At 37.3% G+C, this 55,495-nt stretch overlaps 3 protein-coding genes across 4 annotated transcripts; 2 read left to right on the forward strand and 1 right to left on the reverse strand.

The window, feature by feature from the left end:
- The first annotated feature begins 4,562 nt into the window (after positions 1–4,562).
- LOC135695547 (uncharacterized) lies at positions 4,563–28,843 on the forward strand. Of its 2 annotated transcripts, none has more exons than XM_065214667.2 (6): positions 4,563–4,723; positions 11,748–12,002; positions 15,216–15,427; positions 17,535–17,953; positions 20,037–24,871; positions 26,609–28,843. In XM_065214667.2, exons 2-6 carry the CDS (start codon positions 11,783–11,785, stop codon positions 27,205–27,207), a joined length of 6,285 nt encoding a protein of 2,094 aa, XP_065070739.2. In that variant the 5' UTR covers positions 4,563–4,723; positions 11,748–11,782; the 3' UTR covers positions 27,208–28,843. The 2 variants fall into 2 exon arrangements, with proteins under 2 accessions (XP_065070739.2, XP_088966741.1); XM_089110615.1 differs by lacking the exon at positions 4,563–4,723 and adding an exon at positions 4,731–5,601.
- A 145-nt stretch (positions 28,844–28,988) lies between these two features.
- On the forward strand, positions 28,989–48,949 carry LOC135695549 (uncharacterized). Its single transcript, XM_065214672.2, has 3 exons — positions 28,989–30,942; positions 38,992–39,239; positions 40,975–48,949. Exons 2-3 carry the CDS (start codon positions 39,036–39,038, stop codon positions 47,524–47,526), a joined length of 6,756 nt encoding a protein of 2,251 aa, XP_065070744.2. The 5' UTR covers positions 28,989–30,942; positions 38,992–39,035; the 3' UTR covers positions 47,527–48,949.
- Positions 48,950–49,402: 453 nt separating this feature from the next.
- On the reverse strand, positions 49,403–54,348 carry LOC135695550 (uncharacterized). Its single transcript, XM_065214673.2, has one exon. It carries the CDS (start codon positions 53,410–53,412, stop codon positions 52,426–52,428), a length of 987 nt encoding a protein of 328 aa, XP_065070745.2. The 5' UTR covers positions 53,413–54,348; the 3' UTR covers positions 49,403–52,425.
- Positions 54,349–55,495: the final 1,147 nt, after the last annotated feature.

Here is a 55,495-nt window from a genome sequence, read left to right on the forward strand (position 1 = left end):
CCGTTCCCAGTGATGATTGCGGCATGGCAGCTGCTTCTACAAGGCGTTGAACGTAAAAAAGAATTTCAGGATAGTATCATTTGTCCGGACAATGTCCGTTAAGGGGTGCAGTGTCTATTAATTGAGTTGATTCAAGAAGATCACCGATGTTGGAGAAGCGACCTCAGAAGCTTGGAAGCGACGGAAAAAAGCCAATAATTTCCCAAATTGCCTCGAAACCGTAAAAAAATAATCTTTGTATTGGCTTGGCATGTTGAGCTCCCTCAAACAGTTTTTATCACCTCGTCGGTAACATGTTTTATGGACTCTGATGTTCGAAGAAGGTGTTAGAAGCATAATAAGTCACCAGAACCCAAAATAATTTGTCACAAATACGCCTATAATTTCTTCTGTTTTCTTTGCCAGCTTATTCAATTTACAGTCTTTAAAATGAATTGTAATTGAGATATTTATTTCAGCTGAAAAACATAAACTTTAAAGCACTTTTATTTTACTTTAATCCATAGATCTTTCAAATGGAGTACTCGTGGCTTGTGAGAAAAGGCCTTCATAGGAAATCCATTTTATCCTTATTCCAGCAGATTGTCATCAAAAGTAGCTCGTATAATTCCTCTCAAAAGTGTAATTTCTGCTCACTGTTGTATCAAAACTTAATCGTTGCGTAAAAGAATATGTTAGACAATTTTGCGGCCAACCAGTAATTTGTTTTCAGTGCAATTCGACCAGCAGATAAGAGTTCAGGTTCAAAGCTTGAAGTGAGCGGATAACCTTGAGAAAATCACGACTGCATGCACGGGAATTTGTTTCCATAATCATAATCATACCACAATAATCATGGTAGACGATTTTCAGTCAATACATCGCTATTATCATGTTTTTGGTCATTATCATTATTGTTACTGTCATGAACGATCGTCATTTACTGAGTTAAAATCAATGTTAGGCCCAGAATTTGGTGTCTGCCTCATCTTCTTCCAACAACAAGAAATTGTTTCTTTGTAGCATCACTGAGGAGGCAGCACAGAAACGGAACTAGCCGACCTATAGCACACAACCCTACATCCTTTGCGTACGAAAGTTGTACAAGACTTACCTTTTCACCATTGTTGCACACAGATAGACCAGTTAAAGTTGAAGCCTCTGTGTCGAAGAAACATTTCGGCACAAACTTAGGCTCAAATGTGCATTTGACTTACTAGAGTGATCATGGACAATCCTTACTGATTTGATTAAAGCGATGTTCTCTCTATGTTCTACCGCCTTAGCTTCAATCATATTTGCTACCAATTTTCCACAATTGTCCAGTTATGAAAGACTTCATGGTCCTTCTTCAAAACAATATTTTGTTTCATAACAAAATATAATAGTATTCAGTTGAAGCTTCAAAAAACGTTACAAAAATAAAAAAACACGACTTTTAAAAACCATTAACAATTAAATCAGAGCTTTACTTTTTGCAATGACAGGTGATGAAAAATTGGGAAGACCATCTCAAAGATTCGTTTAATCTCGAAATTTGAGAAAATCATTAGGAATTCTTCGGGTTTTGAAAATTTTATAACAATCACGTCACAACTTATTTCAAAAGGCCGTTACAAACGATTCATTTTGAGATGTATTTTTCATTTCCTGTTGAAGAAAGAGTCTTTTATGGTATTTAGTTTTGATACAGTTTATATCAATTCATTTCATGTCACTTTATTAAAGTAATTTTTCATTGTGTTCTTTCTGACCCTTATTCTGACGTTTTATGCTCCGTGTCAGACAAAAAAGCTTTTAGCCAATATGTTATAAAATGTTTGCTTTTTTCAAAGCCATTTCCAAGTTCTGTACCGCCAAAAAACTGTAAGTAATTCTTATGGCATCTGCATTATTTATTCCATGCCCTCTTCCAATTTGAACTTAATATTTCACCCACACTCGTAGATTTTACAAGGAACCCATTTGTAAGAAAACAGCAAGTCAGAATTGGGTTATTTAATAGAATTTACAAGTTCTATCTCCCCTTGTTAGAAGCACCAGGAATCGCAAGCGGATATTTTGATACAAAGAATGGTACAGTTAGCAATTCACGTGGAAAACATATAACTGTGATGAATACAGGATTTAATGATAGCATTTAAACCTCATTAAGATGTTGAAATGATTTCTCTTTGAAGTTTTAAAACACTCTTTCCGGTTACACGTTACAGCGTGTTGTCACTTCAATTTTTTGGTTGCTGCTAATATTGCCAAGGTATCCGAATGTAGAAATATTGGATCATAGCTTCTCTTGTTCAATTTCAAACTTTACTTTGTTTAAAAAAAACCTCAAATACTCAGTGTCTTAAACAATTAAAAGGCTTAAAATACGAAGGCCTTTTCTTGATGTTTTGTTAAAAAATACTTGTTAAAAAGCGTGTTAAAAGAAAAGGAAATATTTGCATGAGAAGTGACGATTTGTAACTTAAGAGAACTAATAGTGGTATGGCCCTTAAGTACGTGGTTTCCACTGATTCAGAATTTTAGAATCCACATCACAAGTTTGAATTGTGATCATGTAAAGAGAATTTATAAAAGGATTGAATTGGCTCTTTCAGATCATGTCTCGAGTTAATCATATCAATATAATGAAACCCATATTTTTAAAACAGCTATTCTTTGTGGTTCCAAAATTTATCTCAAATAGACAGGAACCATCGATCTAGAAGCTGATATGCAATCATAAATCAAGAAATTTATGCGACTTCCTTTAGTTAATATTTTCACTATAGATAAGGATTTTTTTATTTATTCAGACAATGTGAAATTCACGCGGGCTGTTTTGCCATCAACGCCCGGCCTTGTAAACAGTTTGACTAAATTGAAGCTGCACACAAATACTGCATCTTACAAAACAAGTCGTCATTATAAAACAATATAAGCATGCATCTTGATGTTCTTCTGATGAAAGCCTTGTTGGAAAGTAATTCCCGATCGATTTAAAATTGATATGCAACATGCTAGCTAGACTTAATCGTCTTCAGAATGCCTTCCTGTTTTCTGTCGGCATGAAGCTTCCCCCGTCGCCAGCTGAGGTGTCGCGCAGAAATCCATTCAATTACAAGGTGCTTAATTTACAAAGAAGGTCTAAAGTTTGAAGTTACTTTATTGCAAAGAAATCTAGCTTCAATGTTCAAGATAGAATGCTGCAAATATAAGAGAGTATTTTATATTTCTTGTCAGTTGAAAACAAAATACTTCTTTCTGAAAAAAAAACAATTTCTTCTCGGCCTAGGCAAGAGCAATTTCGAACTGCAAATGCTTATTGACTTCGGGCAAACGGAAGGGGGGAATATCCTCATAATCCAGCTTTAATATTTGATCAAGCGACGAGAATAATTTAAAGTCTTTTAAATATCAGAGGATCGGGTGAAAGATTGTGACGCGCCTAACAAAAGTGCTGTCAACTAATAACTCTCTGAATTGACGGCTTAATGTATTTCGCACGTCTGTGGAAGGCAGTTTCATGAAAAGCATTTCCCTAGTGTAGAACATCAGAGTGTAGCTTGATGCGGGTCATTCCAATACTTTTTTGAATGTATTCAGTATTTTCTGCCAACCTTTGTCTTTAGTACATCATTTGTTCCAGGGTATTCTCAGTTCTCACTCTCTAAAATTTACAATGTTTTAAAGCCAAAATCAAAATTAATTATTCACTCGGAAAGCTCTGGCTTTACTCCAAAGTTCCTAAGATCTAGCTATTTGAAAATATCCTGTTTTCCGTGAGCCATGAAAATGTTTTCCATCATCTTGCAATATCTGGTTTCTTAAAATACTCATCATTCAATTTTACCTGCTGTGTTTGATAAGATGAATTTCTTGACAAAACTCTTAAGATATTTTAAGAAAATTGAAGAAAGCGTTACGATCAATTCAATGCATCATTGTTTTCCTCACACACTGCAGTGGTGATAAAGTTGTGAAGGGCATTTTAAAAGAATTTCTGGTTAGTTTCGGGATTTTTATTCAAGCCTTGGATTGATAAAACGCTTTTATTTACATCGATAATTAAGAAAAAACAGGTATTTGAAAAAAGGGGATTGTTATGTGGCCAGAAATAATCACGACTAACTTGCGTCCAAATTCTCAAAGTCCTTCATTTATTTTTTTCAATCTCTTCAGCAACAAGAATAGAAACTTCGTCGTGACTCAAATACGAGCAGAGAGAAAGCCCTATGTCTTAGCCCCTGGCCATTACAGCCCTACAGAAGCTGCCTACTTCTTGAAATTTCTGGGAGCATTTACCAACACCGGTGCGTAAAATGCTCCCAAAAAATCTCCTGTGGTTCCTTATGACTAAAGAAGGATATTTTGGACTTTCTTGCACACGACCGCTGAATTCGTTTTTCTCTTGACTGATAAACAAAGTTCCCGTTTTCCGTGATGCTTTTACTAACTTGTAATGTTCCTTGCACCTTCAAAATTATCTGCCATAAAAGAAAATGAAGCCATTAACATGCCATGAACCTCATCCGGGATCTATCAATTTCACTCCTTCCGAACAATTGGTGGTATGCTTGATTGACAGGCAACATACATGTGAAACCTTTACAACGCCTTCACTTGAGGAATCAATTCTGATGAGTTCTTTTGGAATTGCGCTTCAAAGACGAAAGGCGCAGCAGACATCAACAAAATATCTAGACATAATTCACATTTGCTGTACGACCACGCATGGATAAACAGCAACGTGAACCTCAAGGTAAAGCTGCTCGATTCTGCTTTTTAAAATCGATATTTAAAGCGACGAAATTTGTGCTGCTATCAACGACTTAATTCGCAAGCAGTAGTGTATTGGTAAATGGAATTTTGTATTCAACAGTTGCGAATCAGTTCTTCATTACATCAATGAAGTTCGTAGGCCGTCATAAAATATTAAATACTTTAGTGACCCGCATGAAAGTAGCAAAAGAACTTGTTTGTGTAAATCAAGTCGCAACGTCCTAGAAGAAACTTTTGTGAAGGTTTGCTAAATTTGATGTGGTTGGCTGCCTCCGGTCTGTCTATGTGTAAGTGTTATGGTTTATTCGAGCAGATCTTCTCGAAATCATGAAGCTCCTAATTGATATTCAGTTTTCGATTTCATGTCTTCTGTTGCAGCAAATTTTCAATTCATATGGTAATTCACTTTAATAAAAGTTTTCGTGAAATGCCATCACTGTTTGTTGACACACGTTTTAGCCTGACAGCAAAGCCCCGATCAAAGAAACTTCAGGCCGTGATGTTTCAACAAAGAATGATTTGCAACCACTGTTTCTCTTATCAACACCCCCGTGGATACTTTCTCATCGGGTAAATAAGTTCTGGATTTATCTGCTCTGTACTTACAGCATAGTGTAGTTGGAGAGCATTTTCGCAATTTCTGAGGGATTTTCTTTGAGCACTCGATATTTGGACTACATCCACAATCTTTCAATGCTCGACCGCTGTTATTGATTTAGGCTGTTCATTTTGCGATATTGAAGGAAGTTAGGCGATCTCAAAGGGCGTGTGACATTCACTTCTGCATTGCTAGAAATTAATGCTGTTTGGTAAAATACTGAAACTTGAATTTAGGGAGCAGGGGTTTCCGGTCAGAAGGTAAGAAGAAATTCTAGATTGCTTTATTTAGAATTGCCTAATTACTCTGAGCAAAGTTCGCATCAGCTGGATTTTTGATCTGTCAACCGCAATGGGAAATATTACTTTTATGTGAGCATTTGGAAGGGTTCATCGTAGAATACACATTTTGTTTTGATGGAATAGTGTCTAGTAAGGTGGAGTTTCTTCAAAACGTGATTGTCAGTGGGCTGCTTTAGTCGCAAACGCACCATTGTCAACAATCCCATATTAAATAGCTTATAAAAGCCTTCTTTGACAACCTGAATAAATTTATACTCTCATTTAAAACAAGTACAATTGACTTAAGGATAAAGCCACATTTGTATAGAATTCTTTCAAAACAAAACCGGTTCTTGTTCAAATGCTTCCAAAGAACATCAGAAAGTGAAATCGATAACTTGCCTGAAGTTCTTCTGGTAAACTTTGAAGTAGATTATTGTTATTCAAATTTAAACGAGGAGTTCCGGACATTCGCTGCGTGTGATTATTTTGATGGTCTCTTTTCGCGTAAGGTCATCTTATACCTGCATGTCACAGAAAACTTTTGCTTTGTTACTTGTTTTGAAATTTTATAATAAGATTCTAATTAATGCTATCAATTAGCTCATTGAGATTGACAGTCAAAATTTATATCATTTAGCTAGGATTTTGAATGCAGCCCCATACTAATTAAAATTTAATTTCCAAATGATTGATGCAAAATTGTATGGAAGGTAGAAACATTCCATTGTAAATTGTTATTTGAATTTGAAGTGCTTTGTTGCTTGGTGGATCTTCTTTTTTGAAAATAGATTTTGCTAGAGCAAATGAATTTAGAAGCCCAAATGAATTCAGACAAAATAAAGACATTCTACATTAATAAAATTTTCCAGTTTAATTAGGGTGAATTTGTTGGCTGTTTGAAAATGAAAGAATTTAAGAACTAAAGAATTAATCAAATTTGGTTTTTGCTGCTTGATATATTTCTTTATGAATAGCTCCTTCTACTTAACTGGACTGATTGTTTCCTTATTTACTACTTTTGCTTTCCCATTTTTCTTTCACCCTTTTCATTGCTATCAGCTGTTCATTTGATAACCTTATCCTCTTTTCACAAAATCAAAAAATACTTTTCATTTTTGCTTTTCCTTTTTAGCACATCAGGCTTTTTTAATGATATGCAATTTTAATTATCTTTAGCACAAACTTTAACTTTTTGCTTCCCTCCTTTCTACTTGCCACTGAATCTAAATTTTTACATTTGATTTCAATCAATATAATCATTTTTATAATCATTGGCATTATCATTATCCTCATTAGAGTATGATTATGATTATGATCACAATTGTTGATCATCAACCTCAACATCATCATTAGCATGTTTACCAGTTCAAGTCCTTTAGCAAAAACATTCTGCATCTATATGATTTGATATATTGGTCTGTTTAATCTTGATTCGTTTTTTAATAAACATTATATGTATTTACAATAACTCTTTTATTAAAGAATTCTGGCCAGGAAGTGCTTCTGTCGAAGTTAAGCATATTTGCTGTTTAATTAATCTTTGATATTTTCTTCTGAATTGTCTGTAATGCAAATTGACTGTGTCTTCTCAATTGCAAATATATCTTGAATACTTTTGATTCAACTGTCAACTGATTGATGGAACTGCCTTCTTACATATGGTCAAATTAAATGCACTTTATTTTTTAACTCTATTCTTACCACCTTCAGATATTATCTTTTTAACTGAGTACTTTTTCTATTCATTGGATGTTTTCTATTCCAGTGAAAATTCTATCTACACTTTCCTTTCACCAGCTTTATGGATAGAATGTCACATTGAAATACGGGAAAGTCCAGTGAAACGGTTATAGAATTTCAATGATCTTTTCCGGTGACAGCCAAGGTATTAAATTTCAAACTGAATCTCCTTTCAGACACGCAACAGAACATGTTTAAGTTTCAGTGGCGTTTGAAGCTGTCTGTTTTTCAAAGGAAGTTTATTTGTATGTAACTTCCTTTTCTTTGCAATCTTGATTATCCAAAAAATAAGAACATTGATTCTCGGCACATATCATCATTTTGTTCACGTAAAAAATGTGTCGGAGGTCGTTAAAAAACATAAAATACATTCTTTTCAACTTTGATTTTGAAAAAATGGCTGTTGGTTTGATGGTTATTTATATTATATTCCTCTTTGGTATCGACTTGGTGCTCCCGTTTTGTTTAGTTACGAAGAGTGATCAAGTTAGAAATAATTTTTAGTTCATTGGTATAAGACGTTTCACTATACGGTTTTGTTTGATGGATAAGATTTTGTATTTACCGTTGATACAATTTGTTCTAACTCGCACAGACAAAATTCAACAAGCATTTTTCTTTCTGTTGGCTTGTTGATCGACAACAAAGGACGCAATCTAGCTATGTCGGTTTGGATTCGATGAAGACAATAAAAATTGATATTGTCGTAACCATATTGTGTAAAGAGCCTTCATTCAAACATTTTTCAAGCACGAGATAAACATCGTTATTAATTTGATTTTGTGAATTGGCGAGGCCTGGAAATCATGCGGATAATACCAGCTTTATTTTAAAACATTGTTTTGTCATGCTGTAGGGTTCCTCTTGGGGCGATGCAAGTAAGCGAGAAAGCAAACAAGCAGAAAAACAAACGAGCAAATCAAGCAAGCAAGCAAGAATTTTATCCTAATGCAACGGCGTTGATGTTGACCTGCAGATTGTGCCCCTAGAGTTTAGTCCTAGAATGAATTCCCTCGGTGCTTGTTTACCAACCTCGAGAGAGTGTTAGCTGTAGGGAAGCAATCCTGCCCCACCTAAATAACAATAATGATAATAATGCACAATAAAATAAATTGCTGTCCTTTTAGAAAGCAAGTCGGGAAAAATAGCGATAAATTTTTTGAAATGGTGAATAACGGATTATGGATTTTAGAGAGTTACGGTTTTATACGGTTATAGAAACTGATTTTGTTTTGTCGCTTGAATATTTTTGTATCTTTAAATTGTTTTGAAATGTTTACCAACAAATAATTCCCAGATCTGTATGCTATTGTTTTGTTTATTCAATGACCTTTTACCCTGGCGGGTTTGGGTTTGAAATTTAATTATTAATTCTTAAATCCAAGATGATTGTCTTCAAGAAGTGGTGAATATTTGGTTTCATTGTATTGTGTTTCAGACGTTCAGAAAAGCAAATCGAGCCATAATCATTCGGCCGTGTTACAAGTTAGAACATGCTCTACTATTTCGTGTATTTTCTTGATCTTGAAAAAAATATGAAAATATTTTCTCGAATTGCATCTCCTCCAACATGCCATAGTGTTAGGATATCGTTGTTGCTTGTGATTTCAAGGTTCTCTTTTCAAGATTTAAGGCGATCTGTTTGTTGCTGTCAAGAATTATGGATCTCTCTTAATATTCTCAGAACTCGAGCGCTTGGAGGTTTTAGCTACTTATCTACTTCTAACCATAAACCATTGAAGCTGTTCTTTTTAAAAGAGATTACAAAGCATATCTCAGTTCTTTGTTGTTATCTCAGAGGAAACCCGTGCGATGCTCTGAAGCCATTCTAAAGCCATTGGCTTGTGCTACCACCTTATTGCTATCCAGCTCTGCGAAAGAGTGATAAATGGCTTTGCGTATTCAAATTATTGATAATTAACAACAACTGTCGCCTAAAACTTCTCAAAACCTAGAAAAAGTGTCATTCTATCTATATTTATTCAATGAAAAATAATTATAAAGATTCGACTTTAATGCTTTGATTAAAATGTAAGATTTTCTCAAAGAGTTTTTGTTGTTAAAAACTTGGTACTTTAATGTATCATAAAATGAAATCTAGCGAATATAGTGAATGTTTTGAAACCGGGTGCTTTTTTAGATAGTATAGAAATTGTTCTACCCCATAACACGCAAACCGAAATAAATCAACAAGCATGATTGGAACACCTTGGAAATGGAAAATATAGTTACGTATTTCAATTTCCCTTCAATGATAACATTTTTTGTTCTCTATGAAGAAGGTTACTTGAACCTTCAAAGTGACGTGACAAAACTCAAGCTTTTTATCAAACTAGAAACAGTGACAGGAAGCTCTATTTAGTTGACAAGAAAAGCATTTTCATCTGTTGAATCCTCAAGTACATGCTTGAAACTAATGGCATCTATTGCGGTTGTCAATTTGTTCGCAGCTGTGTTTTAAGTGGAGCCCTGAACGTCAAGCCTTATAATTGTCATACATTAAGAGAAGTTTAATTTCATGATATCCGATTTCAGCCATTATGTTCGTTGTGCTGTGTCGCTCCTTTTATAGGATCATGTTTGACAAATCATCAAAGACAACACAAAGGTTTTCTACGCTCTCCGAGGTGTACACATTTGCGTATGCATCTGCTCAAGTTTTTCGTAAGAAGTCACGCATTTTCCTGCACTAGATTGCTTCTCCTGCTGTAGCTAAACCTTGAAGAAAAAATTATTTCTGATTAAAAAAAATTTTTTTTTATTACTGTTAAGTCTTACGCGCCTAATTTTAGACTTCCCAGTAAGTTTTCTGTTTAAATTTTAGCTGTTGAAGTGTACACTACAAACTAGTGCGAACTCACGAGAAACATTTCTGAAGAATCTGGCTACCAAACATAAACGTTTTTTGAAAATATTCTCTTTTCACAGTTAATGCTTTCTCGTTATAAGAGCACATTTTATAACAACACAGTGGCTCATTTTGACTGCCCGGCCCCAAGTGAAAAATTGAAGAAAAACAATGTATTTGTGATTTTTTTGTCTTAATTAACCATGCTACTAAAGTATCATGCAAACCTACTATTTTTTCGTCATCATAGTAGCAACAAATGTTATGTAGTAGTAGAAAATTAGTTTTTGTTTTGAAATGAGAACAACATTAAAAACACCTGACTCTCAAATTATTCAAAAAATAAGAAGATGGACCGTCAGAAAAAAGTAAATAAAGAAAAAAGGTTGAAATTTCTTGTCAATTCGCCAAATACTAAAGAGGCAAAAGTAGAGGCGATTTGCAAAAGGCTTGAATAGATAGAGAGCCCCACCTGATAGAGTGCTTTGGGAAAATTATCTTTGTTTGCAATAACGAGAGATCTTCACGCAATAATGACATTTGGGAGGCGTTTGACGTGATTGGTTGCTTTTTAAGATTATGTTGAAGGTTTTAAGCAACATATTCCAGCTTTTTGCGCACTTTATGGTGACTTTGGTGAACTCTCTAGCAAGGCACTGGTACCTCTTAATAATACAAGCTGATGGCTTCATTATTCTCACGAATCCTTGAATTGCTTCGATTAGAATCTCGTGTAGAGAATGGAAATGCCACGGAAAACGTCTCTCCTATCCCGAGATTACCATTACTTAATGCTTTTGTCAGTGGTAGGCCGCATTCTTTGGTTTGACCTGAAACCGCTGTGGATATATGGTAATTTAAAAGCTACTGAACAGTCCAGTATTTTATTGCAGCTTTTGTTTCAAACTACATAAGAAGCTTTGTTTTTGTGGTGTATTATCTGCTTTACAGCTACCCGATGCTAATTTAGAAGCACATACCACTTTTGAAAGAAATTATGTCGTGATTCCAAAATCTTTGCACTTTATTCAATGCTTAGTACGTCCGTGCCACGCCTGATCTTCTTTGATTTTCTAGGGCTCTAAAATTTTCCTCTAAAAATGCCACCTAAACAGGTATCATGGATATTAATTTAGAAACAACCTTTTATGAGAACGTCACCTGCCAGGCTAAATTTCTATTGAGTAAATCATGCTTCAAGGCTCCTTTTGATAATGATTTTAACACACCTGGTCGTGCTATAAGATGAAGAGTTGTTTGAGCATACAGACAATTTTTAGATACTTCTTTAAATTAGGGAACTGCCGTCGAAGTTTTATTGTGAACAATACTTTTCAAAGTTTTAGGTTATTTCAGGCTGGATAATTGTATAGAGAGATCATACTAAGAAGTAATAGCTGAGGAAGCAAGATTGGAAGATTGTTCACAAATAATTAAGACATTTTCTCCTTCTGCCATGATTGAAATGGCAAGTTTAACTCTTAAGGGGGTTGTGCGTTGGCCTTATCTTAATAATAAATGTATTCTATTTCAGAGATCGCATAGAATGCTGGTCACGTGGTGTTAATTATGACAGACAGTGATCAGATAACTCTCTATAGTTGTCATTTGTGTGGATTCTGTGAAACGAGTTTGGCCGCACTTACCAAACATACAGCGTCTCATATTAAAGCCGAACCAGTCAGTGAAATTTCGAGGCCACCTCAAAATGGCAGATTTGAGCTAATCCAACGGAATGGTCCAGTAATGGCAAACATGACAGATGCGCAATCTTCTGAGCAAAGTGATGGTAAGTTGTCAAGCCACTGTTGTTGCGATTTCTAATACCACGACATTCATTTTTATGCACCAATGTGCTTATATACGTAATCTGATTCGTTTGCCGTATGTTAACCTCCATGTGAATAGTGTTAGGCATTGAAAGGTTCTGAAATAGCCATTACTGGATATATGAATGCATGGAATGGCTAGCTGTAAGTTTTTATAGTCACCTCAAATATTTGTGTTGGGCAAAGAGTTTTAGCTCCTTTGCGATTCTTGTTCCGTGTATGGAAGTTCCATTGACACAATTGCCTGGGAATGTCCCAATACTGGCGTCAGCTAGAGGGGGAGGGGGATGGATGCGATGCGCACGATTACAAGTCCAAAGCAATTTTTGGTTTCATAAAACCCTCACTGAAATTTTGAACCGCCCACACAACTTTTGCAGGAACGTCGAGAGAAAAATCCTGGGCCCAATGGTGTGGTGCTATCAAAATAACAAGGGGGGCTCTTGCACAAAATGATGTGAAAAACAATAGCAAAAGTAGAAATTTACAAATTTTTGGCATCAACAAGGGGTCTCAGGGAAGCTCGACAGCCCTGCCTGGGCCTCATTCTTCTTTCAATTCAGATCAAACGCTCCACTACATTGTTTATGACAATCACTTGCCCAGACCTGTTGCGCGAATGATTGTCAAACGCGTTAATGTATCAGTAGTATACAAGATTATTATTGTTCATTGCTTCGATTGTTTATTCTTACGTTTAAAAGCCTGTTCTCTTTGTTTTTCTGGAATGTTTTAAATGTTAAATGAACAAATGTTTAGGCATTATGGATGGTCTAGTTTTCAGTCATTTGAGCACTCCAGATCTACTAAAATTCGGAATTCTTCTGCCCCCAACCCTGCACCCCAGTTCCATTGTTCGCTAGCTGCGCTCATGAAATCTCACAGGTATTATTTTCCAAAACTTGGTAACCTTGTCTCAAGGACTAGAAAGTTATTTGAGTTTAAGCGCACTTTGATAGAAGAGGCAATGGGATGAAAAGCTAGATGGTAGTTTTTTTAAAATGAAGAAAGCACGATGGATTCAAACTAGTGACAATTTCACTCTTGCAGCATTCAATTGTTGCTTATCGTAAACAGCACTTCTGTTTCAGGTTAGTTGAGAGATCTTGGCAGGTGGCAGAGTATATTGATTTGTTAATCATAAAATCTGGCGTATTCTACGAAAAGGCTAATTAGGATTTTCCTAAAACCGCAAATGCAAATTCTCTGTAATTTCCCAAGACAACGATAAATTGCAGGCAGGCTGCAACATTATTGCCTCAGTTTAATCACAACCGGTATTTTTTTATTAACTAAGCCGTGTTATTATTCAAATGCAGATTCGGGAGATGATGAAAAGTCAAGTCTCGGTTCTTGTTAGATTCACATTTTTACGAAATTTGGAAGAAGTTCGAGTTTGATCGTAATTATTCCATAAACCCTGTCGAAATTTTACCTATAGACAATGCACCTCCTCTGCCACAAAATAATGATATGTATACAAACAATCTTTTTCTGGTACAAAATTTAAAAATATTGAGACGTTTTATCCTCTGAAAAGTATATTGCGTTGAACATATTTTTACGTTCTTGTGATCTGACGTTTTTTATTCTCAGACTCTCTGATGAAAAGCTTTAGTATGATACAAAATGTTTGCTTTTTCCAAGATTTTTGAATAGTTTACAACGAACAGAGCAGTTTATAAAAGCTGTCTAAAAAAAGTGAACTGAAACCCCGGAAATCAAATTAAACCAGAGGAAACAGTGTATGCTGTCGACATTTTTAAAGTCCGGCCTAGTTTTAGAAATTCCTTGATAGGATGGGCTAGCCCCAGCCTTTTTTCGTTTTCCGTTTCATTCCGTGCCTAGGAAATTGCATATTACTTAGAAACTTAAACAATAAGCTAGACTGGTCGGGTAAACAATGCTCGTTTCTCATAAAGCAAGTCAAATAACCTGTACATTGTTACAAAGAAAAACAAAGAAAAGATTTGTTTTGGATCAGTCTTAGCTAGACTTCATTTGGCCTGCCTTGGCTTAGCTTGGACCTAGTTTGGCTTTGACTTAATTTCGCTCTGTCTTTTTTTGACCTTTTCTTAAATTTTCTTTCCTTTATATGACGTGCATTAACTTTATTTGACTTAACTTGACCTAACCCCTTCTACCACTATTTATTGCTGACTGTTCTTTGCAAGACTCGGTATTGGCCTTCCCCAAGACTCGGTTTTGGCGCTCCCCATATCATTTATTTTTATGATTTTTTCCTGGGCATACTTTAACCATGCAGACGGTCCTGCTATCTGTCGACGGTCCTGCTATTGGTTCAGATCTGCGCCCAATCAAATAGTCGCTTGAAGGAGATACAGCGATGTCATTCACTATAAAATTAACTTTATATAAATGTTGATGACAGCGTTGACAACTTGTCTTTGGGAAAAAAGACAATGATAAAGTAGCTGTTAATATTTTTGGGCCTTTGATAAATAAAATTGATTCTCGGTGTGAAACGAATTTAAAAAGTCCTTTTAATAACCTTTATCAGAAAAAGACTCAGAAGCTCCGTGCATTTGCAAGGGTGTCAAGATTTATGGAAAGTAATAATATAATCAACAATGGCCCCATGTCATAATTGTCCACTTGTGTGGATGTTTCATGACAGGAAATCCAGTTATCGGATCAGCAAGATACATTAACAAGCCTTATGAATCATAGACAAAGAAAGAAACTAAAATTATGATGAATATGAGTATTATCTCAGTATCTGTACGCCAGAAGAATTTACAACTGTTCCTGCTCAAGATATAAAAATGGTGAATTATTTGAATCCGATCTTCATGGAAAATTTTGTTGCAAGTGATATTTCGTATATTCTTTATGGTATAGATACTTTAAGGTGCGATCCCTGCTACTTTAGATTCAAGAGTCCAAATTTTTTAAGATTTTTTTAAGAATATTCGAACAATCAAAGCGTTTGATTGTAGCGGTAAGGTATGTGAAAAAACTATTTCAAATCAAGGTTTTAAAGTTCTAGTTTGTATTGATTGGGGTTATTTTTTATATTTGGCATTAATTAGCTTTTACCCCTTGTAATTCTCTAACTTTGAATGAATGAATTATACTTTTGTATTATATTAGAAATGTTTATAATTTCTATCGCTAAAACAGTGTGTTATGTTTCTATGTTTTCATTGCAGCTCCTCGTGTTATAGTCAGTAGCAATGGGACTGACATCATTGTTGTCAGTGGCAGTGCCAGGGATGCGATGCTTGCGAACCAGGAGTCGCAGAACACAGATCGTATCTCCCACCTCGATGTGGACGGAGGGTATACCGTTTCTGAACGAGACCACGAAAACGACGATGATGATGACGTCATACTAGTGAATGATCGACTAAGAAGTCCCCAGGTTGGTTTTTTAGCACTTGTAGGTACCATTTGTTACAAAGTTGTTGTGTTTGTAATGCCCAGGTAATTAAAGGTTTGCAAACGTTGCTGCCAAACCTCTAGAGGGTCCAATACCATTAGCATATTTTTAGAATAACATGGAATGCTGGTTGAAAATACCCACAAATCAAGCTTTAATTATTATCCTAATACACATGTTAAATTAGGAATGATGTACCTGCAAAATTGATAGCTATTAATCTAAAAGGATGAAATAATCTTCCGAAGTTATTCAAAATACCGTTTTATAACCTGATATTTGATGCTTTTGATGCATTGCTATTCAGGTAATTCAGTTTTATCAACAGTTGTGTTAAAACCACAATCCTGTCTCAATGTATCGATTTAGACAAACAGCAACACAGTCAGACGAAAAATCAAACCAATTAACTCCATCGTTCACTTTATATGTCAACCACATGTGTCCTGAAATACTACTACCAAGTCTCTCATTACAACTGTCTTTAAAAAGCAACCACTCGACCTCAAGTAATCGCCCCGCAACAATCATTTTCTGCCACACAAGTAAAAGGACGACAGTTATGTCTGCTCTGGATATGATCGTGGTATTTTCGCAAAGAACCCCTCCTTGCAAATTTATGAAGATGTTCAGTGACACTCAACCGGTCACATTTATACCTTAGGGGGGTTTACCAGCCCCACACTTTGACCTTCCAGAGAAGAATGCTGGACAGGGACTTTGGAAGCCTTTGAAATTTGGAGGGGTACAAGCACCGTATCTAAAAAGAGGCACTTAATAAATGTTCTGAAGAGGGCAAATGTTTGAAAAGGGATATTTTCTCCAAAATTTGAGATCTTGCCCGTAGTTTTCATAGCTTTCAACTTCCCTAGGGCTGGTGGGTAGTGAAAAGTATGGATTTCACAATCTCTGTCAGATTCGCTCCTAGTTGTTATACACTTACAATACAATTTTCGTTTAAACCTGTTGTTAGCTACTTCCTACCCGGGCTTGAAAAAAATTCCCCTAAGGCCCTGGTCAAACGTTTAAACACTTCACTAAACATTTCCCCCAATTTTTTTAGTGAGTAGTTTATTCGTTTTGCAACCCTGTCTAGTGTTCTTTAATCGTTTTGAGTGTTGTTGAGCAAAGTTTGATCCTTGTCAAGATTGTAAGTGAAGACCAAGCAACCCAACGCAGGGAGGAAAATGAATTTAAAGAACTGGCAAAAATATCAACAGTCATGTGCTCGCGTTTTCTCATCGGTTTCGATCCACAATTCGGTATATATATTTCCTAGCATAGAGTTTTTGATCTGACTATCTGACGTATTTTCTAGCATAGAGTTTTCGATCTGACGTTTTATACTCTGAAAAGTGTCAGACGAAGAGCTCAGTATGACTCAAAACGTTTGCTTTTTTAAAGCCATTTTGAATTGAAAAGCGGGTTTAAAGAAGTAAAGGGCGTTAGGGATAACAAGATAACGGAAAACGCTACGAGAACATCAAAAACGGCCACCGTATGGTAAACTGAAGAAATTTTCCGTTTAAAATTTACGCTTTGTGTCCTCCATCATTTTTTAATGTTTGAATATGTCCCACCAAGTTTCCCACAGCCCGCGCAGTGTCCTAAGTGGCTCGCAGTTCAAATAGTTTACTGAAGTATTTAGAAAAAAGTCTAGTCACGTTTTGCCACCCTCGCTAAACTTCACATAATTTGACTAAACAAAAGTTTTGTGAAATGTTGAGCGAAAAGGTTTAGTCGTTTTGTCAGGGCTTACGCTCGTTGAACCACACAAGATTCGCATGCTGTAGGCGTTTCTGAGGGCACCTTTCATAAGACCTCCGTGGTGATCGCTTACCCGCACAAGATGCGCATGCTGTACGCGTTTCTGAGGGTATATTTCATAAGACCTCCGTGGTGAACGCACTCGAATGTAAATTTAGATACCCCTAAACTAGCTGTATTCTTGGTTGTGCTAAAATGTTTTTGTTCTTGTTTTTGGAGAAGCTGTTAGACCGTTTTGTTTCTAGAGGAAACATTAGCCTCTGCAAATAATGTCAATGTACCCATCTTCACGTTTCTATCATAGTTTTAATTTGACTCACAGGTTGGTGATGTGTTTCCAACAAGCTCCGATCGTGGAACCCCTCAGTCACGTGTCATATTTCCTTCTGGTTGGGGCGAGCCGCAACAAAGAACGAGTGGAATCCGGACAACTAATGATAGATTCCGCAATATCCAGCAAACAGATCCGTTGCATGTGTCAGAAAACCGAGATCGCAATATGCCAAAAATAATCAATTGCACAACGGTACGGTCTAGGCATCAGCAAAGAGGCTATCTGTTGGCAAACGGGATCACTTACACGTCAAAAGATATTCTCAACAATGTATCGAGGTCCGGCCAGACAGAATATATAGTACCAACATACGAAAGTGACGTACCGGATGCGGATCAAATTTCTGAAGTTTCGTTTCATCGAGAGAACAGCAACGCAACAAGGCAAAGTGGACAGCATCAAATAAGGTAACTCCTTCAAAATATTTCTTGTTGTAATCACTTTTGCAATTTTTGAAAATTTGATTCATCTCTTCCGTAACAAGATCTTTGAAAATCCTATTCGCAGGGTTACTTTGTTCGGAGAAGAATTGATTTTATTTACTGAAATTGCTTTTCGACAATCATTTTTATTATATATTTACGAACATTTAGGAACGTTTTATTACGGCAAAATATTTAGGAACATTTTTTGCATGGGATTTTTGGAAATTACAGCGCAAAGCAGTTATATTTATTTATTACAGTCAGTGTAAATTGTTTAAATTTTACGAACAATCCAGCATCTCAAAAGTTGATGAAAATCTGTGCATGACATAATGTTTAGAATATGGTTAATGTAAAAGTATACTTATTGTGGGCCTTAAAAGACTTTATTTGTCCTAGGAAGCGAGAGGCATTTTGAATATTTGAATACTTGTGTTCACTTCACCAATGGGAGTTAATAGCTTTTTCCTTACTGCTTGGCATTACGTATATTCGTCGTTAATTTGTACAGCCACTGTCCAAGTAAATGTTTTGAAACAGCGAGAGAATGCTATCCTGCCAGGCTTCACATATTAGAGCAGCAAGACGGCCTATGGTGTATTTGGTTTTTTATTTAGCCACTGACAAATCAAACAAGCACACTCTTGTCTCAACCTAAGCTTGGGTTTTCGGCTGCTGTTGCCTAGGGCAACAAGCCTATTTGTTACCCAACGCAGTAAATGTTAACCTGGGCAGTATCCATTCACTGAATGGCTATGGTGGTCTTGCGAATTTCTATAACGATAGCGAGGCTTAAAACAAATTGTTCACAAATATTATAATACTCAACCAGGCTGCCGAAAAAGACTTAAGATACCCCCTTCAACTGCTCGACTGTCCACAGTTGGTCAGCCTGTTGCTTCACTCTGCAATAGAAGAATCTAGATGAAGCACCGTGCAAAAATGTTTATGGATCATTTTATCAATAATTAAGCGTTCCTTCCCTTTATTTCGTTTTATCTCAGACTGCCTTTTATGAAAATCATTGAACGGGACTACAAAAGAAACACGCTTTCCTTGATTAGTGTCCTCGTCTTTTCAATTTCTTAAAAGCTTCGATTTTAGCGGAGGGACTTTGCTGGGTAGTTTCTAGCATTTTTGATAGCACTTTTTCATGACTACACTACGCACCAGTTTAATATCCAGTGCAAGTTACTAAGTTGAAATGAAATTTCAGTTTTCTTCACTCTATTTTGATATTCTTGTTTTTTGAAAATTATATTTTCAAATTCTGACTCTCTTGTTCCTCGTTGTTTCGCATTGCTCCTCCTAATTGGTTTTTTCGAAATTTTCGTCGCAAGAATTGGATTGGGCGGTTAGCCTAATCCATCGTCTCTTTCTTCTAGCATAAAAAACTATTTGCAAATCTTAAGCCCCCCTCCCCCCCTATATTTAAGCATTCTGGAATTTCAGTCTTGGTGTTTCGTTCATCTTTATTGAAATCCTGTGGGTTGCTCCCATGATGTCATATGAAGGGATTTTAAAAGGTTTTTTTCGGTTCTAAAAAAAATCATGTCAAGCAACTTTAAGATTTGTTTAGGCACTGCAGATATAAAGAAGTAAACATCAACATTTAGATCCGAATAAAGAAGAATTAGGTTGAAGAATTAGAAGCAAATCGCTGTTAAAAGAATGCTTGAAATCACCAACCAACAATTAGGAGTTCTAACGGGAATCATGTGTTTCTTTTAAGATGCCTTGGAAATAGGTCCCTCCCGCGTTGGTTATAAAGCTGCGGTTTTAATTCAAAGACCGCTTTTCAAGGGGTTATGGCCCCTTCCCTGTCCTTTTAAGGGGTTCGTGGGGAACCTTTTTCTGAAAATAAGCCCCTTCTTATTCATTTGTTAATTTTATTTGGAGAAAATTATGAATTAAAGCAATATTTCGATGAACAAGCTTCAAATATGTTTTGTCTTTTCTTCTTAAATCTATCTGTTCAATAGATACTTTCAGGTCATTGTTGCCCTCAAAACACGTACAATATAGATTAAACACCTTTTCCTATCACAGCTGAATCCTTTTCTAGGACACAAAGGTCGTTTATGGCTTCGAAAGCTTCGCCTATCATTCAAGATGTCTTCAGTAGGCCATCTGGCAATAGGCAAAGAGATCCCAAGCATGCGCAGAATCACGTTAACCGACCAGTTGTACACTTCGAGCCAGCCATATCTCACAACTCTTCAGCATTTGTGCCATTTGGAGGGCAAGTCACCCACCCTGTACGTCATCACTACCCTAGTTACCAGGAAATCAGAAGCAATAGGCCAGTCTCCCAGCAAAACAGCCAGCACCAGAACATGACTCACCAAGGGCCTACAGACGCAAGTACACGACACAACTCGCACAGTGGTAACCAGTTCAATTGCCCCATGCCATTGCCTAACCACGGTACTGTTGTTATGAATCCGAACCAGCCGGTAATGCTACCGCCCTATGGCAGCTATGATGGTGTGTCCGGGATTTTAGTTATTCCGCTGAAGAAAACTAACGAAATAGCAGTGCAGACAGATGAAAGCTGTATGTCCCCTGATTATGTCCCGTACCAGCCTCCGCAGAGAACAGCTGACGAGGCAGTTCAAGATGTGAATAGTGCAGATGAACAAGGGACGAATCCGGACAATCTGACGTGCACAGTTTGTCATAAAGAGTTTGCTGACGTCCGAAAATTACGTCAACACTTTGATGCTAATCACAGTAAGGAGAGCTTAAGATGTAAGGATTGCGGGCAAGTGTTTTTGACAGCGAAAAATATGCAAATGCATAAAGTAAGGGTTCATAACAAACGGATGCCGTTTAGATGTGGTGTTTGTAGCCTACGCTTTGAAGATCGAACGTCCGTTGTCCAGCACCTTGCAACGCATAATGCAAGTGAAAGCACATTCAGGTGTGACACGTGTGGCAAAAGGTTCGGGAGTGAGGAAAAACTTCGAAAGCATGAGCAGAAACACAGGGAGATGTGGCATAAATGCATCGAGTGTAATCGAACCTTTGGAAGCGAAGTGACCCTCGCTTACCATGTGGAACAAGTGCACAAGAGGCAGCAACAAGCTATTGATGTTTCATTAACCGAAGCGGCATCCAATCAGGTTTCTCGAAGAGAATCAGCTGATCATGGTGTAGATGATGATTTGATCTATGACGAGGACGAGGCTGAAAATGCAAACGAAGTTAGCCAGACTGCCGAAGAGCTAAGCTGCCAGTTCTGTAGTAGCAAATTTGTAAGCAGTAAGAAACTGGAGAATCATGTGAGGAATTGTGAAATGTCTTCTTTTGGTAAAGGAATGAAAAAGATGTTCCGTTGCGCTGTTTGTCACACATTCTTTGCATTGAAGTCGCAGCTTGTCAATCACTACAACACAATGCATTTAACACGGGATGGTTACAGCTGCTCGAAATGTCCACGGAAATTTCGTCTCTGGTCGAGGCTTAAACTTCATATCAAGGCATTCCATCACAGCAGAAGGTCTTCTGTAACGAAGAACGTGTGTTCTGTATGCTCCGAAAGGTTCCTCAGCCGGAACAAGTTGGAAGATCACTTAAGAGATGTGCATCAGATCCAGCCGTACCAGTCAAAGGTTGGTAGAATCTACACATGCAAGGAATGCAAGAAACGTTTCACAAATCTTTCATCGTTGATGGTGCACAGACGGGGTGTGCATTCCCTTAATATCCTTGAGTCACCATCAACACAGACTTGGAAATGCCAGTATTGTGATATCGAAAGATTGACCAAGAAAACTTACATTGCACATTTGAAAGAGGTGCATGACATGTCGGTGATAGAGAAGGGTCGAAGCCTGGAGATAGTGGACAAGGAATTTACCAGTAGTGTTGTTACCGCAGAGCCAGATTCAAGGAGGAGCAGTGAGTCGCAAGCGCTGCACGCTGCAGATGACGAGAATTCAACAAAAGACACTTCAGATGTTTGGCATTGTTCTGAATGTGACGCTGAATATTTTGACGAGAAGAGCTACAAGAATCATCTTGGCCTTGTTCATGGAAAAAAGCCTTTTCTTTGCACGACATGTGGAAAGAGATTTGCATACTCAGGGCAGGCTACATGGCATATGCGGGAACATGAAAACGAGGCAGGTAATTCTCAAACCCAGACCTCAATTTCAGTCTCAAGCAATGTTGCTGATAATGAGGTTGTTGTATCACCAGAAGAAGATGGTATCATAACAGTAGAGCCAGGTTTACCGCCTCATACATGTGTCCATTGTAATACCACGTACCAGAACGAGAAGCGACTGAACAACCATCTTGGAATGCGGCACGGTTATAAAAATTTCCAATGTGATGTCTGCAACCAAAAGTTTGCATATTCAACACATCTGATTTGGCACCGAAGAAGTCACTTCCCTGATAAAAAGAAGGAAAGCAATGCAAGGTCACAGGATCTTGAAAATATCGATTCTGTTCCGAAAGATTACGAAGTTAATATTGAGACTGGTAATGCTGTCGATCCAGATATGCAATCTTCGATAGATGAAAGCCATTATGACGCAGCTGAGGAGGTTGTTGCTAATGGTTACAGCCAACGCAGTCGCTTTGTTTGTTCTCAGTGCGGAGCAGAGTTTGTGGAGCAGGAACAGTTCCGAGAGCACATGATTGTTGTTCACGATGCAGCTGTTGGTAAAAGCAATACAATTGAAGCTGAGAGCAGCTTTAACCAGCTCGAAGCAGGTGAAGAACTCCAAGATGGGGGCTGCTACACTTGCGAAGTTTGTAACAAGCAGCTTTCTACACACATTGGTTGGAAAGTCCATCGCACAAGAGTACATAAGCTTACTGACGATAAGCCCCTTGCATCTTCTCCAGGCAGCATAAAGAAGGCGTTTATGTCCAACCCCTTATCAGTTCATGGTGGGAGTGCGGGCGCGGGATTGATTCATCAAGAGGTCAGTGCTCAGACTTTAACACCAAAGAAAAACGAGCTCGGAAGTGAAGACCTGAGTCCAAACGCTGTTTACTCTTGCTCTAAATGCAGCCGGGTTTTTACAGGCCTTAGAAGCTTACGTACGCATCAGTTCAAATTGCATGCTATCAGGGTGAAAGACACGCATCACAGAAGCCAACCAACTGCAAGCGGCGATAGAAACCTTTTCTCGAAGGTTAGGAGTGGGGAAATATTTCAGTGCGGTACGTGTGACTATCAGTTTTCGACTGAAAAAGGGCGACGAATTCATTGCAAGAAAATGCGGCATGCAGAGTTCAGAACAAGCATGTGGACAAGCAATCAACTCCCGGCGACGTCACAAGTGTCCAAAGATGCAAATGAAGTTTTCGAACCGGATAATTTCCCATCAAATCCTAAGAGACAAAGAGTTGACGATGATACAGAAAATTGTGTAGCACCTTGTGAATTCTGTGATGCTAAACTGCAAAATCTTGAAGCTTTGAAAATCCATTTCCAAAACAAACACCCAGATATGATTTCATTGCAAGACTCACCGTTTAAGTCACCATCTGATGTTGTGCCCAGGGCTAGTGAAAGCGACAATTCTTTTCAGCAGCTGGACCTTCCTTCGATGATTGATTGCCCAAGATGCGATCGATCCTTTCCGTCTCGGAAAGCCATTAATGCACATATGGTTAAATTCCACAAAGTCAAGGGAGCAGCTCTTGTGCGAACTTTGAAAGAAGGCAGGCGCCCAGAACAACGCCCAACGATGATCAACGACAGATTAGATAATTCTCAATATGTTACCGGATCAGAAGAGATCTCTGTTGCAGATACTGAGAGCAATCCAAAGGCGTTCAGAATTTGCCCAGTTTGTCGACGAGCTTTCCACAATCGCCGTGGTCTAACAATGCATTTAGTGCGTTACCATCACATGAACAAAATTGGTATCAAGAAGCTCAACCTAGGCTCTCGTTACGATGACGATTTTCCAGTCGTAAGTGATTCTACTACAGCTAATAAATGCACCATTCCAGGACGTAAATCCACTGGCCTAAAAGAATTTTGCCCGTTATGTCCCATGACCTTTCCCAATAGACGTAGTCTTGGTACGCACATTTTCAAGAGGCATGGTATAAGGTGCAAACAGTTATCGCCAGCTGAAAGAAGATCCCTTTTTAGTGCTGGCAGATATGAAGGTGAGGTTGAAGAGCGTCAGATTGCAAGGGAGGTTCTTGTGGCAACCGACTGCCCGATTTGCGGTGGAAAATTTGTTGGAAAGCGAGGGCTTAGAGCACACGTGTCCAGAATTCACGGATTAGATAAGATCGAACTAGGATTTATGTTTCCGATAAATAATCCAACCGATGATGATGGAATCATGAAATGCCAAGACTGTCCTCGTGAATTCAACAACAAAAGAATATTTGCTGCCCATTTGTATTTTGTCCACAAAAAAGATTCAGTTGATGCCTATACAGCCAGTTTGGGAGGTGGCTCCCAACCAGATTCTGCAGATGCTGCGAAGACCGAAGAAGCTTTTGCGAAGGAGGACAGTAATGCAAACGAAAGAAATGAAGGTTCACTGCAGGGTGCCGAACATCACCAAACGAACACAATTGAAGCATCACCAAACGATGCTGTGACGTGCGTACCTGACAATTCAGAGAAGGGGCAATCAGATTTACCGGATGAAAGTTCTAGAGCAATGACAAGCAGCACCCCTGAAAAAATGACATACAACTGCATAAATCCAACCTGTGGCGAGACCTTTAAGACCCCTCTTGAACTTCTTGTACACGTAAGGAAAGAAAATGGTCGAAGTCTTAGTGATGTCGACAAAGAAGTAAAGAACGTGAATGCAGAAGACATTGTTGAAGGGCAAGATGAGGAGTTTGATTATGATGATCTTGAGAATGATGACATCGATGATGAAATTATGAGTGAAGAACGAGAAGGTGAGTTTTTCCTTACAGAGTCTTGTTGTTCAATTGAATTATCATTTTCAACTTATAATCCTCTTGAGTACAGTTGACTATTAGCAATACCGTAAATCCTCGAATTGCCCCCCCCCCTCCCCCCTCGAAAAAGCCCTCCCCTCGAATAAGCCCCCACTCTAAAACTATAAACTGTCAATAAGTCCCCCTCGAATAAGCCCCCACTGCTACCGTACATCCTCGAATTGGACCCCTCGATTTGACGATTTTTGCCATCTGAGGTTGCCTATGGCGTTTTATTGAATTGCCTCGACAAATTCGTACTTTTGGTAGTAATTAATTAAATGCTCATAAAGCAAATTCCTGCTAAAATAAACAAGGTCTTTTAATAATGTCTTCTTATTGTCTACAATAATTATATAAGCCCCCTCCTCGTATAAGCCCCCCTCTCGAATAAGCCATCATTTTTTAATCACCACCATCATAATTCATTGTCGTTAGAGTCATCGGTATCATGGTCAATCATCAACTACAATGATAATCACTAATAATCAGCACCAGTTGTCATTGTCAATCACCATTAATCACAATCAGTCATTGCCACAGATCCCCATAACATGGATATTCTCTGTTAAATAGTAAGTGAGAAATTGTTCTTAGTTTAAGAAATATTGTCCTGAGAAGATGTTAAGTTTTTATCAACTATCAGTAATCAACAGCAATGATCAGCAATCACTAATCGTCATCTATATATGATCAGCAATCACAGTACCATCATTAAATATTGTCGTCACAGTCATTAGCTATCATTATCACGATCAATCTTAATCGCCAATGATAATCATCAATCATCACCATCAGTTATCTTTGTCGTCATAATTATCAATATTAATCACTATCAAGCATAGTCACAATCATCACCAGTTATCATCTTCACAATCGTTTATTATTCATCCTCATCTGTCGCCAGTCACTATTTCCCCTGAGTGCACTATTTTCAATACACAGATAAACCTTTGATATCTTTTGTGTAGAAATTCCCACGCAAAAGAAAGGAAATTTACTTGCCATGGTCACAACTTCTTAAATGTTGAACATGATTTGACAATGCTGTCTCACTAGCACACCCAGTGCCGTTTGTTTTTAATTGCTATATTACTTAGCACCCCAACTGAATGTAGATAATTATCAATGATAATTAATTCTAGCAATGAGGAAGTATTTAAATTTAATTAAATGACATTTTATTATGCTTATCTTCAGACATCGCTTTGGACCACCTTAATTTGCGCCACGCACTTTAATGTAGTTGAAAATAGAAAACAAAAGTCACTTTGCGGGCGATTCAGTCAAGACTTTTGTGCATACTTGAGCGATATCACACAATGGTGATAAAACCGTTAGTCTGGAAAGTCATAAATTAATAATGACGAAGAAATAAAAGACTCATTTTCACAACAATGCTTGTTATATTTAAGTTTATCTCGCGTATTCATTTATAAACGAACAGAGTGCTACAAAATCTCGCGATTTTGTTTGTACTGTGCAGTGTGTCTGTTCTTCAAACATTTTGCTTTTCAATAAAAATCAAAGCTCTGTAGGTTTTAGTTTCTCAGACATCAGATAAAAACGTCTGCTTTTGATAAGATAATGAAATGTATCTTTTATTGATGAAGCTTATCCTGTTGTTAATTTTAAATTTACTATCTTTATTTGGTGGCAATGCACTATGAATATTTGAATTTTGCTTCTCTTTAGTAATTGAAAGAGATCCTTTTGAAGAGGAAGATAATTTCCCCAATATTCATGCGTTGGAAACTGATGGAAAGTTTGTTTGCTCTTTATGCAAAAGTGAGTTTGATGATCAAAAAGCATTTAAGATTCATTACAAGAAAACACACTGTAAAGGTTCCCATGGAGACGCTGGAAGGCTGCGAGATGTCGTGGAACGAAGCTTGTTGCAAACCGAGGCCGTGTCTAAGGAATACAGCCTGAGAGCTACAGCTTCTAGGAAGGCATTTCGCAGTGAAATAGAGCTTACCGAACAAATATTGAGCGGACCGGCAACGCCTGAAGAATCTGAGCAAGAAGAAGAAAGTTTGTCCATAGACGAAGTGGTTGCTCACGAAGAAGAAAGAATACAGTCTGGAAGTAGCACCTTTCCGCCAGTGAGGAAAGACGTGGATGCCGAAAAGATCCAATCAGATGTGGCGTTGGGTAGTAGTTTAAGTGAAACTAGGCCTAGTGAGGGAAAATCTGTTGATGAATCGCCTATACTAGATTCAAAAGACAAAGAAGATGAGCCAGCAAAAAAAAGTGCTTTTGCAGCTGCACTTAACCTCCAGGTGATGACATAATATAAGTATTTTTGAGTTTTTAAAACTATATCTTGAAGCAAACTAGAGACTAACTTTTCTATAGCCTTATATTTTTGTAAAGATGTGATTAATATTGATTTTTGTAAGTTAAATTTAGGAAACAAAGCTCAGTTTAGAAAATAAATCGATTTAGTTTTTTAAAAGAAAGCTTAATTAGTGTACACTGTGTCGTTGCACAAAATTATAAAATGGTGAATGTTATTTAGATAGCTGCAGCAATAACTCTCAGTAATTTTACTGAGCTCCTTTTTACAGCAGTTTTGCTATTTGCTTGCGTGGTGATAATGTGAAGGGATGCATTTCGAAGTATTTTTAGGCCTATTTTGTTACCACCAACCATTTTCTTGGTAATCCTTTCCTTCGAATAATGATTGGATTGCAAACAGTTGATGTTGAATAACTTTATTGAATAATTGTCTTTAAAATTGATGGCAGGTTCCAACAAAGCTTGGACCAATAATGAACGTCTACTTTTGAAATCAAAATAGTGTTTACAGCAATCAGGCAGGCAGTTTCTACCTTCCAAGGCGGGTATCAGATTCTACACAAGTCGTGTTGTTCTAGAATATAATTGCTTGTTGTTTAAACAATTAAAAAAGTTTTTACTATTTTTAGATAACCCAACCACTTTTGGCATATTCTAGTGAATCCAGTGATTTCCGTTTTGAGTAGCTTACCCACTATGCCTTGTGGTAGATGACATTTTTAAAGCTTCTGCCTTTATATGGATTCAATAGAGAGTTTTCACTTCGTAGTTCGATTGATTTTTATATCTCCAAATTTTGCTGTTTTTTAATGTGAACTTACTTATGACCTCAATTGAAATTCAAAATTTAGCATAAGCCGGTCGTAACCTAGCCTACCCTAAATTTTGCTGTCAGTTGCTAACAGCTTACTAGCTTTTTAAATATGTATTTCGTATAGGCCCCTTTTGTAGTGATTCTTGATGACAACTATCTAGCTATATGTCATGTGTTTTAAAGATTTTTAAAATAAAATGTGGTAACGTTCTATGTTCTTCTTGTTTAATCATGTAAGAAGTCCCTTAAACCCGATCAAGCAATAATAGTTCCAAGTAAGAACTTCATTTTCCACACACAAAAGTAGGCCTTGGCTTTACGATTATGTCGAAGGAAACTAATTACTTTATTTTAAACATAGATTTTACTTGCATGGCTTCTAACAATAGTACGGAGTACCTCTTTACTCTTAAGACCTTATCATGTGACTAATATCTCCTGAAAGCAATGCCCTCTCCAAGATCTATACCAAACGAACCCAAAAATATTTTCTCATCCTTTCAGATGCATGTTTCCTCAAAGAAGACTTGTTGGCACCCCTAACAATTATAATTCAGCGCTTTTTTCCTTCAAAAGTCCAATTGTAAATTCGTTGTTGAGTTACCATCGTTCATTTAAAAGCAATTCAGGATAGCTGGTAATTAACTTGTAGTTTCTGTTTGGTACAACCTCAGACAAGAACTACTGACTTTTTGTACCTCGGTGGGAAGCCTATCTTTGTACTCGTATCTATGAATGACGTATTTTATACAGAGTCAGTTTTGTATGGCTTTCGTTTTTGTATTTAATTTTTTAGATAAGAAACTTTGAATTGATTCAGTGTAATTTTTTCTTTTCACGTTGGAAGTGAATTCCAGCTATGTCTAAACTAGAGCTGTTTTAATGCATTTGTTTGTTCAAAGAAACCATCATCGTTATGGCAGTTTCGGTGTAAGGTTTTTGTCCCGTCCTTCAAATCTCGGGAGTGTTCAGTCCCTTCGCTTGATATGTTCTGGTGCCGAACATGGTCTCTTTTCGCGCCATGAAACTGGACCAAGGCAAGTGCAATGGACACAGAACTGAAAACGACGAAAAGACCCAAATTTCCAAATCTCCTGTAACGATAAGGGTTCTTGTTATGACGGTGAAGAACCAGGTCGTTGGCTGAGTGATGGGCTAGGCCAAAGGGCCTAAGCCCCGAACAAGTAACGCACAATAGATACTACTTTTTTGATGTTATCTCTAATGCTTCAATTAGAAGACTAACTCATAACGTGATAAACACACACTAATAACCTAATAACATAAACAAAAGCTAATTAACAGGACAATATGAGCGTCACACTACATGTTGAAAGACAAACACATTGCCTTATAAAGGCGTTCACTAACACAACAGGACTTAACAGAACATGTGACTTTAACACGCAACGAGAACATTACTAAATTGAATAAATACGAAAGCCAAACCGTTACACTCCTTGTTTCAGTTTTTTGCAGGGAATTGCAAATTTGCTTCAAGTTCATATTTGTCTGTAAACATCGCATATATCATACTGTCTTTACGGTGACGTCATTGAGCTTTCATGGAAGTATATCAATTTCCCGGACATCATACCCTTTTGTATAAAACCGGACGGTCTTGAATTGCAAGTCAGTGATTCATGCTCAAAAGCAAACTTCATGCAATCTCTTTGTATCATAGCAAGCACTCGTCTTTACAAGAGAACTACCATTTTTTATTCCAGCCTCGATACTCTTGAGAAAATTTCGTTTTGAGCCTGAATATATTCTTAAAGTATTTTTATTTTTTCGAATTATAAATGGTTTCAGAGGAACATGGTTTAAAGAAATAGCAAAAGTTTTCAAAACAGACAGCCAGCATCGAATAGAAACCACACTTTTGAAAAAAACGAAATATGTCGTTTTTGCAAAACAGACAACTGCTGAAAGAAGAGATAGAAGTATGCTGGTTAAGGCTGAGCAATATTCTTATGATATTTTTAAAACAATGGATGATTCGGAGTCTGGATATTTTTATATGAAAAAGAATATTCAAATGAAAAAGAGCGTATAGTATGGGCCAGACTCACTTGACCTAACTAATATTTTTCACATTGTTATTAGAATTATCAAATATTCTGACATTTTGTTTTTTGTTTGGACTGAAGAGTTTTACTATTAGTCCTCAAGTTTGCATTCCATTCTAGAGGATACATCATATCAAGTTATCAAGGGTTGTCGAATAAGGGGCAATGAAGGGGATATTTTCTGTTGTTTTAGTAAAATTGCAGGGCCAAGTACAGATTCTCTGGGAGCGTGATAAGAAATTGAAAACCTTCTTAATATCTCAACATTATTTTTGACGTAATTTGCAAATATCATCTAAAAAGTAAATATCTTTCTTGCCAGAGTTGACAAACTCTGCAAGAATTTTTAAAACAAAAACTGGCGACGGTTCTGGTAGCAGCAAGCTTATAATTTCTTTGCATTCCCAAGTACACTTCCTCTGTGAAACGCGGTGTTTACCTTCAGACCCCAGAAATTTGTACACGATAAACAATTATATTGTCGTTTTTAATCCTCTGCTCTTGCTAATTTAACTTCGTTGTTAGAGTTCTTGTTTTAATAGCAGTGGAAGGCACGTTTTTAGAAATATTGTTTAAAGAGTGCATGAAATTTGTCCATCGGATCAAAGATTCTTTTAGTTTATTTATTGATTTGGAATGGAAGATGGTGTTGAGCTCTTGCCCCCCGTCCCATTGATATCTTCATTGAGCCTCAGACTGCAACTGCGTGCACATTTCATTTAAATTTTCGGGGCATGTTCAGTTTGAACAACAATTATCACAGTTGAAGGAACGTAGGATGAGGAACTGCCAAGTTTATTTTGCGACAAATAGCACATGGATATCGCTTGGATCGATTGAAAAAGGTAAGCAAATCGTGCTATTTGATCGTCTGTGTAAGCCTAACTTGCAAGGGATGGTAAAGTTTTCAGGCCTAACTTGAAGTTTGCTGTTGACTAGGCCCAGAGGCGATCGATTTTTCGAAGAAGAATACTACATTTATTCTCCAAAGAATAAAAGGTTTTGCGAATAATCTCATTCATGGGATATTCAGTGTGCTACTTATGTGCTCTTCTCTGCGTTGCCACGTAAAGTTGTAGTTTTTTATGGGTTTTTCTTTGGCTAATTGTGGTTAGGCCTAAATATTTTGTTGCATAGGCCTATCGGAAACGAGCAACCGGTTATGTGTCGCTTCGCGGTTGTAAGTTTAATTGATAAGTAGATCATTTGGTTAATGTTTTTGGTTAGTTTAGAGTTTCTTTTTTTGTAGAGATAGGGGTTTAGTCTACCGTTTTGTAAAAAGTCGAGATTTTAGAACGCTTAAGATTTCGTAAATGAAGATGTTGAGCATGTATAACCGCTTTGCTGCATGATTTGCTACATTCTTTGATTTAATAGAATTTTGTTGCAACCAAGCTTTAGCACATTTCTTGCTAAGCTTAATATCAGGTTGTAGATATTTTATATATATATATACACAGCATCGATAATTTTATTTCTTTACTACCAAATGCCCCGTCGGACTCGATTGTTAGCTGGAGATTTTGGTCGCTAGATTACCAAATTGAGTTGCCTTTCCATGTTATTGCATAACAGTAAGTTGGTCGACAGCTTTTGCTGTAAAAAAATCTAGAAACTGCTGTAAACTGATTTCATCAGACGCTCGATTTCAGTAGGCACTTAGGCCCGAGGGATATTTCTAGCGATCGTGCTTTGTCGTTTGTGGTCATAATGGGGATTTAGATCGAAAGATGTTTAGTTGATGATATTTTTATAAATCACCCTTACGTAACAGCGAATTTGAAATCGAATGGTTTCCTAAGTTATTGTAAATTCGTCTTTCACCTACGCCAATTGATAAAAGAGGAATCGTGGAATTTTCAACGAAGGTCTGTGTCAGGTGTTGTAAACACAGAAGGAAATGGCCGTCTATGATTGGTTAATTGGGATTCAGTTAGTCAATCAGAATCGAGTATCAAGGTCGTCTGTCCCTGGCTGTAATAATTAACCAATCAGAACTCCTCTCATCAAAATAAGCTTAGCTTAGGTTTCATGCATAGCAATGGCTTCATGCTGTACACTTGTCAGGGAAGTTTTCTGTTAGGAGAGGAACAATGAGTTATTCAATATTGGAAGACATTTTATCGCTAGCTAAGCCAAAGAACCGTGTCAAAGATCCAGCAATGCCTGTCAATAAGTCCATCGGGACCTGTTATACCGTTTTCAAAACATGCACTATTTATTTTGAATATAAAATGGTTTTTATTTTGTTTAAATCACGATCAGTAGATATCCAGCTATTGCTTCTGATTCCGAAATCCTGATGTGTTTACAAAAATAACAAGCTAACAGCTTTTTAGTTTGTCCAGCCTTACTTGTGAATTTATAGAAACAGAGGAGTCCATATCAGTCTTGGTCCTGTTTCAACTTGACTTGTCCTTTTGCTTTTGGGTTGTGTTTTCATATAGGAGATTTAAGTTAAGCAATTTGGAATTTTGATGGGAGGCAAAAATGAATAAATAGATGTGTTCTCCATTATCAAATCAAACTCCCTGCACTTTTGCTATTTGATGTTGGAGGATACCACTGTCAGTTTCAACACAAAATTCTGACAAAATGATTTAGGTAACAACTTAAAAATAGTTTTTACATTGAGCTTCTTACACAGGTTAATTAAGCAAAAAATTCAGAAATTGTAAATTGATGAGAAACATATGTCTCAAATTCAAAAGACACTGGTTGAATCCAAGATACTTTCTTTTTTAAGAAGGTGTTCATCGCTTGAAGGTTTTTCTTTCTTTTTTAAGAAGGTGTTCATCGCTTGAAGGTTTTTCTATAAACTCTGACTAAGGATTTCAAATGTGTATGCTATCTTTTATAGAATTTTTCTTTGGTTTTAACAGAATAATTAGTTATTAGGCTAATATGAGCTTTATGTGGTCACAGAAACGTTTTGCTAATATTTCTATGAAAATCTCAATTTTGACGGCCTACAATACAAAGTTACCATCAAAATCACTAAGATTAATTTGTTGGGGATATGAGATCTCACTCCTATTGTTTGAAACAAAAGGCTTAATGATTTGTTCAGGCCAATCAACATCAAGGGGCAGGGATGCATGCGTATTCTAACAAGGTATCCCCACTAATTTCCTGGCCATCCTAAACACCTAAAGTCATCTTAGCAACTTGAACGAGTTTCACCAATTTCTGAGGAGTTTTAAGCATATATTTTAAGGCCCTATTTTCATTTATTTTTCAATTAGGGGTTTCCACTGAGCTTATTTGTAGGTGTATTTAATTTTAGGTGTGTGTAGATAGATTAAACAGGAAAATCAAAAATTTGAAGCTTGTTGCCTTAAAAACTTGAATAATTGAATTGAAGGTACGTTTTCTGTTATTTTAGTCGATGAAGTTGCCTTGGTCTTGCTCTAGTATCAGAGGTCAGTTCAAATCAGGTTGTGTTGTTTCCATCAAATGAGTGAACACTTAGGCCCCATCATAAAAGTCTTTGATGTATAAAACATCAGAATAATGATTGAAAAAATCAAGGTAAAAAATATGTATCAAGTTTTGGAACAAAAGAGGCCAATCAGAAATGCCAAGAGACTGTTGAGTTTGCCCAATCAGTACCTAGTGCCTATAGAAAAATTATGACTGAAAACCAACTACTTCTGCCTATGGAACAAGGGGCTTTTTCTAAAACGGCTAGATGAAAAGACAACCAGGCATGTGTCGTTGCTAAAGTTTTTGGCACAATTTGTGTTGTCTAAAAAATATTGTGTGATGGCAGAATCACTATTTTGATGGTGTTTTTTCCAAATCAACAGTTTTGCTGATTTTTGACACTCTGACCAACAAGGAAGGTGGCAAAAAAGTTAGATTGCCGGATACTAGCAAAGTTTTAAATAGTTTAAAAGAAATATTTTTTAGGCATAAATACAATTGAAATTAGAGCTTAGTATGTTGTTAGCACCTTTCTCACATCTTTGGCAAAGCTAGTAAGAAAAATAGGCACTTACCTTCTATTTGAAATATGCACACAAACATTTTTCATGATGAATTAGAGACATACATATCACTTCTACTGTAAATCCTCAAATAAGCCCCAGGGGGCTTATTGGGTAGGGGACTATATGAGGGGGGCTTATTTCAAAGTTTAACATTTTCCTCAAAGCTTTTTGGTCTCCAGTCAAAGGAAGTAATACTGTATATCCTGTGGGGGCTTTCTTGAAATAAGATACTATTCTGCAATTATGCTTCCCTTGAATAAGCCCCGAATAAGCCTCAATTAAGCCTTGAATATTTGAGGGGGGGGGGGGGGGGGGGCTTAATCAAGCATGAGAGCTTATTCAAGGATTTACAGTAATTAGAAATTAGAAATATGAAACATGCATCATATTATCAAAGCAAGACAGTTTGCTACGGTATGGTTATGAAATGTTTCAAGTTGTCTCAGATCAGATGATTTTTGAATAAATTTGCAAAAGAAAAATTATTTAGCTTACTCATTGAAACTCCATGCATGATTTTTGCCCTTAATCTTTGTTTAAGCACTGCTTTTGTTATGTTAAACTCAAGGCTTTTAAGCAAATACCACATTAGTTCAGTTTTGGTGTTTTCATTGAATTCATAAGTTTGGCTGGTACCCAGGGTAAAATTTAGCTTGCTGTAAGATACCATTTTGTGATGTCTCTATGTTATATTGTCTTTAAATTTCCTTTAAAGTAAGGAGCATGTGTTTTCTTTTTATTTGAGGGGCCATTTTGCATTTTAATTGGGAAGTTCTTTGTCTAGAGAACATCTAGATGCAAATCAGTGATCATAGAAAGGTGATTAAGAAAGGTAAACAAGGTTTTGTCTAAATTTTATGTTTTGCACCCCCCCTTCATAAAGCAGTATTTAGAGCTGCCACTGTAACAGACATTTTCGAGTGTAGTAAATCCTTTACTCAGTGCATAAAGCAGAGGTCTAAAGCATAGATAGGTGTTAAAAAGAGGGATATACCAGAAAGACGTAATTAGAAGGTTTTTGTGTTTCATAGAAATATAAGCCAATAGGTGAATTCCTTTTTTAATGCCCCCCTTCCCAAACAGTGAACCGTTCAATTTAAGGGCTTCAGAAAATTGAAAAAACTCAGGGAAGAAATTAGAGACGGGTTTCTTTTATAGGCATAGAAGATAAAATCTCAAATGAATGTGTGAATAAGAAAGTAAAATCAAAAGTCGAAAGATAAGAGAAGAGGAGATAAGAAGTAGTCACTGCCACATGGTTACAGCCTCAAACTCAGATGGGAGGAGGGAGAGTGGTTGTGTGTGCCCCTTGTATATTTTGAAAAATAAGCTTGAAAAGGCAGAAAACAAAAATAAACAATCATTATCCTACGTGCAGACTCTGTTGACACAACCCCATCAGCTAGAAAGATATGGTCCCGTATTCGATATCGAGCGTTGGGAATGCACTGTTAGGGGCGCATCGTCCTGGGCCACGGCATTGTGTGGTAGGGTGGCCAGTTCCTTTCCACGCCGCTTTTACCTCCCTAGTATGTTTCAACTAGGAACTCATTTTCAGCTGAGTGAACTGAGGGCCGTCCGCGAGCCGGGATCGAACCCGGAGTGCTGTCATGGCAGTCGAGCGCCTTAACCACTCGGCTACCGCAGCATCTCAGACCAGAATAATGGATTGAAAATTCTTAAAATTTTGGTCTCTTTACTAAATTCTTGTTTCTTTATCGCCAATAAGAAAATAAATACAATGTAACTGGGTAGAGGAACTGAGTGTTTTGTTGGAATAGAGGATTGCAAATGTGATTTTGAATTAACCAAAAATGCTGTTTTCAGGAGAAATTTCAACACAGTTGAATTCAGGTGACCGGAGGCACACGAAATCACGAAATGTTGATATGAATATGTTTGAGCTTTGAATTCTCCTCTTTTTCAATGTCTCCTGTAATCAAATACTGTGGTTTTTGACATTCTCTCCATGTAATATTTTAACTGGACTTGAACAACTAGATCAATTCAGTTTCCAGCTCTATAGTTTCAACTCAGAAAGATGATTATTAGGCAGCAAACAAATGGATATTTTTAGGGCAATAGATAAAGTGTAAATGAAAAATGACCGTTGATGTTTAAAAAGTCCAATTTGTATCAATAAGTAACTTATCGCGCACTATAAGTAAAACTTGACTGTAATTCTTTCGCTTGTTGTCAGTCGAATTATCTAAGTAGGAATTCTGAATTCAACGGAATTGATGAACCTCAAAATCCTCAATTAAGATTGTCTTTTATGCGAGAAAGGCGATAGTGAATGGCTAGTGTATTTGAAATCAAAACCGCAACCATTATCAGGTTTTCCTGAGACAAAAAGAACTTTCAAATGAAAGTATTAAACCACCCCCGTCTTTAAGGCCAAAATAATCTCGAAAGGCAGCGATAGAAGTTCCAAGTCCTGCAGAAGTAGCCTAACGAATGCCAAGAATTTAAAACAAACCTCGAATGATGACTTTAGTTTTTCTTATTAATTATGAAATTCTAATCATCATTATCATTATTTTTATTCCATCAACGCTCTTGGCATTTTTAACAAATCTTGTGAAACCTTTGTTGACATGTGCGAAAATCTTTCCCTTGATCAACAACACAAATATTTGGAAATAAACCATGGACAATCCAGCTTTACTTCCGTTTCAAGAAATCGTAAATTTTTATGTTATCATTTTTGACCTATTTTCTTTTAACTTACTCTTTTGTTTTTTCTTGTAAAACCAGTCTAGCCAATTGCAAATAACCTTGTAATAGTGAGATTTGTAATCATAGTTTAAGTTGAATTGAAAATGAAATTTTTCCATTATTATTTTCACGACTAGTATTTTTGTTATGAAAATGACGCCGTGATAATTTAAACTGTCAAGAACCACATAGAAGCAAATAGATTTAGAAGAAAATTAAAGCCTTCTTGTACTACATATCCAGTATAAAAGACAGTGATATGTTGAAACCAGAACATCTCATATTTTTTACGAGATTATCTAAATTGTGCGAATAAAAGAGAGGCCACGATAGCAGGCTGCTTGGCGGACTCCGGAGGAAATCTTCCGGCGAAAAGTCGATAAAACAGTAGTATATAAGGAACACCGCAACACGACGAGAATAAGCAACAACAAACACACAAATCAGTGTCTGAATTCTCTGATTATCTAAATTCTCTGTTATTTACAACATTTTATCATAAGTGACTACCTGGTTTTTGCTCCCATCATGCCTGATTGCTTGATTACAAAATGAATGGAAGATTTTTAAAGTTTTAGAGCGTTTCAACATTGATAGTGCGCTGTTTCCATGCTGGTAATAATGTTTTGTCCTGATACTATTATCATTTCTTGATACTATCATTTTAATAGAAAATATTATCAGGTTCAAAATATTATCATGTTTTGATGGAATCATTTCCATACTATTATCATGTTTTGATATTATCATGTCCGTAATATCATCATGTCTCGCTACATTTGTCCTGATACGACCGTGTCCATAATATTATCATGTATTGACATTTTCGTGACTCAAATCTTTTGCCATGTCCTGATACGATCATGTCCATAATATTATCATGTATTGACACTTCCATGTGTTGAAACTTTTGCCATGTCCTGATACGATCATGTCCATAATATTATCATGTGTTGCCACATGTCTGGAAACCTTTGCCATGTCCTGATACAATCATGTCCATAATATTATCATGTATTGACACTTTCATGTGTTGGAACTTTTGCCATGTCCTGATACGATCATGTCCATAATATTATCATGTATTGACACTTCCATGTGTTGAAACTTTTGCCATGTCCTGATACGATCATGTCCATAATATTATCATGTGTTGCCACATGTCTGGAAACCTTTGCCATGTCCTGATACAATCATGTCCATAATATTATCATGTATTGACACTTTCATGTGTTGGAACTTTTGCCATGTCCTGATACGATCATGTCCATAATATTATCATGTATTGACACTTTCATGTGTTGGAACTTTTGCCATGTCCTGATACGATCATGTCCATAATATTATCATGTGTTGACACTTTCATGTGTTGAAACTTTTGCCATGTCCTGATACGATCATGCCCTTAATATTATCATGTATTGACACTTTCATGTGTTGAAACCTTTGCCATGTCCTGATACGATCATGTCCATAATATTATCATGTGTTGACACTTTCATGTGTTGAAACCTTTGCCATGTCCTGATACGATCATGCCCTTAATATTATCATGTATTGACACTTTCATGTGTTGAAACCTTTGCCATGTCCTTATACGACCATGTCCATAATATTATAATGTATTGACACTTTCATGTGTAGGAACTTTTGCCATGTCCTGATACGATCATGCCCATAATATTATCATGTGTTGACACTTTCATGTGTTGAAACTTTTGCCATGTCCTGATACGATCATGCCCATAATATTATCATGTATTGACACTTTCATGTGTTGAAACTTTGCCATGTCCTTATACGACCATGTCCATAATATTATAATGTATTGACACTTTCATGTGTAGGAACTTTTGCCATGTCCTGATACGATCATGCCCATAATATTATCATGTGTTGACACTTTCATGTGTTGAAACTTTTGCCATGTCCTGATACGATCATGCCCATAATATTATCATGTATTGACACTTTCATGTGTTGAAACTTTGCCATGTCCTTATACGACCATGTCCATAATATTATAATGTATTGACACTTTCATGTGTAGGAACTTTTGCCATGTCCTGATACGATCATGCCCATAATATTATCATGTATTGACACTTTCATGTGTTGGAACTTTTGCCATGTCCTGATACGATCATGTCCATAATATTATTACTACGTCTTTTCTTCTTCCAGATCTAGCATGATGTAAAACTAAGAGAGGGTTGTGTGGAGGAGCAATGGCTAACGATGAGCTCGTTTTTGTCTGTATCCAGTGTGGGCATGGATGCAGTAGTTACGAAGATCTTACCAGTCATATGGAAGATCATGAAGATAAGAAACCAGACATACGACAGCTCAGAAAGTCAACCGTTTTTAGCAAAGGTAAACAGTCAGGAAAGTTTGGAAAAGGTGCAAAGAAAGCAAACAGTAGCATCAGCGATGTGAGTTTATTTCATTTTTATTTATTTTATTAAGGCTGGTACTGCTGAAGCTGGAAGACTTGTGAAAAGCTTTTGTCTGCCAACCACATTTGAGAGTGACGACCCCAGGCAGCCTCCGACAGGCAGACACTCTTGGCCAACATTTCATCGAGTATGCGCAACTTTCTGTGGGAAATGTGGTTTGAGTGGCCACATTATTCTATAGATAAAGTCCAGTTATCTGATGTTGTTTTATAGACCAGAAACTAAAATCGAACATTTCTGGCATCTTGAATGTTCGAAGGGGGCTGTAACCCATCACTTTTTGCTGAAGTATGATATTAAGGTTGTGGCATTAAAGATAATGACAGAAAAGCTACCATAAAAAAAGTTTGCCCATTTTTCTAGAAATGATACTGGGGGGGCTCCTCCGTGTGGGGTTTGCCTCGCATTCTAAGTATATTCAATTCTGACATTTTTGTGCATGCAAAATAAAAAAGTGTAGACTTACGCCTTCGTATTCAAAGATAGCTATTCGTCTGTCTGGCAACGTTCTTATTGCAATGTTTTTTGAAAACCTTGATTCTTAAGACATCTAAATACCGTAGATGCTCAAATAACTGCCCTGTGGATGCCCTGTGGTGGACTTTCGAATTTAGTGGAATTTAGTGGACTTTCGAATGAGGCCTTTTTTAAGGGGAGAGTTTAACAAGGGGGATTATTAATATTTGCTGAACTTCACCATACAAATTGCAAATTTTCAAAGCTTCTCCAATTTTTCACAATGTGATTTCAATTAAGAAAAAATAAGGTGATCTTAGTTTCGGAAAGAAAACTTGTGAAATTGCTTCATTTTGGCTTTTCATTTTCTTTCGATTCTTGATTTGTCATGGACTCGACTCAAACCATGTATTGCAAGTGTTGGTTTGTCAGGATGGGAACTTATTAACAAAATCCACAGTTATTGATTCTGTAAACATGGTTAGTATCAATAATCATATGTTAGCACCTTTCTCGTATCATTTTATCAATGCGAGGGTATTGATGTAAATATCATTAGTGTCATATGGGGATGATGTGGAAACTCTAAAGAACCTTTCCCTGAGTAGAAATCATGATTTCTGTGATCTGTTTTGCTTTGAGTATTTGTAAGTATTATTTTCCAAGGGTAACCTTTTCTTCTACAAACTAAAGACAGCCTTGTCTACGTCGAAGTTGCTTTAAACGATCAAGCCCAATACTGTCTTTCACTTATCAAACTGATGTAGAAGTCGAGTATCCTCAAAACGAAAGTAATATTCCATTGTATTTGCTTTGCCATAAAATTGTAAACAATTATGGGAAACAACGATGGGAAAGTGAGACTATGTTAACATAAAATTCAATCGAGTTTCTTTTTAGGGAATTATTGTTGAAGGACTATTGAACCCGGGCAGAGGGCTATAACTCCCCTCAAACATGAAATAGGTTCTAAAATTCCGCTTCTTTGTGAGAATTTGTCGGCAAAAGTTTCCTTCTTCAAAAATCAAACTCTCTTTGTGCCACTAAGTGACGGCGGTAATCTCAGTGTCAGTGAAATGCTGGTGTTGTATTTTCCAGTGATACAGACATATTTTTCCCAAGGTTTGCAAAGTTCCTGGTATCAAATAATTGCTGATGCGTAACTTTTCAGAACAACCACTGCATATGTAAACGCAGTCTCAAATTTCAATTTTTTCAATTTTTCTTGCTAGTGTTGTGTTGTTTAAATCCATAGGACTTCAAAACAGAATCTGGAGACAGTCGTTCTCGGATGTACTCTTATCCATCTTATATTTCAATTGGTACTAACAATCTCGATGACATCGACCCCACTTGGTCACACGGAAACAGTTTTCAAAATGTACATGAAAGTGAGGCCAAGTCCGATGAGAGGCCTGGAAAAGCTACAAAGGGGGGCGCTAAAAGCAAACAAATACAAAATAAACCGGGAAACAGTAAACAAAATAATAAAAAGCTACAAAATAAACATTTTTCGAGTAAAACGCAAAATAACAAACAAAGTACAAACAAACAGCAATCTACTAAGCAAGTGACTGGGAAACAGGGAACGACTAAGAAAATACAAGCGCAAAAAATTCAAGCTGCAATTTCATCGCAAAGCCAGAAAAACAAGGCAGTTGTAAATTCTAATAAGCAGGTTGCTGCTAATGTTAGTAACAAGAGAAAGGCGACAACGGAGCCTGGGAATTCAGTGAAGAATGCAAAAATCAAGAAAAAAGAAAGCAAGAAACAAATGACCGAAAAAGAAGCGCAAGATTTTCGAAGGCGTAGCACAAATTCGATGCGTTTGAGGAAGCTGACATCAGCAGGCGAGATTTGTCATGATGATTCATCAGAGTCGATGTCAGAATCTGAGAGGCTTGCTGAAGCCATTCGAAGATCTAAGATTGAAACAAGCATGTCAAATGTGGATGAAAGAAACAAAAATGACAGGACTCCGACCGAGCTGGCTCGAACTCGGAGCAAGTTGCAGGTAATTGATAAGCTGAAAGGAAAGAAGAATGCTCTAAATATTGTGGAGAAATCTGAACGTTTAATGTTAGCCAAATCAAAGCAAATAGGAAATGAAAGTTTAAAGAAGGCTGCATTTAGCAGCAAGAAGGATCATTTTATTGGACCTGATAAGGAACATTTTGTTGGTCATTTCAAGGCAACACAGAAAAAATTAAAAAAGTCGTTGAGATCAAAAAAGACTCTGCCATCGATGGCTTTTGAAAAGAAAACATCATTTACAAACCGCGATTGTAAATCACAGACGCAAGTAAAACGACCTGTAACTGCTACTTCCAAGGTTGCGACCACCTTGATTGGCAAAATAATACCCATACAAGCACCGATGATATGGAAACTTGTAAACTCAGCGCAGCAGCAGAAATCTGAGACGATTGACTTGAAAAAGATCCAAAACATGAAAAATAATGCAACACTTAAATTCACTGGTGAGCAGAAAGTCTTGATTACCTTTAACCCGAACAGTGAGGGTCAAAATTCTACCGCTGTAAAGACTATTATTGCTAATGTTACGTCACCATCTAAGAATTCGCCCAAAAGTTCGACCGGTGTTAAAACGAGGCAGGCAGTATTGTTACCTTTGTCGGCAGCAGGGGATTCCCCAACATCACTTGGTAGTGGAAATTCCCCCACTGACAATGCTGCAAATCAGCCAGTAAGAATCCTCCGCAGCAGCAACAAATCTGTCCCGAACTTGTCCAACTACTCGATTATTCCTTTGTCTTCTTTAGTATCAAGCTCTGCCATTGTTTCAGCTATTCCTCATCTTCTATCTGCTGTTCAAAACAATGTAAAAAATTCACCGGAAATGCGATTAACAACAACGACACAGAAGCCCATCACCTATCCTCCACCGGTAAAGACAGTGATCAGAAATTCACCTAAAGAAAACGCAAGCACATCAGCGCCTGTGTCAACCCCAGTGAAACTTATTGTTGTAAGTTCGGTCACGCCCACCACAGCCACTTCTAATGTGTCCACCGGTGGCGCATGTGTTATCGCAAGTATTCACAAAGTCTCAGCTAATGCCACTGTGACCACAACATCAAGTACACCAACAAGTTTATCAACTTTGTCTTCTTCCGCGACTTCCCAACAGGCCTTTCTTCCACAGAGCTCAAAGACCTTGATTATTAAACATTCGAGTAATAGTTCCCAAGTTTTTACCTTGATACCAACAATGGGGCAACACTTGCTACCCTGCAGTGGCACCCCAATCGCCCCAAAAACTACTGTTTCAGGTACTACTCCGAACGCATCAACGCAATCTCAGCTAATACGACCGATCTTTATTACTGCGCAGCCTAATCCAATTTCACAAAAGCCTACTACAGCTGCCAATTCATCTCCACAGGCTGTTTTCATTGCCACTGCTCCTATTAACCCGAGTGGCAGCCAGTCAGTATCAGGGATTCAATTAACGTTATCTCCAAGCAAATCGTTGTTAGCAGGTGCAATACCGATCATTGTCGGACCTCAAGTAACCAGATCTTCAACTGCTAATTTATCAAGCCAGATACAGTTAGCACTTTCTTCTTTACAATCTCAAAATCTTGTAATGACATCATCTATCAAAAATCAACAATCTACAGCGTCGAGCCTAGCTGTGCCTACCGTCCAAAATGTTCCTGTTACTCCTGTTACTACAGTAGGACAACAGACGACTCACAGTTCTACATTACAGCCTGTTATGTCAGCACAGAATATGACATCACCAAGGCCTAAACCTGCTATTTTGAGACGATCGTTGGCATCAGGTAAGCTAGAATTAGCCTGTACAAGCAGTACTGTTGCAAGAAAAATTAGCTTTTTGGAAACATCAACGACAACTAAAGGCCTAATTATCAGAGAGCCACCTGTTATTATGTCACCAAGTGTGGTAATGAGCACAATGGAAATAATGTCTTCTACTGCTACAGAGCCGATTTTTGTTACACGTGCGAATGCTGCAGATAAAGACAGTGGTAATGTTGTTGAACCAAGTTCTACTTCACTAAATGAGCAGGTTATATCTCAGGATCTGATGTACGCTCCTGATGTGGAAGATCAGTCAGCCCAAGTTAAAAAGAATAACGAAAAAGGGTCTGCGGAAGCTATTGAAACGGTTCCAGGAGCAGAAATTCTACAATACCTACCTACACTGCCAGGTGCCTGCATCACGTCATTAACATCCCCTAAAAAATCGCCAGTGAAGGAAAAACTGTTAGTGCAGATTCTCTTATCAAAACTCAAAAGAAGGCCAGCAGCTGTTGTAACTGAATCCGCTGCTTCCTTTACTTTAAAAGATTCTGTGGTAAGAGCGGAGGTTGCACCAGAGAAAGATTTAGCTGATATTAAGCAGATTATTAAACAAACAGCGATTTTGGACATACCTGTAACGGTCAACCAAAAGATTTCCACAGAGAATAAGGTTAACGAACTTGGTATTAGCTCGGTGTTACCCTTAACTGCTGTTTTGCCGCAGCCAGCTCATCAAGTGTCACAACTGATTGGTCAAACAAGAACGTTAGCTCCGACACAGAAGTTTGTGGAAATTCGTCCTGCAATATCACAGTCATATCTGATTGCCAACAAAGCAGTAACACGTGCGCCAAGCATGTCTGTTACTCGATCGCTAGTCCCTTCTCTGTCAGTTATCCATACCCCGGCATTAACAACTCCAATTGTGACCCCAGTTGTCACAAATACATCATTACCTCAAGTTTATAGGCCGATAACAGCAGCTGTAACATCATCTGGAGTTCAGGGTAAGAGCCCTGAGAGGCTGCCAGTGTCAATCAAGTTAGCATCAATTGCCTCTGGCTCTCGCTTGAAAATGGCTGGACCTGTGAATACAGTGCCAAATGTTGTGCCAATTTCGTTGAGTATAAAACCAGCTTCTGTGCAGCCGTTACAGGCACCACTTTTGCCAAGACCAACACAAGGATACCTAACAGTTCTTGCACCCAAGCCCACTACAACGATAGCAAATCAACAGCAGTCACCAGCCAATGCTCCAGGTACAGTGCAACGTTTCCCTGTCACCTATCTAACAACGTTACCCTTGCAGATTGGAAACCGACCACGAACGCAGGTTATGATACAGCCAGCTCCTAGGGCCATTCTCACTGCCTCTATCACCTCTACTTCACAGACTAGTACCACTACAAATACTGTCCGTTTTGGCAAACAAACAATGGTTATTCCTGTCTCGTTGTCTTTCCCTGGCATGAACATACAACAAATGCCAGTCAGCTCAAATGTCCTTCTTTCATCGTTGTATTCCGTTGTTTCCACCTCGAGCATAAACCAAACAAAGACTGGTGTACACGTTGTGCCAAGTCAAACACTACTGCCTTCAACTACCACTTCTTTAACCAGGCTTCAAAAGATTGCTCCTTATCCATCAACTTCCGTTTCAAAACTTGTGATAGGCAAGCCTATTACGTCATTTCCAAAACCAACATCTGTTAAAGCTCAAACAATAACAACTGTAGGACGAGATGACAGCTCAGAGGCTTCATTAGTAAATGCCAACACCTCCTCTAAGCAGGAGCCTGTTTCATCTGTAGGCTCCAACTCATCAGCCTCAGGTGTTGGTTTTTCAGTGCAAGAATGCTCCATAACAGTACTGCCTGAAGCATCACGACCCTCTGTCATCGCAGCATCTCCTAAAAACCTTATTAGTCAGTCGAAGTCAGTGAAGCCTTCTGAAACTTCCGCTGCATCAACCGGGGTAGAAGCAACCACAAATCCATCTGTACCTGTGTCCTGTACTGTTGCATCCGTAGATACAAACCTGGGCAATGAAAGTGTTTCTAAAGAGAGTGATGGCTCAATGCCCCGTGATTGTATTACAGATTTGACCAACAGTTTGCGTTCACTGTTAAAGGCAGACATCAAGGAAGGGTCTACTGTCACAATAAACATTCAGGGAAGTCCAGTTACCTATGCTCTGAAGGACGGCAAACTGTTCTCAATGCCCCACGATCTGCCAACGAAAAAAGAAAGTAAAGATTCCAAAGCCAACAAAAGTATCCCTATCTCAACCCCGTCAGTAACAAGTCTTTCCGCTTCACAGACACTGTCTAGACCGACAGTAGTGACGTCATCAGTATCTATGGCAACTAGCACAAATCCTTCCTTTTCAAACGCAACTCCTGTCACATCTTCAGTTGTCAAGCCTAATATTGTTGCAAGGCGCAAAAGTGACTTACCCGCACCATGTTCTCAGCTTCGAATTTCTGTTCCAAAATCTTTGTTGTTTCGAAAAGTTGGTGCCACTCGATCTGTGTCAACTGGCTCTGCAAACTTTGATTTTAGCGAACTAAACTGTAATGGAGATGTGAGTCCTTTCAATTCAAACGAACACAATGCAAAAGCCCTATCTGCAGAAGTAACTGGAACCAATGTTTTCATGGCGACAAGACCCATCAGTAACATTATTAACAATCTACCCTCAAAATTTAGCAAAAGTAATGAAACGGGAAACCATAATGCATACGAAGCAGAGAGTAAGGTAGTAAGATCAGAGGCAAACAACGAAAATTCAAGTCAAACAAATAGAAAACGAACAGTGCCTGATGACGTTGATCTAAAATTCGGTTTCGAATGTGACTTTTGCAGCGACAAATTTGTAAGCTATAATTTAATGTGGAGACATCGTAAACTTCATTTGAATGACTCTGTCAACTTTACAAATGCCCGTAGAGCATCATTGCCGCCAGCTCTGTGCCCTAAAATAGCATTTTGTGAACGGTGCAATAAGTTTTTCGAGAGCGCATCGAACTTAGAAGTACACAAACAACTTAATAATTGTCTAGCACCAGAGCACCTGTTTGATGTTCCCTATACCAATGGCTCTTCGAATGCAGTTGATGTTTCTGAAGTCGTAACTGGAATACACCGAAGTTATTCTGCTCCTTCACATAACAGTCCTTCAATACCTTTTTATAGCCAAGAGAGCGCCAAAAGCGATGTCCAGAATGCCAATGTTTTCAACAATACACGATCGCCTGAGTTTGATTTCTGTAGAAACGAGGCTCGCCCACGGAATGAAGTTATTTGTGAAAATGAGGATGCCACTAGGAATGAGGCTGGCCACAATAAGGAAGTCGATTGTACAGAGGAAATTGTTGATAGAGAGGAAATTGATAGTCCATTGACTTTAGAGACGTTAGATGAGATAACTTCGTTGAACTCTCTCGTTCAATATGAAGGCTCGAAGAATAGTGAACAGAATGTAAACGATATGCTAAGCGAGTTGACGAATAATCTGATTGGTCCAACCACACCATCGAATGTCAATGATATGATGGATGATGTAATGGATGGCTTTGATTTGAATGCAAATTTTGACGACCAGGTTTTCGAGGATAGCATAGATGTGAAACCAGACTTGAAGCCTGCGAAAAGGCTGCGTCGAATGTCTGGAAAATCATTAACACCGCGGAAAAAAATAATTGCGAGAAAATATAGTAATATAGGAAAAAATTTAAACAGCCAGAAAAGGACCAAACGAAGGTCAAAAGTGGCCATATCTGATGACGAAGAAGCGTTTGATGATGCAGGCGTTGATCTAGATGGAGAATTCATCACCGTAGGCAAGTTGCATGGTGAGTTCACGTGTTCAAGATGTGATCTTGGATTTCAGAACGAAAAGGAACTTGATGATCATAACGAGACGTTTCACGACTCATTAAGGTATAATTTTAGGGAACGGCGATCTGTGAGTAATCTAGGTTACCTAGATGACTTTGAGTTCGACTTAGATTAGTATGATTAGATTTAAGTGTAGATAGTTTTATTTTGGATTTCAAAATTGGTAGACTTACGGGCGATATTTTAAGGTCTTGTGAAAATGTATTTTTTTCTTTTATCTGCAAAATGTTGGTTTATTTTTATCCAAAACTGATATTTGAAATTTTAGCTTGAAAGTTTTTTCCGTTATAACCTTCAATGTTCCAGGCTATGAATTAGCCAATCAGGTTGCTGCTTAAAAAAAGTTCAAAATTTAACTTCCTTCTTTATGATTTGTAGCATGGTGTAGCAGAAGAAACTCCAAGTTTTTCATTTTACTGCAAAATATTCTAGTTTGCTACACACCTTTTCCTTCTCAAACGGTATAGCAGGATTCCTCGTTATATTGCCTTGATGTGCATTTCAGGTCTCCCATGAAGAAATGACATTTCGGTTTTAATTATTCCGTTTACTGGAAGTTATTAGACTGATTTTGTAATAATTATTCTCATCATTTTAATTTTTACATTATTTTAACTTTTATATCACGCATTAGCTAAACTTTCATATTTTACCCCTTTTTGAACAGTCTTGCGTATGACAGTGATTTGCAGTGTGCTACGACATTTAGACCCGTAGTTCATCCCATGTGGATTTGTTTCTGCCCCTTAATGTCCAATTGCACCTTTGATACCTCTTTTCATTACCTCCCAGGTTTGAGTCAGTCCTAAATCTTTTATCAACGCCCCACTCTTTTATCGTTTTTAATCGCATAAGAGCTTTTACATACACTTTTTTAACATTCTAGTACTATGTCCTACCATAGGATGGCATGTAAACGCTCTACACCTTTTTAATCAAGCTTGTTTAGACAACAGCCCCACCCCTCCACTACTTGTTCTGTCACGTTCCTCTTTCAATAATTTACCAAAATTATCTTGTGCATGATTTACATGTTTTCTGTCCAATAAAACACTGACAGACAACTTACTATGCAGCAGAAAGTTTTTTTCTGTTTTATTTCTGTGCAGTATAAACTTCGTTTATTCTCCTCCCACTAAGCAGTTGGTGCATTGATTAAAACAGAAATATTTCCGATGCCATTATCCTCTTACGTTCAGTATTTTGTAGTAGCGAGACAGATTCTCACTTTCGGTATAATCACACACCAAGACTTCGTACTTCCCTTTTCATCCTGTATGTAGAACTTGATGTTAAATGGGGGATAACTTCAAATAACCTTTTGTGACTACTTCTTAGCATAAGCTTTCATGCAGACTATTTTAAATGCCCAGAATTGTTTTATTTGTAAATAAACTAGTCCAAAAGTTGTATTATTGCCTTCGTTGTGTAAAAAATGTTGGTACTTAGCTTCAAGCCTTAGTAACGGTAGTATCGTGTCTAATTATTGACTGTATTAGTGTATCGTACATGTGACAATCAGTAAGAAAGATAGATTATCATGCTGCCAATTTTTCTTCGCACACACTCAAGCGAAAACAGTTCTTCACCTCACGACATGGTCATCATTTTATAGACAAGGAAATTTGTTGTATTTTGGCCGACCTCATTGTAACCTCTAGATGAATAACTAGGTAAATTTGAAAAAACGAGGCTCAATTCATTTATGTAATTAAGAATGTTTGTGGTTTATCGGTTACTGTCAGAAACAAACGTTGCTTTTTAAAATGGAATCGGATAAGTTTTCCAAAACTCTATTTGAACTTTTTAAAAATTTGCAGAATTTGGCAAAGATTTTCAATCCTAATTTATCATAAACGTAATTGTTTGAAAGATATTCATTGCTGGAATCTTGATTTCATGAACTCCCCACCCAACGAAATCCCAACCCAACGAACTCCCCACCCAAGGAAATTCCAACCCAACGAACTCCCCATCAAAGGAAGATCTCGTGATAATCAACTAGAGTAACCCCTCCCCCCCAAAAGTTAAGGGGTATCACTTAAGCATATTTGTACTAAACTGTAGCATGATTGTTGTTGATAAGAGTGAAGGCTTTCATAATTTTAATTAGGTTAGAGGCCCTGGGCCTAATACATTTTTATTAACTAGATAACTTTCGAAATGTTAAAGAATTATTGCTAAATATTTGGAAGCAATGGCGCGAAAGATGATCACTGTCGCATTCGCAATATTCCTGCTGCTTTGGCTACAAGTTGTGCTAGTAATAAAAATTGGGTTTGCTTCAGATAATTCAGCCTGATGTTTCTTTCTTTCTGTAGTCAAGCTTGAATAAATCAATCAATGCCCATTTAAAAATTGTTGGGACCAGCAAACTCCTGAGGAGATGGAATTTTCAACAAAATTATCAGTTTCTCCCCATTTATGCCTATGAAAAACTCTTCTCCTTTCCACTTCTTCCCGCCATAATTTCTACCGACTTTCTTGCCTCGTTATCAACCTGCTAATATGAAAAGATACCTGCAAGTTTCCACGTGTAGAATCATGTGAAAGTAAACTGAATGAGTCATGTGAAAAAGCCTTTGACCTGCGTATCAAGAGTCATTTAAACAAACAAATAGAACAGGTCGAAAGGAACATTGGCACTGGTAACGTTTTCACATCAGACAGCTTGAATAATTGGCGGGATATATTGCTGGATAATGTATGTTCCTTTGAAACCCCAGGTTACTAAAAGGCTGTAGCCACATGCGCTACACGCTTGATAATGACCGTTCGCTTAGGTAGAGATAAACGCTTCCCGTTTAATTTTTTCGCAATCTGTGGATCTCTCTTATTTCATCCTCTCCATTTCATCGACTAATTCTTCAAATTCGATATTTGAAATGTCCCTGCGATAAATTTCTACGATGCTTAACTCAATAGATGTCGACCCCCACTTATCAAACCCTCCCTATTTAGACGGATTTTGGACTTGGCTTTGACTTCCAGCATTATTTAAACCACCCCAACCCATTTGTTAAATCATTCCCATGTTTATTCCCGACCTTAAAGGATTTTTTAATCCTTCAAGGGATATACAGAACAGATAGAGACAGCGTAAAGTTTGAGAAGAAATTGGGTTTAGGTGTGGTTTTTTATAAGTAAATTCATAGTGCAACGTTTAGTAATCAAAACATAGTCCTACACCGGGAAGGTTACAAAACCAGATAGGCCACTGATATAGCACAATTTCAAAATGGCGCAAAAATAGCGGAAAATGACGCTTGTAACTTCAGTATATTCTTCGTCCGACACCTCAAACTATTAAATTTAAAATTCAGATCGAAAAAACTCGAGAGAAAGAATAGCTACTTGGACTTGTGTTGGCCAATCGGCAACGCTCTTTCACTACGCAATGTCTACACAAATGTTTTGACTACTCACTTTTTTCTTATAATATTGACAGATCACAAAACGCCTCACGTGCAATAGGCTCTTTCTCTAAAATTTCCACACGATGTCTGCCGTCAGTCGTGAAAATTATGCTATTCATGTTTTCCACAAATGTAGATTATGAAAAAACGAATTTCAAAATATTGAAAGTGCCACCGCAAAATTATGATTTTGTAGTGATAATGACTAAAAGGTGAAAGAAATATAGAACATATAGAACACGAGTCCATATAGAACAAACAGTATTGCTCGGAGTTATGGAGCTTCATGTGATTTTTAATGTGATCAATACACACTTCACGTGATCAGCAATACAATAGCCAATCACAGGCGTTTTTCGAAAGACCTAAAGGTAACACCTTTTGATTGGCTTGTGTTTTGACCAATCGATGGCGACCTTTGTGAACGAACCCAAGTAGAAAGAAAAACAAACAGTTCTTTATCTATGGAAATTTATTTGCATCTCTTCAAAGACCCGCGTTAATCGAAACATCTATACTTATTGGTGGTTGTTATTGTTCAATTCGCAGATTTGTGCAAGAAAAAAGGGCTAATCATTGGTAGCGAGAGGGCAGGCCTTTTGTTAGACTGCCCCCACGTCAAAGAACGGTATTTTCTTTGTCGGAGCACATTATGTTTCGTCTTTACCTCTTGTGCTTGTTAAAACTCTCCCTTTTTTATAATGGTTATCCCCGAAGACTAAGTTTCCAATTTCACCATGATTGAAGCCACACCCTAAAGTTGATAAAACTTTTAACAAGGAATTCGGTCAAGTACTTAAGTAAACGTTTAAGGGTGTCTTTCGAGAAGGCCAAATAGTTAAGCATTAGCGGGTCGAATTATGTTTACACAGGCCATTTCTTTAAGCACAAAATGCGAAGAAAGAATAGGTGGCAGTGAATGCGTTTAGGGGAATGTCACATCGAGAAATGAAAATAAATTTTTATAGACTATTAACTTTAATTTCATGCATATATTCTCAATAGATATCCATATGTATCATTAATATAGCTCTAAGTAATTCTTTATCAGAAAATACATATCTTTAAAATAGATATTCTAAATTACAATTAAAACAATCTCTTTAAATACAGTAAACTTGAACTGTTTACGAGAGTTAAAAAATAGCAAAAATCAACAACAACTAAATTAGTCAAACTAATAATGTATTTACAGTTTCTCTATAATGTCATGAAGCCAGCAAATTTTTAGCAAAAAGCTACTGAGCGCAAATTAATGGCAAATTTCACAAAGCTATAGACAAACCTTGTAAAGACTTCAGGTGCAAGTTGGCTTAATTGTTTACATACTTTGTTTTAAATCCACGGGAATATAATTGACTGAATACAACATCTTATATAATTGACTCATGTCTAGAAAGTTGTTTTTCTTTCACGACGAAACCACTATATATCTAAGTTTTGTTTGTCTTCTTAATTATCAAGAAAACTTTGATTTTTTAAAGCCAAACATCTGTATAAATATTGAAATTGTCTAGGAGTTGCGATTACTCTGTTTAAGCCTTTCATTATCAGCATATTCAATAAGTTTCTCGTGCTTTAATTTTAAAGAAAACTTTTCATACAACTTGAGTTAGTTTAACTAGTTTGTCTAACAGCAAACGATTTTTTTTTCTTTCTTTTTGTTTCTCATTATCCAAAGTTGTTTCTTCTGCGTGAAGTTTCATTATATAGTCAGTTGCTTTTGACAAAATTTGGATTTTCGGGGCACGATCCATTCGCTCAATGTCAGGTATCGCGGCTTTCAATGCATCAAATCTTGCTTTCATGTCGTTTCTCCGCTGTCGCTCGATATCATTATGCGAAGGTCGACTAGTCCGTGAAATTGTTCTTTCAATATCTGTCTTCTTATTTCTAGATCTTTCTCCATATGTTTCTGAAGTTTTTCTCTTACGAGAACTTTGTTGCTGCCTAATTTTTAAAGAATCGTAAGGGAATTCACTATGTTTTGATGAGTCATCATTTGTTGCCGAGCTTTGTGATTTTTTAGTATAACTCACCTTCTTTTGCCCAGTTTGAGAAACCTCCATATTTTCAAGTCTCTGGTTTTCATCGAAATTTGGAAATTCAAATGTTCTTGCAGCTTCTTGTGTTGGTAGCGTACTGTACAAGTTTTCAACTGGCGTTGGGGATGTTTCATTTTGTAAATATATCTGAAAATCGTCACACAAATCATGGCAAGCTCCTTCTCCAACTATTTGGTGTGTCAAGTGAAGTTCTTCTGGTGAATGGAGAAAATCATTACCATAATCTTGATTATCACTGTATTCTAAATTTCGTAAAAATGTTTCGTATGTATCCGTTACACTAAGTGGCTCTGTGTTTTTGTTCGTAACTGAAGGGACAACATGAAATGAATCCGAGTTGTCTTCTTGCCTTGCTTGTAGTAAGGAAATAGGCGATGACCTTAATGATGGTAACATCTCATAAAATTCAGGTGACTTAGGAGGCAGATCGCCTTCGTTCAGGTCAGTAACGCGATGCCGAAGCCCACCTTCTGTACTCAGGCGAAGCCATACCTGATTTGTAAAACTGTTTTGATGCATCTAAAAGTTTATTTCTTATTTAGCAAAATATTTTTTTTGTGTAGAGTATTTCAAGGTTTCACAAGAAACTTTTCAAAATTGGTTAAATTCCTCCAATTTCTTAAGTGTCCAGCTCGGATAAGCCTTATCTGTTTCGGCTTAAACAATCTACGATAACTAAATAAAAAGCTTCTTTTCCTCCTTTATTGTCTAAAAAGTCCTTTCTGTAATCGAAAGATCTGCAACGAAAATAATCAAGGAGAACCAAGTCGTAATATGAGATTTTGATGAGGCTTGCACTTCTCTGATTTGTAGCTTAATTTCTTCGAATGACATTCCTTCAGATATCGACAGCGGCAAGTGGATTGCTCATTTTGTTTAATTCTCTTCTTTGTATAATTCTCTTCTCGCGATCAAGAAAATTTTCCTTTAACGGCGGCAGGAAGAATTTGAATGTAAAGTCTTGAGCTCTCTTCTGCATACAAATTAGAAACCAGCTTCTTGATAGGCAGAAACAGCCGACTTGTAACCCCTGAGTTCTCTTACTTTGTTGTTGATATTCCAGTTCAATCTTCTTCTACGGAAGATTCATCTGTGTTCATGAAAATCAACCCGATTGCTTTATATAATTCATCGAGCTGAGGTCTGTAATTCATATTATAATTTCCGAAATTGCATGGTCCTAGTCAAATGAAATCCCGCCACCAGTGCAAAATACCAAATTATTTCAAGAACAGTATACCACATGCAAAAAACGAGATCTTTCCCCTCCTCGTGATCTCGATCAGACCAAAATCAAAACAAGTCAGATCGAATTGTCATGGAGACCGCGAATCCGCCATATTTGACTTGCGCTGTTCTTGTTATTCGAAAATTCGACATGCTTCGAAATTCCTAGAACAATACCTAATTTTAATGCATGTTTTTGGTAAAAAAGTTTTAAGAACTTGCATCAATCGTAGCACAGTGTCATCATCATCATCATTTTGATCTCGATATTCCTTATGGAAATCAGAACCCTTATCCTTATCATTGACATTATTACATGACGTTGACATTATTACATTGCATTATTACTTTCCATCATCATCATCATCATCTACATGATACTGTCTGCCTATTATGGAGAAGATTCTGACTAGGTGACAGGCCAGAGTGGGAGTCTGCAAAAGAGGGACAATAAAGAACTAAGTTTAACTCTATGTACTTGTGAATGCTCGCTATGATAATTCTTATTATTATCATTGAAACCAAAGTTTATAGAAACATGGAATAGAGTGGATAATTCGTATCATCGAAACCAAAGTTTATAGAAACATGAAATAGAGTGGACCATGCAGAGATCTGGACTCTTTATGGTAGAAAGTAGAGTCAATTTGGTATTAGAGGGAGAGGGCTTCAGCAGTTTTTAATAAAACACTATGATATTTAGGCAAATATTTGGGAATTGGGGTTGAAGCTTCAGCCCCGCTCCCGAAGGGCCTGGGTAGTATCATGGTATATAAGTTTGCAGGGTGACTGACCTCACCTTAGGTATCAAAAATCTGAGAAGCATCGTAGAAGCCTATAGTTTTTGAAACCCTTTATGAAATTGCTGTATCCCTGAATATTGGTAGATACTTATTCAAGGCATGCGTTAAAGGCTTTCATGATTTCATACAGAACCAGAGATCGTAGAAGAGTTCATCGGATGACAATTGATACTCGAAATTGGTGAAATTCAAGAATTATTCACGAACAATGGCCAGAAAAATGTAATAGACCATTAAAGTTTCTGATTGTAATAGACCATTGAGTTTTTTGAGCAAAAAAACAGCGTGGCTTTCAAGCTACCATGCCTGGCAAAAGTCTTGGAACACTGACGTCAGTTTCCAAGGTCAAAATCAATCATTCCCCTCTCCCTCACGGAACAATGCTGGTTACTATGAAAGGGTTTGGGTTTTAGGAAGCACTTTCTTTTGCGCTCCTTTTAAGATGTTTCTCTGAATTATCAACATTGTTCAAGGGGGAAGGGGATGGAAGAAGTAATTTTTTTTTTCGGAAAAGGAATGGAAGATATAGAATGCAATGCAAATTGCTTGGTGTTCCATATACTTTAAGCAGG

Source organism: Rhopilema esculentum, chromosome 2 (assembly GCF_057945365.1).
Source record: "Rhopilema esculentum isolate cy_ngs chromosome 2, ASM5794536v1, whole genome shotgun sequence".
In the NCBI taxonomy this organism is placed as follows: Eukaryota; Metazoa; Cnidaria; class Scyphozoa; order Rhizostomeae; family Rhizostomatidae; genus Rhopilema; species Rhopilema esculentum.

Excerpts from the sequence above, each read along its gene's own strand:
- LOC135695547 (XM_065214667.2), top strand. The coding sequence starts at position 11,783 with ATGACAGACAGTGATCAGATAACTCTCTATAGTTGTCATTTGTGTGGA. Across the intron at positions 12,003-15,215 it reads ATCTTCTGAGCAAAGTGATG|CTCCTCGTGTTATAGTCAGT; the intron begins GTAAGTTGTCAA and ends TTTTCATTGCAG. Across the intron at positions 17,954-20,036 it reads AGTGGACAGCATCAAATAAG|GACACAAAGGTCGTTTATGG; the intron begins GTAACTCCTTCA and ends ATCCTTTTCTAG.
- LOC135695549 (XM_065214672.2), top strand. The coding sequence starts at position 39,036 with ATGGCTAACGATGAGCTCGTTTTTGTCTGTATCCAGTGTGGGCATGGA. Across the intron at positions 39,240-40,974 it reads CAAACAGTAGCATCAGCGAT|GACTTCAAAACAGAATCTGG; the intron begins GTGAGTTTATTT and ends TTAAATCCATAG.
- LOC135695550 (XM_065214673.2), bottom strand. The coding sequence starts at position 53,412 with ATGCATCAAAACAGTTTTACAAATCAGGTATGGCTTCGCCTGAGTACA.